We start from the raw sequence: 72,089 nt of genomic DNA, 5'->3' as shown, positions 1-72,089 counted from the left end.
AAAGAGTCTCATGCTTCACAGAATGAACATAGACGAGAACATGTTTACAGAATACACAACCGAAATAGATCTGGCCCTAAAATAAAAAGGTTTGAAACCCTAATTTTAGGTAAGCCACAAAATCGATAAAAACAAAAGGTAAAGAATCAAGTATTTTAGTAAAATGAACATAGACAGGGGTTATTTATAGAATCAAACCAGATTTGGTTCGATTAAAGAATATTTGAAACCCTAAATTGGGTAACTAAAAGATTTAATAAAAAATAAGCAGATTTATATGGAATAACACAAAAAAATAAGGTTAAAACCAGTTTTGGGTTCGAATTAGAAAGATCTGAAAACCCTAACCTTAGGGTTAAGCAAGAATCCACAAGATATATGAAAATATTCGTACTTATAGAGGTTAGAGTGAACATAGATAGAAATAATCAACATGTTAGAGATTTTGAACCAGATTTGGTTCAGATCTCTCCAAATTTGCTTTCCATTTTAGGCAAGCTATTATGTAACACCAAAGAAGGGGTAGTCAGTAAGAAAATAGGACCAAATAAGGTAAGGAATCACAGGTTGATTCCATTTCTAGGGTATAGGGGAGATGAGAGAGTTTGAGGGCAACAGAATGGGTGAAATGTGGTTAGGGTTAGACTGGGTAGGATATAATTAAAAGGGGTTGGGGTGCTGTGAGTCGTTGATCTTTAGAGATCAACGGTTGTGCTTTTAAAAAGGGAATTCGGTCGGGTTTTTAAATGGACGTGGGTCTGGGTTAATGGGCATTTGGGTATTGGGTATTAGGATTTGAGATGGGGTAATGGGTAGTGTATAGGTCCAAAATTAAGTAAGAAAAAGGGCTAGATTTTAAATACCCAATTAAATCAGTAAATAATTTATAAAAATAATTAATAAATAGTAAAAATGTCATTTTGTGCACGAAAATGATTTAATGTAATTACTTAACATTATAAGAATATAATAAATTATTTTTCGTATAAATAATGTAATTATGCATATATATGGGTTATTATTGCAAAATATGCAATTTTAGCTTAAGGGTGCAAAATACAATTATAATAAGTATATATAAAAATATTCAAAGCTTAATATGAATTTAAATGATAAAAACTTAAATAATAAATTATTATAAAATTATTTGTGATGCAATTAATAATTATTTGCATAAAATTACAGGAATAGATTGATTAAAAGCCTTTAAAAATTATAAAAAATTATGGAAAAATACTTGGTGATGCTCATGCACTATTTTGAAGGAATATATGTATATTAAAAAATATGTTATGGAAATATTGAGTATCAACAACTGCCCCTCTTTACCCGGGAAGGATGAAAGAGTTGTCGGGTAATGAAATGATGACCGATTTTGACCGAATAGGGTGTTTTGAAAAATATAGCCCGCACCCTGGTCTCTAAGTTGTCTACATATCCCTGATTTTGCAGGAATCAGGCCGTGTGTAGTTCTGGACCCAGCGGTGTATGAAACCGATGGAATTGTTATAGGAATAGTTGTATGTTTTGGAAAGGGTTCTTTTGGGAAGGAAAATATCGGATGGATTTAGGCAGAGTTATGAATGTGAATATGTATCGTAACAGATGTATCACAAGGCAGATATCTGAACGATCATAGAGTAAAGGCGAGTAATTGATGAGAGTTGCTTACGTTTGAAATAGTGGCAGGGTGTGAATGGTATGAGCGGAAACCGGAGCGAAGGTTGCTCCTGTTTAAAGAACAGTTCACTTCTGAATTACCTGCAAAGCTTAAAACACGATGTGTGCAAAAATATATGGATTATTGTGAGAATTTAAACATGATGCAAATTCCCTTTGGACCATGAAGGTTGTCTTTGGACAGTGGGGATGACGTCCTTAGACCATGACGTCCTGGGCCATAAATCATGAGATAAAGGATTTGTAGGCCATGAAATGATGTTCTTGGGCCATGAGAATGGTACCTCCGAACCATGACGCCTTTGAATAATGATGTGCGATATTGAGAGATCCTCAGGCCATGACATGGTGTCTTCAGGCTATGAGGATGATGCCTTCAGACAGCTACCCCTCTTTATCCGGGAAGGATGAAAGAGTTGTCGAGTAAAAAAATGATGACCAATTTTGACCGAATAGGGTGTTTTGAAAAATACAGCCCGCACCCTGGTCTTTGAGCTATCTACATATCCCTGGTTTTGCAGGAATCAGGCCGTGTGTAGTTTTGGACCCAACGGTGTATGAAACCGATGGAATTGTTATATGAATAGTTGTATGTTTTGGAAAGGGTTCTTTGGGAAGGAAAGTATCGAATGGATTTAGCGGAGTTATGAATGTGAATCTAAAGTGTAACAGATGTATCACAGGGCAGATATCTGAATGGTCATAGGGTAAAGGCGAGTAATTGATGGGAGTCGGTTACGTTTGAAATAGTGGCAGGGTGTGAATAGTATGAGCGGAAACCGGAGCGAAGGTTGCTCCTGTTTAAAGAACTGTTCACTTTTGAATTACCTGCAAAACTTAAGACACGATGCGTGCAAATATATATGGATTAATGTGAGAATTTAAACATGATGCAAATTCCCTTTGGACCATGAAGGTTGTCTTTGGACGGTGGGGATGATTTCCTTAGAACATGACGTCCCGGGCCATAAATCATGAGATAAAGGATTTGCAGGCCATGAAATAATGTTCTTGGGCCATGAGAATGGTGCCTCCGAACCATGACGTCTTTGAATAATGATGTGCGATATTGAGAGATCCTCAGGCCATGACATGGTGTCTTCAGGCTATAAGGATTATGCCTTCAGACTATGACGCCTTCTGACAAGTTGGCTATATTTCAACCCATGAAGTGCAGAGACATGATGCTAGTGGCAATCAACAATACAAGGCTTAGTCTTAAGGGAAGAGTTTGGCTTCGAGATAAAAGAGAATAATGCGAGGTTTAAGGTAGAGCAAATATCTGTGTTTATGCAAAGAGAGAGACAGTGCTTAGTCTCGTGCAAGATTCGGGACAACACTTAGTCCCATTCTAGGAGAAGGCAATGCTTAGCCTTATGCAAAAAATTGAGACAGACCTTAGTCTCATGCAAAGGGAAGGCCATGCTCAGCCTTATGTAGGTGGGAGGCAGGGCTTAGCCTCATGCAAGGAGAAGGCAATGCTTAGCCTTATGTAGATGGGGGGTAGGGCTTAGCCTCATGCAAGGAGAAGGCAATGCTTAGCCTTATGCAAAATTGAGACAAAGCTTAGTCTCATGCAAAGGGAAGGCAGTGCTTAGCCTTATGTAGGTGGGAGGTAGGGCTTAGCCTTATGCAAGGAGAAGGCAATGCTTAGCCTTATGCAGATGGGAGGCAGGGCTTAACCTCATGCAAGGAGAAGGCAATTCTTAGCTTCATGCCGATGGAGAGGCAGGGCTTAGCCTCATGCAAGGATTGAGACAAGGCTTAGTCTCATGCAAAGAGAAGGCAGTGCTTAGCCTTATGCAAATGGGAGGCAGGGCTTAGCCTCATATAGAAGTTGAGATAGGGCTTAGTCTCATATAGAGAGAAGGCAGTGCTTAGCCTTATGCAAATGGGGAAGCATGGCCTAGCCTCATGCAGAAGTTGATAGGGCTTAGTCTCATGCAGATGTAAGAGTAAGAGTGAAGTATTCTTAGCTGACAATGTGTTTTGTGCATAGCAATTGTGTTGTTGCGACCATACTTATTATTCCTGCGTCCAAAGAAAAATTTGTGAGTTTTGTGGGGGAGGTTGGTTTGTGTCTTTGCCTGCTTGATCTACTCCGTTCCGCCCGGGGATCTTGTTCAAGTCATCGTGGGTAGCATTTGGCTAAAAAGTAAGGTTTCTTTTCAAAAGCATGCATGCATTGTTTTTTTAAAGAAATAGTACTATGCTATTCAGAAATCAGTTAGACAAACCAGTGACTGTGACATTATTAGAGACATTGAGACTTTCTTTGCCATAGAATTTTAAGGGTCCTCCTCAAAATTCTGCCCTAGTTAACTAAGTGACTTTCTGGCTATTTTGTATGATGCGGTTGGCTGAACTTACTTCCGAATTTTGAGGGTCCTCCCCAAAATTCTGCCCTAGTTTCTGAAGTGGGGAAGATGGAAATTTTATTGAATTGTGACCGAATCCACAGGGCTGCCTATCTATCCCCTCTTAAACGGGAATCAGATCAAGCATAGTTCAATTTACATCATATAAAGAAACAGAGATAGTTTATATGTAGTATCTTTTGACTGCATCTAAATTTATAGGCTTTGGCCAAATTTCTCCATCCATTTCTATGAGTATGAGTGCTCCTCCTGTCAATACTCTATGGACCATGTAGGGACCTTGCCAGTTCGGTGAGAATTTCCCTTTGGCTTCATCTTGATGTGGAAAGATCCGTTTTAGCACCAGCTGCTCCGGTGTGAACTATCTTGGTTTGACCCTTTTGTTGAAAGCCCTGGACATCCTATTCTGATAAAGCTAGTCGTGAAATATTGCATTCATCCTTTTCCCATATATGAGGGCTAGTTGCTCATAACGACTCCTTATCCATTCTATGTCATTGAGTTCTGCTTCTTGTATGATCTTCAAAGAAGGAATTTCTACTTTGGTGGGAATGACAGCTTTGGTACCATAAACCAGTAGATAGGGAGTTGCCCCGGTTGATGTGCGGACTGTGGTACGGTATCCCTGTAAGGCAAACGGTAATTTCTCATGCCATTGCTTGTGATTCTCTACCATTTTCCTTAACATCTTCTTGATGTTCTTGTTGGCAGCCTCCACGGCTCCATTCATTATGCTCTGGAATTCTTGTGCTTGATTATAAAAGCTTCACACATGGCTTTCATCAGATCAGTGTTGAGATTGGCGGCATTGTCAGTGATAATGGACTCCGGAACCCCAAATCGACAAACAATCCGATCTCTGACAAAATCTGCAATAATTTTCTTGGTTATGACTTTATAGGATGCAGCTTCAACCCATTTAGTGAAGTATTCGATGGACACTAAGATGAACATGTGCCCGTTCTAAGCAATGGGCTCGATTAGACCAATGACATCCATTCCCCAGGCAGCAAAAGGCCAAGGTGCGCTTGTTGCATTAAGTTCGTTTGGTGGCACTCACATCATATCTGCATGTATCTGGCATTGATGGCATTTTTGGACATACCAGATGCAATCTGTCTCCATAGTCATCCAAACATATCCGGCCCTGAGTATCTTCTTAGCTAAGACGAAACTGTTCATATGTGGGTCGCAGGTTCCGGCATGTATTTCCTCGAGCAATTTGAAAGCTTCTTTGGTGTCGACACACCTTAACAGACCTAGATCAGGAGTTCTTTCTATACAGAATTCCTCCGCTTTAGAAAAGTGATTGGACAGTCTTCGTAGAGTGTGTTTTTTAGTATAGTTTGCATACTCCGAGTATTATCCTTTTGCCAAATATTCTTTGATGTCATGGGACCAGGGATTTCCATCTATTTCTTCTTCAACATGAGCACAGTATGCCGGTTGATTATGGATTCTCACCGAAATGGGATAAATGAAATTCGTGTCTGGATGTTGTATCATTGAATACAAGGTGGCCAATGCGTCTGCAAATTCATTCTGAATTCTGGGGATATGTTGAAACTCTATCTTTGCGAACCTTTTCTTTATATCTTGTACATGATGCAGATATGGTAGTATCTTTGTGTTTTTGGTAGCCCATTCTCTTTGTACTTGATGTACCAGCATGTCTGAATCACCAATCACTAGTAGTTCCTGAATATTTATGTCAACAGCCAAGTTGAGCCCTAATATACAGGCTTCATACTCCGCCATATTGTTGGTGCATGGGAACCTGAGTTTTGTAGACACTGGGTAATGTTGACCGGTTTCTGATACCAAGACGACTCAAATACCAATTCCTTTAAAATTTGCAGCTCCGTCGAAAAACATCCTCCAATCGTCGTAGGCTTCAACAATGTCTTCTCCTATGAATGATACCTCTTTGTCAGGAAAATACATTTTCAGGGGTTCGTAATCTCCTCCTACAGGATTTTCAGCAAGATGATCTGCCAATGCTTGTCCTTTGACTGCCTTCTGAGTTACATAGATGATGTCGAACTCACTCAGCAAGATTTGCCACTTGGCCAGCTTTCCGATGGCATAGGCTTTTGAAAGATGTAATTCAGGGGATCCATCCTCGATACAAGGTATGTAGTATAGGCACAGAAGTAGTGCCTTAATTTCTGAGCTATCCAGGTTAGAGTGCAGCACGTGCGTTCCAACAGAGAGTACCGTGTTTCATATGGTGTGAACTTCTTACTCGAGTAATATATAGCCCGTCCTTTCTTCCCGTCTCGTTATGATGTCTCAAAACACAACCAAAAGCCCCATCTAGCATTGCGAGGTAGAGTAGTAGTGGTCTGCCATGTTCCGATGGGACTAAGGCTGGTGGTATGGATAGGTATTCCTTGATTTTGTCAAAAGCCTTTTGACAATCCTCGGTCCAACTGTTTGCGGCATCCTTCTTCAGCATTTTTAAAATTGATTCACATAACACTGTGGACTGTGCTATGAAACGGCTGATGTAATTGAGGTATCCCAAGAAGCTCATCACGTCCTTCTTTTTCTTTGGTAGTGGTAGTTCCTGGATAGCTTTAACCTTTGATGGGCCCAAATCTATTCCTCGGCGGCTAACAATGAATCCCAACAATTTTTCGGCAGGTACCCCGAATGCACACTTTGCGGGATTTAGCTTTAGATTGTACTTCTGCAGCCAGTCAAAGAACTTCTTCAAATCTGCTATGTGATATGTGGCCTTCTTGGATTTGATGATAACATCATCAACATATACCTCTATCTCTTTGTGTATCATATCATGGAAGATGGTTGTCATGGCGCTCATATCGGTGTCCCCAGCATTCTTTAGACCGAACAACATCATTTTGTAGTAATATACCCCTCATGGTGTAATGAAGGTTATTTTCCATGTGTCTTCTTCATCCATCCAGATTTGATGATAACCTGCGAAGTAATATACAAAGGATAGGAGCTCATGCTTGGCACAATTATCTATCAGAATATGTATATTTGGCAGTGGGAAATCATCCTTGAGACTTGCTTTGTTTAGATCCTGATAGTTGACACACACCCTAGCTTTTCCATCTTTCTTTGGAACCGGTATAATGTTGGCTAACAAGGTTGGGTATTCAACTACCCTGAGGACCTTGGCTTTGATCTGCTTGGTGACTTCCTCTTTGATTTTCAGGCTCATGTCTGGTTTGAACTTTCTGAGTTTATGCTTCACTGGCGGACACATTGGATTTGTAGGTAACTTGTGAGCTACTATGGAGGTGCTCAACCCTGTCATATCGTCGGATGACCATGCAAAGATATCCTCATATTCTTTCAGGAAACGGGTATATTCTTCCTTCTCTGACGGCGACAAGTGGATACTTATGCGAGTTTCCTTGATGGTTTCGGAATCTCTCAATTTGACTAGCTCGGTTTCGTCCAGGTTAGACTTGCGCTTGTTCTCAGAATTCTCAACTTCTCTGACAATTTCTTCAGGTGTCACATCTTCTTCTTCTATTTCTTCCAATTCACTGTCCTTTTGTTGTGTTGTCTCATTACATATCACAGTCATTGGTTCATCAAGATAAGAAATAGTAATGCTGTAGAGAGAAAGATATGAAAGAAAATAGTAATAATAAAATATTGAGCCATTGGTAAATATTAAGAAAATGTCAAACAAAGTGATTTCAATAACACAAATAATGTTTTTCAAAATGGAAAACAGAAGATTTTATTTAAAACAACATGCTCAAGAAGAAATTGTTTTCAAAAAATAAATGATGCTAGCAACCTTGCTACTTGGGACTCGTCGGACCCTCGATGGTGTAGTCTAGTTCCTGAGAAATGCTCCCCTTTCAACTATCTGAATGGTAAGGCCTTCTTCCTCCTCCTCCTCCTCAACTATCACACTGCAATCTGTATCTTCATCTTTTAAAAACAAATTCGTTAGTGCAACCAAAGCTTCCTCTTCATCGGATCCCCTTATCATGTCGGCCTGATGAAATGTTTGACTCAAATGCGGCACTGGCTGTTCAAGAGGGTAATAAGGATCACGCCATGGCGGCGACCAATCTTGTTATTCTTGCCAGGTGTACGGATATCCAAGCCCAAAGGTCGTACCATGATGTTTCAGCTGTATTAGTTTGGTGATACCCTGGAGATTCTTACGGAGCCCCTTTCTAGGTTCCTACCCCGACCATGCCAGTATGCTTTCTATTTTGCTGATCTACCATTTATCTTTCTCAACTGCGTTAACACGCTCGATATGATGGTAAGTTTCTCCACCTAACTTTTTTCTATTCTCCACTACCGGAACAGTCTGATTGGTGTAAATGGGATTGCTTCCATCTCCATGGATGGTCACTTCTCTTCCATCTCCATGGATGCAAAGGCCCAGTGGCATGTATCCAAGGTCGTCCCAACAGCAGATTGTAGGAGGCAGATATGTCTAGCACCTGGAATTCAACATCGAACCATGTGGCACCCATTTGTAAGCATAAGTTGGTTTTCCCAATCGTGGCTCTTTGTGACCCATCGAACGCCTTCACATTCATAGATCCTGCTTGTATCTCATGTAGAACCTTGCCCAACCTTTTCAGAGTTGTTAGTGTACAGATGTTAAGGCTGGACCCTCCGTCTATCAGAACTCTAGCGATGAACTTATCCTCACATTGCACTATGATGTGCAGTGCCCTGTTATGCCTCAATCCCTCGGGTGGTAGTTCATCTTCATTGAAGGTGATCTTATGGCTCTCCAGCACCTGGCCCACTATGTTGGCCATTTCTCCGCTAGTAATATTGTTGGGTACATATGCTTCGTTCAATACCTTCATCAGGGCATTCCTATGCACCTCCGAATTTTGTAACAATGACAGAATGGATATCTGGGCAGGAGTTTTGTTCAGATGATCAATGACAGAGTACTCCCTTGCCTGTACTTTCTTCTAGAGGTCATCTGGACCAGTTTCGATAATAGGTTGTTTGGTGGCAGTTTCCTTACTTGTCCCTCCCAAATACTCAGGTGTGTAGATTCTTCCCGTTCTATTCATTCCCTGCGTAGCTCCAGACTCTTCCATTTTTGCTTTCCCTTTTCTCCGGGCTTCGGCAACATAATCCCAAGGTACAGCAGTGGACTTGTAAGGCGGTGTAGATGTCACCGTCACAGTGAAGGGTGTGGTTACCTCTACCTCAAATGGAGTATTTGTAGTTGCAGATGGTGTCACTTCTACCTCAAACGGAACTGATATGGCTACCTCAACTTCGACTGGCGGCCACAATGGGATTGAGTGTGACTGAAGGTTTCTTAGGGCTGCCACCTTCCCGACTAAGACTGATTGACCCCTCAGGGTCCCACTCTTCATCAGTTTCTATTGCATTGACTCATTCACCTCTTGATCTGGGAGGGGATTATTGCGGACATTGGGTGCAGCTTCCTTTACCTGTATGACTTTAGTATCAATCAGTGTCTGGATCTTGTCTTTCAGGGTGCTGCATTCATCAATAATATGTCCTTTCATGTCGGAATGGTATGCACATGTCTTGTTTGGGTTGACCCGCTGGGATGAGTTTTCCATAGCCACAGCAGGAATAAGGGTGACATATCTGGTAGCCTTCAATCTTTCGTATAACTGGTCGATGGGTTCAGCAATAGGGGTGTATTGTCTAGGTTGTCTGCGGTTAAAACTGGGCCTGGGTTTCTAATAATTTGGACAAGCTGGAGGTGAATGATAGTAGGCTAGTTGAGTGTTATAAGCGGGGTAGGAGGTGGAGGGTTGAGGATATTTGGGAGGTGAAGGTTGGTATGCAGGTGGAGGCGTCTGGTATGTGAGTGGAGATTTTGGGCCCTGGGCCACCATCACTGCCCCTATCTTTTTCTTCTTTGATATGCCTCTCGATTGCAATACTTTGTTGTGGCATGCAGTGCCTCAAAATTTGTTACCATTCTACTCTTAATACCTTCCTCGATCCTTTTCCCAAGTTTGATGATATCGGAGAACTTGTGATTCTCAATGACCATTAACCTCTCATAGTATTGTGGATCCTGATCCCTGACAAAGAATTTGTTCATCTGCTCCTCCTCTAATGCCGGCCTGACCTTTGCTGCTTCTGACCTCCATCGAGTAGTATACTCTCGAAAAGTCTTTGTAGGCTTCTTCTTGAGGTTCTGTATATAGAAGACATCCGGTGAATTTTCTGTATTGAACCTGAACCTGTCCATGAAGTCTGATGCCATACTTATCCAATTAGCCCATTTCTTAGGATTTTGACTTATGTACCAAGAAAGGGCATCTCCAGTGAGGCTTCTCATGAACAGTTTCATGTGAATCTTCTCGTCCTTTCCAACCCCTACGAGCTTGTCACAATATGTTCTCAAATGTACCTTTGGGTTGCCCGTTCTGTCAAATATCTCGAACTTAAGAGGTTTATAACCCTCCGGTAGTTCCACGTCTGGATGAATGCACAAATCCTCATAATTCAGTCCTTCAATTCCCTTGCCTCCTTCAATACCCTGAACTTGGCTTGTGAGCTTCTTGAGTTCCTCCGTCATGTTCTTGATGAGCAGGTCCTTCTCGGCGGATTCTGGTGTATATGAAGTTGGTTGAGTGGAGTGGGGTAAAGTTTCCACGTATATAGGATTGTTTTGCTGAATGCCCGGAGTTTGAGTGTATGGTGATTATTGGTTGAATTTTGAGGATCGTGAATAGGTTGTGGGTTATTCTGAGGAGTGTGATAAGTGGTTTGTCGATATTGAGTCGGGAGATGTTGGTATTGAGGGGGTGTCGATATGGGTAAAGGATTAGGATTTTGAAGAAATGTTGTTTATTTTTGGGGTGCCGGAGGATTTTGCGGGCGTTGGTTGGGTGTGTTTTTAGGAGGTACTGGGTTTTGGGTGTTTGGTTAGTTGATGTCTGGGACATTTAGTATGAGGGAGAGGTTAGCCAAGTTGCAGACCTGCTCAAGCTCTCCTTGCAATTCTAGTATTTTATGTTCCAACCGTTGGACCAAATCATTTTGCGCCGGAGCACTCCGACCATCTGAAGTTTCCACATTCTCAACATGCGGAGCATTGTCTTTCCTAACACCACTTATAGCATCCATCTTGGCTTTTCCCTTGCTTTTCGGATTGCTTGGAGGAGGAGGAAGTGGAGGGCCTCTAGATCTAGTGTGATACGCCAATGATGTCAGTATGTGCGAACCAAACTTAGGGGATAGGAACAATCAAAAGAAAGAAAAACAAAAAGGTAACCAAGTCAATGAAGATTTTTAAAAGCATTTGTAGTATTTAAACACATATTGCAGAAATGTAATTCGCGTCCTAATTTGGGAGTCTAGCGATAAGTAGATTTGGAGAAGTTTAATGTCGATAATTGCCTCATTTCATTAATGTGATAAAGAAGATGAATCTAAAATGATACGAAATAAATAAGTCATTAATGGCATTTGGTCTTATTACACTCAAAAAGTAAGTCTAAAACCCATAATCCTAATCTACTTGGTCCCAGAGGGACCTTCTCCAGGCTTGGCTCTCTTGGCTCCATCGATCAGATTCCCTAGGTCGCGCATGTCTAGCAGCAGATATGCCCTTGCTAGGTGTCCTCTTTTGTTGCCCTCTGCACTCTGGAAGTCTATGACTCTCTTCCTCATTTTCCCCTTTAATTCCATTAGACCCTGCTCCAGATATTCCAACCTCTCTGTTGACTTTGTAGCCATTTCCCTCCATTCGTTAATCGACTCTATATCAATCTTGTGTTGTTCCACATGTCTAGCCTCGGGCTCGTGAACTCTTTTGTGCATCCTCCTATATTTCACCTCTGCTTCAGCATCTTTATCTACGACTCTATTTTCTTAACCGACCCCTGGCTCGACTATTCCCGCTATGCTATTGTCCAACCATGAAGGGTGGAAGTACACATGCCCTGCGTGGTATCGATCTGGCTCGATGGTATCCCTTTCCACAATGACCTTCAAGTGCCACATGTGCTGAGCTTCACATTTGTATGGGATGTCATCATCTTGAAAATCTGCTCGGTAGTGACCCATTTTGGACACTCGTGGTATGACTTGTTTTCTACCAGCTTGTCTCATAACCCTAATAGGAACGTAGGGATATATTCCCCTTAGCCGGATCAACACCAAATGCGGAACATCCATGGATCTGATGATGAATTCACTGGTAGGGAACCACTCGAACATCCAATGAACCTGATCCTCAGTCAGATTGCTGAAGAACTACACTCATTCTGTAGCATTCTCTGGTTGGGCAAACCTGTCTTGGATAAAGGTCATTCTTTTTGGATGGTGGAAAGCTATGTGATCATTCCATGGCCTCCGTGGAAACTCCTAGTGGTATTGGTCTCTTTGGAGATGTTCTAACAGCCAAATCTGGAGCAACAAGTTACAACCCTCAAAATGTTTGAACCCTTTCTTGCAGCGATCCAGGGCCCGATATATTTCTGCTATAATCATTGGAACAATAGTATATGTTTGTCCCTCAATTCCCTCTATTAAATTTTTGGCTACCATGGCCAGCTTGGTGTGGATCTTGTCCACTTTGCTTGGAAACACTATCATACTCAGAAAGTAGATGATGAATGCGAAAACCCTACGCTGAATCCAACCCAAGGAAGTGATGGAGAACTCATCATGATAGGTATGTTAAGATTTGCTATGTCCATATCGTTCATAGAGGAAGTCAAAGGGTATATAGGACTTCTCTAGGCATACCAAGTCGTCATTCATTCTTAGGCCCATCATTTTCAGAAACCCCCTGGGGGTGCAATTTTCTAGTACTAATAAACCGGGACTGTCCCAAGGTAATCCAGTGAATCCTCCTATTTCTACCAAAAGAGGAGTCATTTCTATATTGCCAAAATAGAATACAGCCCTTTCTCCGTCCCAGAACATAGTGGCAGCCTCGATCAATATGTTATTTGGTTGGATGTCTAATAAGGAAGTTAAGTTTCAGAGAACCCTTTTCACATGGTTTATGTCGCTTGACGAAAGGTCTTCCCACCAATCTAGCAATAATGGTGGTATGTTTCAGACCATGCCGAACCCGGGGACTTCGTGCCTTATTTTCTGCAAAACAAACAAAGTTAGGCCCTTTCCCCTCCGGATTCGACTACTTATACATTAACGATTAGCATATCGGCATTTATTTCTCCAAATAATACACAGATCGTGGTTGCGTCCGTTGGAATTATGAAAAACCCGATGGACTTTGGATAGGTTTTCTTTAAAGGGTTATTATGCGGATAACATATTTAACCCAAGCTAGGTTTGACCATGATGCATGTACAGTTTTACTGTCGAGGGGAAAAGGCATGGAACCGTCGATTGCACCGCTGATCGGGGAAGGAACGGAACCGTTGATTGCACCGTTGATCGACTAGTTTTACTGCAAATAAGCCTTTCCAAATTCAAAAGGGTGACATAGGAAGAGCGCAGACACTCATCAAGTATTGCTATGGTATTAATTACACACGAGTGGAATATGATGTTGAGCATGATTTATGTAAAAAGAAAATAACACGTTATCAAGTGTTTGCATGATGAAAAATGATAAATGGAGTATTTAATAATTGTAAAGGCGTTTAAGAAAGAAAACAAAGAGACAAGTCAGTTTCCATAGTAAAAAGTAATAAAACAAGGGAGAAATCATAAATGAATGAAGGCATGCAAATAAATTCACATAGAGTGGGAAGGGGAAGGGGCGTGCAAGTATTGATGGAATAATAAAGACATGCTTAAAGACTAATTCACAAAGCAAGTTCATTATGGTAAAAGCCTAAATATATCCCCATTAGAGTCGCCATGCTGTCGGGCCCCCTTTTTCTCGCGAAATCGGGTTTCGACATTCCTGGGACAACTCCTTTTTGAGAGGGTAGGGAATTAAAATTGAAAGAGTCGCCGCCTAAGGGATTAAGGTGCGTTAGGGCACCTAGAGCAGATAACTCATGTTACCTGTTTACATCGCCAAAGATCAGGTAAAAGCTCAAATTACCTTGAGGGGAAGGTGTTAGGCACCCCTCGAGGTCTGCAACGATGGGTCCCGGCCGAACTTAAATTAAGCGAATTAGTTTAAGGGGGAGAAAGCAATTTGGACAACTATTAATTTATTTTAAAACAGGAATAAGAGGGGGAAGTCCTAAGTTTTTTAGCCTATAGGATCATCCCGTGCAATACCTTGTAACTCCCTCAAGACGGGGTGTTACTCATAGTACTTGGCGCACGGACTATCATCTCCTTACTACCCAATTACTATCTTTAAGTTGTTACCTAAAGCGCTCTAGTCAATTCTAATTCGTTTCCTATGCGTGCACTACTCGTCCCTTGCTTATAGCCCTGGAGGCATTAGGACCTCTATTTGGGGTAGTTCTAGACTACACCTGGGTTACTCAAAAATGTAAAAGACTAGGTGTCAAACAAAAACAAATAGGACCTTTAAACAAAGAGGCAAATAAGGGCTCACATTGACTTCCACACACAACAACAGATGCATGCAATTGACAGGCTTAATTGAAAGTCCTATAGGCAGGATATCTATGCGGGAAATAGTGATTCACATAAGCAGTTTTATTAAGGTGAGTGTTAAGACCTATTGTTTGCCTATTGATTTTATTCAGTGATATATCGGAGCACTTCATACAGTAAGGAATAGCAATTTTGGATCCAGAATCATTATTAAACACATTGTTTAATTGATTTGCTAAGGCGATTGTACCCAGAGCCAATTGACAAAATACTATGGGTGTGATATCTAGTGCCGAACTGATTTTAACTCACTAGGCATGATTTTTAATTAATGTACTGACTTAAATCCTATAGGCATGATCTCTAGGTTAGAAATGGTTTTAGTCCTGTAGGTATAGTATCTATTACTGAATTGATTTAAATCCTATAGGCATGTTTTCTAGATTTGAAACCAGTTTTAGTCCTATAAACATGGTATCTATTGAACAATAATACGAGCAGAAATGGTGCACATTGCTAGAAAGGAAAAATAGTTAGATCAACATTGAGGTCCTATAGGCATGATTGCTAACATATGTTTGTTGGACAAGCTAATACAACCCATAGGCAGGTTTTTTAATGCAATTTAATTTCCTATTGGCAGGATTTCTAATATGCAAGCATAGTACATCACTCACACGATTTCAATAGAGATGGGGTAAATGAGGATTAACAGAGCAAATGAAACCCTATTGGTTGGATTTCTACCCGGATTGCCCAAAGAGAATAAAGACCCTTCCCAATTTATACAGTGTACCCCAGAATCTGTTTGTTACAAACTTATTACAGGCCAGAGTAAATGAATAAATTACGTTATAGCAGTAAGATAAACTATATGGAGCCTTCATTAAGCCCAACTGAACCTGGGAACCAAGCCTTCACACCAATCAACTTTGAGGCTCATTTCATAGGTACAACATAGCCAAAATATGAGTGATTCACTCATAGAACATATAGAACCAGGTTTCCAATGAGTCAAAGTTTCCAAGGGCCTCAGGGACCTAGGGCAATGCTCACACCAGAACCATGTATTCAGCAGATGATTCACCAGAGATGAGTATCCAGTTCTCAGTGTGTCAGAGTTCACAGGAGTCTCATGTGGACCCTGAGCAGTTCTCACACTGGGGTGGTTGAGAACCTAAGGGAGTAAGAGTGAGGTTTTAAAAATCAGCATATAAAAAGGAGTAGGGCAGATTTCAAAACAGTTTGATTTTAGAAGAAACAAGGTTTAGAACACAGAATTGTATTCAGAAAACAGCAAAGTTTGCAAAGTACATAGTTTCAAACAGATTAATTCAGAAGATAGACTTAATTACACTAAGGGAGCATGCTGACATTTAAGATAACCATTGTTTAATCACAAAATAACTTAGGCAAAGCAGTCAGATCATCACATGACATATTAACAGACAGGGCACGGGAGTTAAGCAACAAATTAGGACAAATTAACTAATTACATGCTTGTAGTATCCTAAGAATGCAAGGTTCAAAACAGGTGCAGGATTAACAAACAGTGTGCCCAGACAAATTTGAACATTAAGCTAACTTATAAGAGGATTCATATTAATCAAAATATCTAATCTTAAACTAACAGTATTAACCATAAGATTAGAAGAGTCATAGGAGCATAAAAAGTAGAATCATGCTAAAGTAAGGTTCAAGACATATTGTTCAAGTAACATTGATTATGAAAAATATGAAGAATGAAACGATAAGGGATTAAGGTTTACCAGTTAAGCAAGAAAGCAAGTAGATATGCTACAACAGTTAAGTTCCAGAATCACTTGGCCTTGGCTTTCAGCCGGCCAAGACCAAAAACAATGAGCACAGAATCAGAGTGAAAGAACTAAGTTTTAGTGAGAGTGTGAGAGTTCGAGTCTGTTCTAAAGGGAAGAGGGAAAAGGTTTTTAATAGTGTTCAATTAGGCAGACAAATAAGGGAATAAATCAAACATACACAAATAAGGGGAAAAAATAAATCCAGAATCAATTGCAGTCAGAGTTCAATCAATTAACGAGTAATCAGGCAAGTACTACTTAGAATAAGGTAAGTATCATATAGAATCAATTATCAATGCAAATAAGGTAAAGAAGTAAAGGAACAAGGTAGGGTGAACAAAATAAGGAAAATATCAGTACTATACGAGAAAGGAAAGAGCAAACGGAAGTCAGTAAAAGGTTTCAACCCTAATTTTTGGGTAAAACCATAAAATCAACAGAGATAAAAGGCAAAAGTCTCATGCTTCATAGAATGAATATAGACGGGAACATATTTACAGAGTACACATTCGAAACAGATCTGGCCCCAAAATAAAAAGGTTTAAACCCCTAATTTTAGGTAAGCCACAAAATCGATAAAAACAAAGGTAAAGAATCAAGTATTTTAGTAAAATGAACATAGACAGGGTTTATTCATAGGATGGAACCAGATCTGGTTCGATTAAAGAAGATTTGAAACCCTAAATTTGGTAACTAAAAGATTTAACAAAAAATAAGCAGATTTATAAGGAATAACATGAAAAATTAGGTTAAAACCAGTTTTGGGTTTGAATCGGAAAGATCTGAAAACCCTAACCTTAGTGTTAAGCAAGAATTAACAAGATATATGAAAATATTCGTACTTACATAGGTTAGAGTGAACACAGACGGAAATAATCAACAGGTTAGAGATTTTGAACAGATTTGGTTCGGATCTCTCCAGATTTGATTACCATTTTAGGCAAGATATTATGTAACACCAAAGAACTGGTAGCCAGTAAGGAAATAGGGATTAGGGTTGATTCCATTTCTGGGGTTAGAATCAGAGAGGAGATAAGAGTGAGTCGCTAAGGTTTCAGAAGAGAAGGGGGATGAGAGAGTTTGAGGGCGGCAGAGTGCGTGAAATGGGGTTAGGGTTAGACCGGGTAGGATATAATTAAAAGGGGTTGGGATGCTGTGAGCCGTTGATCTTCAGAGATCAACGGCTGTGATTTTAAAAGGGAATTAGGTTGGGTTTTTAAATGGGTATGGGTCTGGGTTAATGGGTATTTCGGTATTGGGTATTAGGGTATTAGGCTGATGCATTGGACTGGGGTAATGGGTAGTGTATAGGTCCGAAATTAATTAAGAAAAAGGGGTAGCTTTTAAATACCCAATTAAATCAGTAAGTAATTTATAAAAATAATTATAAAATAGTAAAAATGTCAATTTGTGCACGAAAATGATTTAAAGTAATTACCTAACATTATAAAAATATAAAAAGTTATTTTCCGTATAAATAATGTAATTGTGCATATATATGTGTTATTATTGCAAAATATGCAATTTAAGCCTAAGGGTGCAAAATACAATTATAATAAGTATATATAAAATATTCAAAGCTTAATATGATATAAATGATAAAAAATTAAATAATAAATTATTATAAAATTATTTGTGATGCAACTAATTATTATTTGTATAAAAATACAGGAATAAATTGATTAAAAGCCTTTAAAAATTATAAAAAATTATGGAAAAATACTTGGTGGTTCTCATGCACTATTTTGAAGGTATATATGTATATTAAAAAATATATGAGGGAAAAATTGGGTATCAACACCTGGTCATCAGATCCACTTGTACGTGTCCTCACCATCTGTGAGAGAATAGAAAAAAGAAGTTTAGAATTTCGAAGTCAACAATTTCGCACGACAAGGAATCAAAAGAAGTGAATTTTCCTAACAGTTCCATAGCCTCCTGAAGATAAGTACAGACGTCTCTGTACCGGTCCACGAGACTCTTCTAAACCTGCTTGTGACTCACAACACCTATGAACCTAGAGATTGATACCAACTTGTTACAACCCGAATCTCTCTCCGTAAGACGTCGTGACGGTACCTAGTCTCTACAACTAGGTAAGCCTAATTGTGGAACTAACAAAATGGAAGTAAAACTTAACAACTAACTATAGCAGATGATGAAATAACTGATAACAAAACCGCTCGGCATGTACAATAACCAACACTCTAGTAATACATAGTATTCCCAAAACCCGGAACATCATAAGTCACAAGCTACAGAAGGAAACTAGTATCTCTATACACCAGAGTCTAAGAAAAGAAGTATGGATGGTAAATGACATAGGGGGAATAGAGGGGGACTACGAGGTCTACGGGCGCGGCAGATATACCTTGAAGTCTCCAAATTGTCACTGCTCATTGATGATATGGCTGATAAGAAGTACCTGGATCTGCACACAAAACATGTGCAGAAGAGTAGCATCAGTACACCACAACGGTACCCAGTAAGTGTCAAGCCTAACCTCGGTCGAGTAGTGACGAGATCAGGTCAGGGCCCACTGTATATAATAAATAAAGCAGGATAATATAGCAATATAATAAGAGATTGGAATTTAACAAAGAGGAAAACACAGCAAAATAATAGTACAACACAAGGATAAAGCAGTAGGGAATCTCCCAAGATACCGTCTCGTAGCCCCAAAAGTAAATATGCAAAGAGATCTCCCGAGGTACTGCCTCGTAGCCTTAAAAATAAAAGTGCAGGGGGATCTCCCGAGGTACCGCCTCGTAGTCCCAAAAGTAAACACTCAACTCAAATCGCTAAATACAATAATTAACAGCAACAATTCTACAGTTATGATTGATATGGATCAAGAAAAGAAAGGGAATCAACTAGGCATGCTGCACATAGTTCAAATAAGTAGTTAAAGCATGTAGACATGCGATATTAGACTAAACAGGATAACTACACATGCTGGTTTAACACAATTAAGATGAAAACAGGTTACTACTCAATAAAAATCGGATTTTTACAAAAATTAGCCCGTGTACGCACTCGTCACCTCGTGTACACATTGCTCACATAACACAATAGTACCAAATCCTAAGGGAATTTCCCCCACACAAGGTTAGGCAAGCCACTTACTTCGAACTAAGCTCAATCAATTAGTAACAATGCCTTTTCCACGATTTTCCGACTCTGAAAGGCTCGAATCTAGCCAAAAACAATTACATACCATAAATATACTATAAGAAACTAATCTAATTAATGAAATCAAGACTTAAGAAAAAAATTAGAAAATCGCCCCAAAAAATCGACCCGGACCCACGTCTCAAAATCGGGTTAAAGTCACAAAATATGAGCACTCATTCACTCACGAGTTCACTCGTACCAAAATTATCCAAATCCGATATCAAAATCCCAATCAAAACTCAAAAACTTAGTTGAAGAACTTCTCCCATTTTCCCAAAAATTTTCAACCTAAATTCGAAATTAATGGATGGAATTAATGATAGATTAGTGGGATATAACCAAAAACAAGTGAAGAATCATTGCCCAATCGATGTCTCTGAAAATCCCTCAAAATCTCGTCCAGATCCGAGCTTTCTATCTCAAATTTTGATAAAAAAAGGCTAAGCCCTCGATTTTGAAATGTTTAATACTTCCCAAGCATTCCTTCTTCGCGAATGCGGAAGAACCTTCGTGTTTGCGAAGCACAAACTCGCTTCAGCCTAAAAATACTCATCACAAACGCAATTACCTAGTCGCGAACGCGACACTTGCTCATCTCGACCCTACGGGAATACGGGACCAACATCGCAAACGTGTAGGCAAAGAGGCCTGGAGACTCAGTTGACCACTTCCACTACTCGAACGTGGGACCTCCATCGTGAATGCGTAGACCAACTTCCTTAGTGCTTCGCGAATGCGGGACCTCCATCGCGAACGCGAAGCATAAAATCCCACCTGCCTCTAGTTCCTCTTCACGAATGTTGGACTCCCCTCACGAACGCGAAGAAGGAAACTAGAATTGGAAATATCAGAAAATCTACAATCTTTCACAAGTCCAAAATGATCTGTTAACCACCCGAAATCAACCCGAGGCCCCCGAGACCTCAACCAAACATACTTACAAGTCCTAAAACACCATACGAACTTAGTCGGGCCCTCAAAACACATCAAACAACAACAAAAACACGAATCACCCTCCAATCCAAACATAATGAACTTCGAAACATCAAACTTCTATAACTGATGCCGAAACCTATCAAACCACATTCGATTGACCTCAAATTTTGCACACAATTAATGTTCAACATTACGAACCTACTCCAACTTTTAGAATGGAATCCGACCTCGATATCAAAAATTCCACTCCCGGTTAATCTTCCCAAAATTCAACTTTCGCCATTTCAAGCCTAATTCAGCTGCATACCTCCAAACCATAATCTGGATGAGCTACTAAGTCCAAAATCACCCAAAGGGGCTAACGAAACTGACGAAACTCCATTCCGGAGTCATTTTCATACAGTTCTGAGTATGGTCAAAATCCTAGAACTTAAGCTTCCCTTTAGGGACTAAGTATCCCAAAACACTCCGAAACCAAAAACAGAACCTCCCGACAAGTCTCATAATCAGAAAAAGTTACAGTGGAAGTAGTAAATAAGTGATCGGGGCCATTACTCTCAAAATGACCACTCAGGTCGTTACAGTCATAAAATGTATGTATGTTGAACATCGTGCATTGCATTATTTTCTTATTTTTACATGATCCTCATAATATTTTTTATTTTATTAAAGAATGACTACTGATTCGAAAAACATTGTTGTTGAGCTCAACAAAGGGTTAAAACTCAATGGCAATAACTATGCAACCTCGAGCTTGAAAGTCCAGTATGTGCTAGAGTTGCAAGAGGTTCTGGAGGCCATTAACAATGTTATAAATGAGCCTGAGGAACGCAACACTGCTCAACATAGGCATGAGTGTGAAGCCTATGACAGCTGAAAGAAAAAGAACTCCATTGCTCGTATTACGTTGTTGAGCACCTTGGATGATGTCATCCTAATGGAGTTTAAGGATCACCAAAGAGCTATGTATCTTTTGAATGCTTTGAGGAAAAGGTTTGGTACTTATTCCACTGCAAGGCTGTGATCCTTAATAATCAAATTTAATTCATATAAGAAATGCCTAGAACATTCAGTGAAAACACATCTGAGGCAAATCACAAATATAATTGGGAGTTGAAAGATTCAGGTCATGTGTTGGCTGATGAACAACAAATTCAATCTGTCATATGCTCTTTACCTAGTTCTTGGGATCATATGAAAATGTATTTAACCCATAATGAACGAATCACAATTCTAGAAGATGTCCGGAAGCATCTTGAGTTAGAGGAGGAACGACTTGAGGTTGCAAAACTAATAGTTGAGTTGCACATAGAAAAAAAATCCAAAACCAAAAGTGGTTCAAAGAAAAGGAACTGGGGAAAGAAGAGAGGTCCACCTCAAGCTCAGTTGGCTCAGCCTACTAAAAGGGCAAAGACTAAAAAAGGCAAGAATAGACGTCCCAAACGTGTCAAAGTTGCTAAAGTGAAATGCTATAGTTGTGACAAAAAGGGTCACTATGCTAGAGATTGCCTTGAGCCTCCTAGAAAGACTCAGGAGCAACAGACCACATATCCTGGGAACGTAGTGCCTTTGTTGGATTTCGGCGAGTTCCACGTGGAGCAAAGTGTATATATATGGGCAACAACAATAAAGTTGATGTTGAAGGGATCGATTCATGCAAGTTAGTCTTGCGTGGCGGTCAAGACCTTATACTACATGATGTTCTCTTTGCACCAACAATTCGCCGGAATGTTATTTCAGTTTTAGTTTTGCTTAAGCTAGGATTTGACTTGTTTTGTCATGGCAATACTGCCAAGTTGACTTTTGGTTCAACTTTATTTTGTTTTGGCTATGTGACCGGAGGTTTAATTATTATGGATTTGGATTAAGATTCATTTAATAATAATGTTCATTTTTCTATGTTTGTTTCTTCACATAAATATGATAGTAATGTAAACATATGGCATGCTAGACTTGGTCATATTAGCCAATAAAGAATGCAAAGGTTAGCAAAATAAGGTTTGCTTTCCAATATTGAAATGAACATGTGGAATTGTCCACTTGTGAAAATTGTCTAACTAGAAAATCTGCAAGAAAACCTTTTGGTCAGGCAACTAGAGCTGAGTATCCTTTGCAATTAGTCTATTCAGACATATGTGGGCCTATGAATGTTAGGGCTAGGCATGAAGCAAGTTATTTCATCACATTTATTTATCCGTTTCAGTTATGTCTATTTAATTTCTCACAAATCAGAAGCAATAAGTTGCTTCAAATGCTATATGAGCTTAGTGGAAAATCAATTAGACAAGAAGATAAAATCTCTCCGAATTGATAGTGGTCGTGAATACTTATCAACCCAGTTTAATGGGTTATATGATGAAAAGGGAATAGTTCATCAGTTGACTATCCCAAATTCTCCACAACAAAATGGTGTTGCGGAGAGAATAAACAAAACGCTCCTAAAAATGGTTAGGTCAATGATGACAAAAGCTAACCTCCCAATTAGTTACTGGGGTGATGCATTTCTTACTGCTACCTTTGTAATTAACCGAGTGCCTACAAAATCAGTTACTACTACTCTATATGAGTTATGGATTGGAATAAAACCCGACCTGGGTGTATTAAGACCTTGGGGTTGTGCTTCCTATACATATAATTCCTTTCACAAATATGGCAAATTGGGCCCGAGGGGAAAAACGTATCTTTATAAGATACTATGAAACCTCAAAGGGTTATGTGTTTATAGGTCAGCAAAACAGTGGGAGTGTAACTAAGTTTGAATCACGAGATGTCACATTCTTAGAGGATGAGTAAGGGAGAGGCAGGTCAAGACCTAACCTTATTTGAGATAATGGATCAAGAAGTACAAGGATCACTTCATTCGAGTGGGAGAATTTTAGCAGACGATGAATTAGTTTCTCATCAAAGACCTCCTTTATCATTAGATGCGAATAAAAGTAATCCTTTTATATTTAGTGGAAGTTACCAAATGGATCTTGTTCCAAGTGGGAGCAGGATGAATGTTCTTGATCTGAGTGGGTGCAACATTGGTCCAAAATGGGAACAATGATGAATCACAAATAAGACGTGGTTCTCATAAAAAGATTCCCCGCCGACGATTTGATGTTGAAGTTGGAGAACTATTTATGATGCTCCCACAAGAAGAAAACAAGCCTAAAAATGTAAAAGAGGCTCTCTCATGCCCTTCTAAGGAAAAATGGACAAAAGCAATGAAAGATGAATTGGAGTCTATGAGTGTCAATAGAGTTTGGGAAATAGTTGACCTCCCTGAAGAACGCAAAGCAATTGGGAGCAAATGGGTTCTCAAAATTAAGCTCAAGGTTGATGGCACAGTTGAGAGATATAAGGCTCGACTGGGTGGAGAAAGGGTATACATAACAGAAAAGAATAGACTACAAAGAGACCGTCTCACCTACTGTACGATTTACCTCGGTTTGCCTGGTTCTAGCCATTGTTGCAAGCTTGGATCTTGAATTACATCATATGGATGTAAAGACTGTCTTTCTCAATGGAGAATTAGATGAAGAAATTTATGTGGAACAAACTGAATATTTCATTCAAAAGGGTCGCAGACAAAAGGTTTGTAGACTTTTGAAGTCTATTTATGGGCTCAAACAATCTTCAAGATAGTGGTATATACGCTTTCAGAATGTTCTTGTATCCAATGGTTTTACCATGATGGATGAATACCATTATGTTTATACCAAAAGATAAAGGAACAAGCTTGTGATTTTAACATTGTATGTAGATGACATACTTATAGCTGAAAATGATAAGGAGTTTATAACCGAGATAAAGTCATGGTTATCATCCCAATTTGAGATGAAAGATATGGGTGAAGCTACTTATATTCTTGGAGTTAAGATTTCAAGAGATCGTCCAAAGAAACTATTGTATCTCTCACAAGACAATTGCACTAGAAAAGTTCTTGAACGATTCAACATGCAAAACGGTAGCCCAATTGATACTCCTATCGGTAAAGGCCATGCCTTGGGAAGTCAGATGTGTCCTAAGACTCCTGAAGAGACAAAAAAAATGAGTTGAGTTCCTTATCGGAGCATAGTCAGAAGTCTAATGTATTCTATGATATGCACTAGACCTGATATCTATCAAGAAGCTGGCTTGGTAAGTAGATATCAAACTGACCCAGGTTTAGCACATTGGCAAGCAGTAAAGAGGATCATGAGATATCTGAAGGGAACTGCTGATTATGCCCTTTATTACCAAGGCGGTAAGGATATGTGATTAGTTGGATACAGTGATACTGATCATGGAGGAGATCTATATGAAAGGAAGTCTACCTCAGGATATATTTTCTTACTTAGTGATGGAGCCATATTATGGAGTAGTAAGAAACAATCATATGTATCACTATCTAAGATGGAAGCCGAATACGTGGCTCCCGCATCAGCAACACAAGAAGCTATTTGGTTGAAAAAGTTCTTGGAACACTTGTTGGATATCGCTAAAAATACTGAACCAGTATTAGTCTACCGTGACAGTGAGGCTACAATATCCTCCACCAAGGACCCTAAGTTTCATTGTAAAACCAAACATATAGATATCAAGTATAACTATGCGAGAGACATGGTTAGATGCAAGGTAGTGAATGTGAAGTATGTGTCAAAAGATATGTTAGCAGATCCCTTGGCCAAGCCATTATCTAGAGATGCATTTGTGAGACACACTAGGTCTCAAGGCTTGCGTAGACTCTGAGATACTTCATTTTGTTATTTATTTTTCGTGTTCACAAAACTGATGTTCTTTGATTATCAATAAAGTTGATTTATTTACATACATATTTATATTGCTGAATGTTATATGCTTTCTTTATTCACTTTTTTATAAGTATGTCGGGTAGACAAGAGGTTGGCCTTCTCACACAGGCAACTGCCTCCTTATCTTAGTGATGTGAGGAGATGAGACATGATTTCACGCAAAATTATCATAAGGATAATTTGAGAGCTATTCGCTTAAAATCAGGATGTCGCTTAAATAATGACATAAGATCATTAGGGTAAAAAAACGTTCACCTAGTCTACTTTGTGAGCCAGATGTGAATTAAATATGATTTTGTAGATCAAGGAACTCAAATTTAGATACTTATGGTGTCTAAATATCATCTGTACATCATTCTTTATTAGGTAAAGACATACGCTCCTTGAGAAAATGCTCTAGCACGTGTTTCATACTATGTGTGCTAATATCGATCAATTGGGTTAACATAAGTCCATTCTCAACTTATTATTGTGTGATACCCAGAGCTTTTATGATGGCTCAAGATTTTGTACCCTTAGAGACTCCGATCAGATACTTGAGACTTAGTGTCATATTAGCTATCTTAATAAATTTCCAAAAGACTATGGACACAGATTCGGTCTAGCGGAGCATATCTAGAAAGCAGCCATAATAATGTTAGTGGGATCATGAGAATAGGGAGATCATTGATGGAATCTCAGTTATATATATTCACTGGTGCACCAATTATAACTTATGAGTTATGATTGTGAATACAAGAAATAATGATATATGAAATTTTGAGACTATATCAAATGTCATTTATATGATCTAGGGTACTACATACTTTATGATCTACTTGTAGGTTCGCACTTGACGAGAGGCTATATATTCCTCACAGATATATAACACTTAGCTCACATAGTATGCTGGTCGCACGGTCTACTTCCCTGTATGAATGATTGAGGCGATGAGTTGAGAATATGTTTCTTAGACTAGATGAGCACTCCTATTATGTGTGAGTGGGAGATGTAGGAAATAGAGTCCACCCATAAGGGGTGCTCTTAGGGTCCACTAGGGCAAATCACAATAATTTTAGTAATTACTGGAACCCTAATATTCCCTATATAAGTACACTTACTGTGTACAATAAAAAAAATATACTCTGCAGTATTTTTCCTATGCCTAGTCTTCTCCTAAAGTCAGACTAGGGTTTAGACTGTGGAATAGTGGTTGCTCCAATACACCGTGACAACCACCATCGACTAGTGATTCTAGCCGCGGTTCGTTTCAGATTTTCGCTTCCGCTTCACGAAAAACAAGTAAGTTCTCGTTTTACGATTTACGTGCCATCTAATGTGTTTAGACTTATCGCGTTCCTTCACTCCTAAAATAAGCTTATTTTGAAAAATATTTTTCTCAAAAATACCTTTCAAAAAAGTACTTTTGGTGAGAAATAGTTTGTATTTGGCTAATTCATTTGAAAAGCTCTTTTGAGCAGTAGTTAGTGTTTGACCAATCTTTTTAAAATGTATTTCTAAGTGCATTTTTTTCAAAAATGCTTGTCAAGAAAAATACTTTTGGGAAGAAATTACTTTTTCTGCATCTAAAAAGCTGCTTATATTTCTACTCAAAAATACTTTTTCCTTCTAAAAGCTTGACCAAACATCTTAATTTTGAAAAAGAATACTTTGGCAAAAAAAAAAAAATTAACCAAAAAGAAGTTTAGCTAAACAGGTTATTATTCTTCATGATGTGTTATATCATAAGGTTTTATCAATTTAATTTTTTATCATCAATCATCGCTTCTCAATCCCTAAAAACCCATTATAAGGAGAGAGAAAAATGGAAATAAGAGCATAAATTATAAGGTGGCAAATCGAACTCCCAACAAGTTTTAGTTAGTCAACTGACTGAACTACTAAGATAATCTACCTCGATTCTCACTTCATCTTCTCATATTTTTCTATTTTTTTTGTTATTGTTGTATATTTGTATCAAGAAATCAAGCATTCAATTGCAAAAATAAAATTAAAAAAATTGAAATCAAGACTTGCTCTTTGTATATCAATCTAAGTTCTATGTTTCATGAATTATAGCTCGAAGAGAAAAGAATTTAATTGGAGATATAAACAATTGAATAACACATATAAATTTTGTTAGTTCAATTATGAATAATTTAACTAAATAGGTAGAATAAAGATAATACTAGATCTTACCAATATGCCAAAATTTACGAATAATTGAACACCACACTCAAGTTTTACCAGTCCAACAAGATATGTAAATAATTTAACAAGATAAATATAACGAAAATTGTACTAAAAGTATAACCTACAGGCATAACTCTTTAATCAGATAAGATATGTCCATTCGTAAAATTTATGAATAATTTAATAAGATATATATATATATATATATATATATATATATATATATATATATATATATATATATATATAATGAAGATTATATTAAAGTATGACTCATTCGATATAACTTGTGAAGTGCAATTTTTCATTATTCTAGATGTTTAGCGTTATTTTTGCATAAAATTTCAAAATATGGACAAAATTTAAACAGGAGCCTTATTAATGATCCTATTTGGACAAATATCCCTACATACCACAGCAGCCCAAATCTCGTTGTCCAGAAATTTGGCCCATTGTATCATCAGAGAAACAAAACTCCATATAAATCTCAGTCTTCCTCTTCTCTTCTCTTCATCGTTCTACGGTTCTGCCCAATCTGGGGTTATCCGCCCGTAGTCCCAAATCAAAATCCTTTCTTTTTTGCCCAGACAAACCAGTAACTAGTTAACTACCGTAGTCCTCAATACTCCCATCGTTTTTTCTGCACACGTTTATTCAAAGGCTACGCTAAAAATATTGAAATAGCGGAGCCTTGAGTGAAAGTGCAAAAAGGGAATGCTGATTTAAATCAGCGGCGGCCAGACAACCGCTGAGATGAATCCACAGGTGGGTTCCTTTTTTTTATAATGGTACTTGTCTACTAATTTCATTTCACACTCTTCTTTTTATACTAGTATGATTTTTTGGTGTTGTGATGGTTCATTTTTAAATGGGGCGAGTTTTATTGCTATGCTTGTATGACCCATATGTGTGTAAAATCATCACAAAAGCAAGCCTTTTTGTTGATTATTTAATCCGAAGAGGGCGTTCTCATATCCTATGGCCTTGTTGAGCAGAGTCTCTGCTATTATCTCTTGGGATTGGCCATGAGAAATATATTCTAACAATGTGTATTTGCTTTTGTTTAAATTGGCCTATGATGAGATGTATATTTAAAAACACCATCTTTCGGGACTGAATGGCCCATAAGTCCTTGCTGTTAATTTCTGCAATTCTGAGGCCTTTTTTCCGATTGCTATAATAGTTATTCTTTCTTGGCTGTTGTTTTGTTTTTAACTTTTGTGGAAACTGTGCTTATGGACGGTCAAGTGCTGTTTAGATAAGAAATAAAAACAACAGTACTCAACAAAAATGCATAAGCTATAGATAGTAAGCCACCATGTCTTTCAAGTCTTCGCTTGAATTTGATAAGTGAAGACTATCCTGTTGTGGCTGATATCCTATTTGCCATTTGCTGAATTATCATAATTGGATTAATGTGATGATTTGTTATTGAATTGGGGCAAGTTCAATGATATCCCCTTTGTTGAATGGTAGTTGAGAATCCTACCTAATCATTACCTTCTTGTATTTATCATTACCTTTGGGATTGGCCATGTGATATACATTCGATTCTTCTTGTATTTATCATTACCTATGGCTCGATACTTAAGGTTTAGTATGTATTGTGAATAGGTTTTCTGGGCTGATCCTTCTTCTCTTCTCCTGGCTATAAAAAATAAACAAAAATATACCACAAGAGTAATAGAGCTTGTCCCTTCTTGGCGATATACAAGGTTAAATACCACTAATAAAGTGAAAACTTTCACTGCATCAAGTTAATGCTCACATGATTATGTAAGCTAAGATTTTGCTGTGTAATTATGTAAAATCAATGGCTGGACACAAGGATGATGAAGTGTTCTGGACACTAAAATATGCCGTTAGGTGCTTACTTCACTACCACGGGCTCATTTCCTTTGGTAGTTATAACTAAAGCTGCCAAAAGCGAAGTGCCGAAGAAGTAAACAATGAATTAGTACGATAAAGATTTACTCTTGTATTTCATATACCTTTATCCCATCTCCATAAATATCATAAGTAAGTCTAATTCTAGTCAGGTTCATTAGAATTGGCAACTTGGACGCTCTAGCTAATGAAATCCTCGCATATATGCTAGTATCATAGTTAGGTAATGTCATAAAAATATTCTTTTTAGAAACGGTAACAATGAACGGTCAATTGTATTTCAGGTAAAGTAATCAATTAAGGTTCTATATATATACGAGGGAATGAGAAAGCTGATTTGGCACCTTTCTTAGATTAGGATTGCCATTTATTTATTTTTTCTCATTTTTCTGACATTTTCCACTTATTTCCCATTTTTCTTTTGTTAAGTACACATTCTTTCGGTTACAAAATATCTCCAACCCGTTTTGTTTTTACAGAACAAATTTATCCAAATGCATTTATATCAGTTCTTTTCTCTTTGGCAAATAATTAATACCTGGATAACAACGTTAATTATTTTTATTGAATAAGCCCAAAGGTCTGTAACTGACCCAATGCTTGTGTAACTGAACATTAAACATCTCTGGGAATAAACAATTGTAACTAAAATAAAACATGAATGGTTATAAAGGGATGCTATCATGAGGAAAGGTATTTCTGTTGATGAGCCCGTTATTAGTTTTTTGAGGAAATGAGTAAGCTGAAGGACTTAAGGCGTTTGTATCTATTTGATTGAAATTTTACAGAAAAAGTTCCTAAGGATTGGACTATGAAATTCCATGTACTTTGTTATCAGGTATGGTACCTTGGTTTTTTAGGTCGAATACATGTGTGGGCCCTTAAACTTGTCCAAAATTTTTATTTAGACACTTATACTAAGACATGTTCCAATTGAACACCGCTAAAAGTATGTCTATTGAACACAAATATGATAATTTTAAATCAAACACGTTGCGTGATGATCACTTGTTGTTGGCATTGTAAACAAAACCAATAAGGAAAGGACACATCAGCAAAAGTAAAAGTGAAGATCTAAAAGAACAGAGTAAGAGAATGATGTTGATGGGAAAAAAGGATTCCAGTGAAGAGTTTCAAATATCTAACGATGTGATTCCACCATGTGAACATTTTACTTTGAAAAGAAAGTGGTTTTCCATTGAATTACTGTTTCCAACAACGCCACATTCGATTTCGTTCGCCGTAGAATGTTTCCGGCGACATCAACATCTCTCCTCAACAACCAAAAGAGAAAAGCTGTGTATGCCCTAATACGCCATCATACAAATTGTTCAAATCCTTTAAAATTAATATTCTAAGTTGTATCTTATAAACTTTTCTCTATAGAAAAATCTTTAAAAAAAATTACTTTTTCGAAGATGGGAGGACCAATTCGTGGTATGAATTTGAAAATGGCTAAAAAAAGTTGCAGAACCAGTTCCGAACGAGCTGACGATAAAAATGGCTAAAATGGAGTTTGAGAACGGCATGAGGAGGAGAGTTTGAATCTATAGCTGAAAAGAAGTGGCAGCGATAACAGCTCAGAAGAATTGGAGGCGAAGTAGAACCAACATGGCTGGAAAGTTGATTTTTCCCGTGAAATCTTATATTTGCCGGCAAAATATTTTGTTGTAGTTTAACATAGAGCAATTTCACGCGCTCAAATACTGTGTATCTCACGATATGTGCCATGTCTGTGAGTTGTGTCTGATAGGAATACTTTCAGCATAGTTCAAGTGTCCAATTGGAACAAGACCTAATATAGGTATCTAAATGAAAATTTTGGTCAAGTTTAAGGGCTTGCATAGTATTCAGCCTTTTTTTTATATTCCTGCACTTAATATCATTTCTTATATTTCCTTTTTGCATGTGCTTTTTATCTTTTGTAAAGAGGTGGATATTAGACAGTTTTGGATAGTTGTTAGAGTACACTATTGATTAGATAGCTATAACTCCTTTTAGTTGTTATGGCTTCATCAAATTCCTTTATTGCCTTCATTCGTACTTAATAAGTGATTTATTTTTTATTTTTTATGGTATAGGAATCCCTTATAAATTGTACTTTTCTCTTCTTTTTTTTCCTTACTAAATTATATTTTTCTTTTCTTCTATTCAAATTGTAAGTGGTCATAGGAAACCGTTTCCTCATGGCTTAATCAAATTCTTCTATCGTCTTTGTTTGTATTGTAATAAGTATCTTTTGCATTTCTCATAGTATAGGAACATGGACAACAACATGGACTTCGAGAGGGAGAGAGAAATAGACAACCTATTTTTCCAGCGGAACATATTTCTGTTGGTTGCTGCTTATCTTCTTACTTGTTGTATTTGTAAATAATAATTATGGAGAAAAGAAAGTTAGCGTATAAACTTAAATATAAACGAAACAGTAATTAATTCGAGCCCACTGAATTTACAGTGTTTCCTTAAGGAATTTAATCCCCTCCTAGTACCCAAGGTTATGGATTATTTCCTCCCAGGATAGAACGAATTACACACTGGTGTAGCGATACTTCAAATCCCAGTATTTTAGCGAACACAAAGTTTGGCAGCAAATCACACTTACGATTGCTTTGTTTGTAGTTTAAAACAATGCACAACAAAAGAGGAGAACTCAGAAGTCGAATGAAAATTCCGAGAGGAAGGTATGCAATTTATAGCCGATGTTGAGTTCTTACTGATGAGGATATCAACGACAGCCAAGCTCTCAAATTCGTTTCTGCCTGTGCCTTCTCCTAACAGCTCTTATTCGGTTTTTCTATTTTTGTGTTGTGTGTCCTTGCTCTAACAGCTACTGCACATATTTATAGTGCAGTCAACTATTAGGAGAATGACCAGCCACCACTCATGGTGGAGCAATCACTAGGCTGTTATGGAGGAAGCACTTGACATGGTGGAAGGAGCACTAGGCTGCCAATGGACAATGGAGCATGCACTTGGCCGAACTGGTGGGATACTTGGATTCTATCCACGGATTGGAAAACATCCGTTACAAACATGGATAATATTACGTTAGTATTCACTATTAATAAATAAATTTGGTCCAGAAAATTAATTAATCAATCGATCATTTGACCGAATTTGAAGCCGTAGCCGAGCCGAGCGACGACGACGACGGCGCGGGGCTTGCCTTCTTCTTAACTCTTTAAAAGCTACAAGAAGAGCAATTGTATATATACCCACCAAAATTATTTTCCTCTTCTAATATGGGACAATGTTTCAAGAGAGGGAAACTTAAAATTTTACTCAAAAATTTCCTTTTCCCTCCATTTCTCATTCACCCTCTTTTTAAGACTTTTCCATCTTAAAATCCTCAACAATTTCAGCACGACCGACGATGAAAGGGACGATGAAGATAGGGAATGAAATTGGGGTAAGGGTCCTGTAACAGGACTACTGTTTATGAGTCCTGTAAGAAAGAGGTTGACGAGTGATGGAGTGGGGTGCTTATCTCTTTTATTTATTTTCCTTCCTTTAAACAAATAAAACGATGAAAATATTCATGTAGAGATTTTTTTATATGAATTTGGTGTACTTTCACGGCAGCAAAAAGTTTTTAGACAACAAAGTTTTGTGGGTATAGATTAAAAAAAAAAATATATGATCAATTCCAATAAATTATCGTGTAATAATAAAAAAGGAGAAAGATTGACGCGAGATACTTCCATCTTCTATAAATTCTGTAGATAATAAATTTGCGTCGAGAAAATAAAATCAAGATCGAAAAATATCGCAACAATCATAGTATTTTATTTCGAATATTTGAGTGTTACAATCTCTATGAATCCTCTGATTCTTCTTTTCAATAGTAAATAAATTCAAGGGCTTTTGAGCTTGATCTTGAATATGTATTTGTTGCCTCGAACGATAATCTTGTTCTTGAGCTTGAACTTGATTGCTTGAACTTGACCTTGATTTGTTCTTCGTTCTTGGACTTGCACTTGATTTCTTGAACTTGAACTTGAAGCCTGAAACTTGTGGAGGAATTTGCAGCGTTTGATCTACGAGCTCTTTCTTGCTTCTTGTTATAAGTTCTGGTGTTTTTTCTGAGTTATGAAGACCCCTATTTATAGTTGTGGAAGGGAAGAGTTATGATAAGAACAAACTCTTTCCGACCAATCAAATTGAAGTGTGAGATGACCGCATTTGATTGGCCAGAACATGTCACTTTCACACGTGGCGTGATTTCATTGGCCTTTTAGTGTGACTTGGCATGCCTTGTCATCTTGACACGTGACATGATCCTATTGGCTCTTTCGTTTGACTTGGCGCGCCACGTCATTTGACACGTGGCACCAAACTGGGCCTCTAGGAAGATGTCATCTTGGGCTTAATGAAATGGGTTCATCACTTTAGCCCAATTAAATGGCCTAGCCCAATAGATTAAGACTCATTTATTTAATCTATATATATTGGACTAATATAATTAATTCAATTATATTAGCCCATATATATATTTTGACTATATATTTAAAATGGTCCAAATAATTTCATTGAATTTATATTCAATAAAATTTGCATGCCTACAAATGCCCCATACTTCAAGGCTCGATTGATTTAGACGTATCCAACTCCAAAAGGCCAGGCTTGAAGTATTAACATAGTATTTATTTTGTTATGAATATTCCTAAAACTTATTAAAGTGATCTATTTGCATTTCACAATATCTATGAAATGACAAATATGAGCATGTAGGTCAGCATCTTTGACATTATTTGAAATTTTACTTAACATTAGCACCATATATTAAACATCCTAATTCTTGTTCACAAACTTCCATGAAAATCCACGTAGGAGACATCATCATACCACATATTCCAATATGACTAGGAGACCGTGAACACTATAACTTGAATCTTGTGAAATTTATGATTCATATACGAAACCAAACGAACAGCTGAACAATTTGTGTCGACAATAAATTTGTCTCATACTTGAACTTGAATTTGCGTCGACAAGTTCAATTCCTACTTGAACTTGAAGAAGAGCCAAGTAATATTAAAATTGGAGTTAACCAAGTAGATCCTGTACAGTTGTACTGCCGCCTTAGCAATCCCAGTTCTTTTCAATAACTGATTTCAGCTATTCCCACATCGAAAATCTCGCTTCCCAATCAGCTTCATTGAAGATCTATATAAACCTCATGCCCATGTGTTTATTAAGCATCGAATTGTAGCATCTACAAGCTGCCTTGGCTACGTGTTTTCACTAGTAGGAGGCAATCCAAAGATAATTTTTCTTCTGTGTATTTTCTATTGTTTTTTTCTCTTTTTTTTTGTAGGTCAAGCGATAAAGATATATTCTTGTTCAACAAGATGAGCCACGCATGAAGAAGATAATCTTGGGGTGTGAGGGGATGGGTACTCATCCTTGCCCAAATATCGGAGGGATTACTTTCATGGCCCGACTACCGGAGAGATTACTCTCAAAATGGCCCGATTCTTGGAGAGATTACTCTCAATGTGGTCCAATTCTTGGAGAGATTACTTTCAAAATGGCCCAATTCTTGGAGGGATTACTCTCAAAATGGCCCGATTCTTGGAGAGATTACTCTCAATGTGGCCCAATTCTTGGAGAGATTACTCTCAAAATGGCCCCATTCTTGGAGAGATTACTCTCAATGTGGCCCAATTCTTGCAGAGATTACTCTTAATGTGGCCCAATTCTTGGAGAGATTACTCTCAAAATGGCCCAATTCTTGGAGAGATTACTCTCAATGTGGCCCAATTCTTGGAGAGATTACTCTCAAAATGGCCCGATTCTTGGAGAGATTACTCTCAATGTGGCCCAATTCTTGCAGAGATTACTCTTAATGTAGCCCAATTCTTGGAGAGATTACTCTCAAAATGGCCCGATTCTTGGAGAGATTACTCTCAAAATGGCCCGATTCTTGGAGAGATTACTCTCGATGTGGTCCGATTCTTGGAGAGATTACTCTCAAAATGGCCCGGTTCTTGGAGAGATTACTCTCAAAATGGCCCGATTCTTGGAGATATTACTCTCAAAATGGCCAAATTCTTGGAGAGATTACTCTCAATGTGGCCCAATTCTTGGAGAGATTACTCTCAAAATGGCCCGACTATCGGCGAGGCCAACTGAAGGTGCGAAGGGACTCATATGTCCACCTTAAGATTGGAAAGTTATAGTTCCTTTTAAGGACAAACCCACGAAGAGGCCAACTTAAGGTGCGAAGGGACTTATATGTCCACCTTAATATTGGAAAGTTATAGTTCCTTTTAAGGACAAACCCATGAAGAGGCCAACTTAAGGTGCGAAGGGACTTATATGTCTACCTTAAGATTGGAAAGTTATAATTCCTTTTAAGGACAAACCCACGAAGAGGCCAACTTAAGGTGCGAAGGGACTTATATGTCCACCTTAATATTGGAAAGTTATTGTTCCTTTTAAGGACAAACCCACGAAGAGGCCAACTTAAGGTGCAAATGGACTTATATGTCCACCTTAAGATTGGAAAGTTACAAAGCTTCAACTTGAAGACGACATCGAATTGAACACTTGGAAAACTTTTGGCGGACTTTGAAGACTTCAACTCGGAGATTCGGAGGGCTTAAACAATTCAGCTTTAAGATCGGCGAATTTGAAGACTGAAACTTGAAGACCGAAGGACTTGAAGACTTCAACTTGGAGGGCTTAAATATTTCAGCTTTAAGACCAGCTAATTTGAAGACTGAAACTTGAAGACCAACGAACTTGAAGACTTCAACTTTGAGACTTGGAGGGCCTAAATATTTCAACTTGAAGATCGGCGAATTTGAAGACTTCAACTTGAAGACCGACGGACTTGAAAACTTCAACTTTGAGACTTGGAAGGCCTAAATATTTCAACTTGAAGATCGACGAATTTGAAGACTTCAACCTGTAGACCGACAGACTTGAAGACTTCAACTTTGAGACTTGGAGGGCCTAAATATTTCAACTCGAAGATCGGCGAATTTGAAGACTTCAACTTGAAGACCGACAGAGTTGAAGATTTCAACTTGGGGACTTCAACTTGAATACCAACGGACTTGAAGATATCAATTTACCATGGAGGGTTTCTCCTTTTAAATCAAATGAGATCAAAGTTCAACAAGAGGATAGCATTTCAGCTTGATTTTGCATTCCTCCATACTTCACTCGGACAACAATTGGGGCAATATGTATCTTTTGAACTTATGCGACTGAACTTAGAATGAAACTCTAAGCTGCCTATGTACCTCGGTGAAGAGGATCAAGTCATTCCGTAGTTCAGACTGGGTGATTTTTTTATGTTCTAACTTTTGCCTAGGCCACCTCTTTCGAAGTTTTCAACCTAGCGGACTCTTTTTTTTTAATTCCTAGCTTTTGCCTAGGCCGCCTCTTTCGAGATATTCAACATAGCGGACTTTTTTTTGGCAGTACACAGTTTAGACTCTTGCGGGCCAGGTGTGTAGTTAGGCTCGTGTGTCGAGGAGCATCATGACTTGCAGTTTAGGCTCGTACGTCAAGGAGCGTCATGACTTGCAGTTTAGGCTCGTACGTCGAGGAGCATCGTGACTTGCAGTTTAGGCTCGTACATCGAGGAGTGTCATGACTTGCAACTTCATGGATAATACTTCTTCAAAAACTTGTCGTTGATAGGGCCGATTCTCATACCATCTGCATCAACCAGCTTGTAAGCCCCACTTGAATAAGCTTCTTGTACGACATATGGCCCATCCCATTTTGAAGTGAACTTCCCTACAGGTTTATGGGAAGTAATTATAGGTCTTGGTACGGCAAGGACTTGATCTCCTACTTGAAAGGATCTCGGATGAACTCTTTTGTTGAAGGTGCGAGACAATCGAGCTTGATAACATTCAAGACTTTGTTGAGCTTCCAATCTCTTTTCATCAAGAGCTTCCAACTCTGCTAATCGAAGTCGAGCATTTTCTTCATCAGTGATCCCTTCTTGAATAGTCAGTCGTAACAAAGGTATTTGACGCTCAAGTGGCAAGACAGCTTCGACTCCATAAACGAGTGAATAAGGAGTCGCCTGTGTTGGCGTGCGATGAGTCGTTCTATATGCCCATAGAGCTTCTTCCATCCGGTCATTCCAATCTCATTTGGATTTGGAGACAACTTTCTTTAACAAGTTGCATAGAGTCTTGTTGAATGCCTCAGCTAGACCATTGGCAGCAGCATTGTACATCGAAGAGTTACGTTGCTTGAAGCCAAAAAGATCACAAATCCTGTTCATCAACCTATTATTGAATGTCTTTCCATTATCCGTTATTATGTAACGAGGTATGCCAAAGCGATAAATAATGTTTACTCGGATGAAACTTGCAACATTTTCCTTTTTTACTTCCTTAAGAGCAACAGCTTCAGCCCATTTTGAGAAGTAGTCAGTTGCAGCCAAGATGTATAGATGCCCACCAGAGGACTTTAGTTGTGGTCCAACAACATCCAATCCCCAAGCGTCAAATGGCCAGGATGCAACAGTTGGGTGCAACACTTCAGGAGGTTGATGAATAAAATTCGCATGGAATTGACAAGCCTTGCATCTTCGAGCGTAGTCCAAGCAATCTTTTACCATCGTTGGCCAATAATATCCCATTCTTTTTATATGGAAGTGGAGTTTTGGTCCGGACTGGTGTGACCCACATACCCCAGAATGTGCCTCTTACAAAGCTTGGAGAGCTTCTTCTTCTCCTAGGCATTGCAAGAGTACTCCCTCGAACGACCTTCTGTATAAAGTATCCTTATAGTAAAGGAAGAGAAGTGCACGGCGACGAATTTCAGTCCTCCTCCTCGGATTTTCTGGAAGTATCCCATAGCATAAGTAGTCGATGATGGGTTGTCGCCATTCTTCTTTCTCAACTTCAGAAACAGCAACAAGATGCTTAAGTTCGTTTTCTTCACATTCGACCTCATTTGGCGGCGGTACTACCCATTTCTGGCAGACGGTAACTTGCGTTTGGTCAGGCAGGGTTAATGATGAAGCTAGAGCAGCTAAAGCATCAGCCTTCTTATTTTCTTTCCTTGGTACATACTGAATAGTCACATCGCTGAGCCACCCCATCAATTTTTTTGCGTAATCATGATATGGACATAGTTCAGGCTTCTTGACCTCGTAACTACCCAAAATATGATTGGCCACTAACTGGGAGTCACCAAAGACTTGCAATTGCAATTGCTTCATATCAACGACCATTTCAAGCCCAAGTATTAATGCTTGATATTCAGCAACATTGTTGGAACAGAGTTGTGTCAAGGTGAAGGAGTAGGGCAAGACTTCACCTTGAGGAGTGACAAATACTACGCCAGCCCCGGCTCCCCCATGATGCGCAGCACCATCAAAGTACATCTTCCATGGGGGTTGAACTTCAACGACCATTGCGTCCTCATCAGGTAGTTCATCAGTTAGCTCCCAGTCATCAGGTATCGGATGATCTGCCAAGAAGTCTGCCAATGCTTGTCCTTTTACAGCCTTTTGAGGGATGTACAAAATCTCGAATTGTTGAAATTGGAGGTACCATCTCGCTAGTCGATCACTAAGAACAGGTTTTGACATCACGAACTTGATGGGATTTGCTTTAGAAACAAGACGGACAACATGAGCTTGAAAGTAGTGCTTCAACTTTTGAATTGAGAAGACTAGCGCCAAACACAACTTTTCAATTGGCGAATAGTTCAACTCGTTAGGTGTCATCATCCTGCTCAAGTAGTAAAGAGAGTTTTCTTTCCCCTCACTATTTTCTTGGGCCAATAATGCTCCAACAGACCTTTCCTGTGTCGCAATGTATAGTATCAATGGCTTTCCTGGTATAGGAGCTGCTAAAACTGGAGGCTTCATCAAGTAGGTTTTGATACTTTCGAAGGCATTGCTACAAGCTTGATCCCACTTGAAAGGAACACCTTTCTTCATGAGGTGACTAAATGGTTGGCACCTCCCAGCCAGGTTTGATATGAATCTTCTAAGGTATGCTAGCTTTCCTTGCAGACTCTTCAATTCATGGATATCTCGAGGCTCAGGCATTTTCAAAATGGCATCCACTTTGGCTTGATCAATTTCGATCCCTCGATGCCGGACAATGAAACCAAGGAACTTTCCAGAAGTAACTCCAAAGGCACATTTCAACGGATTCATCCTAAGTTGGTACCTCCGGAGCAATTCAAATACCATCCTCAAGTCTTTCATGTGGTCACTCTTCTCTCTTGATTTCACCACCAAGTCGTCAACATAGCATTCGACATTCTTGTGGAGAAGATCGTCAAAAATATTCTGCATAGCCCTTTGGTAAGTAGCACCAGCATTCTTCAAGCCAAAAGGCATTACCTTGTAGCAATAAATACCCTTGGGGGTGCGAAATGCAGTAAGCTCTTCATCTTTTGGTGCCATGCGAATTTGGTTATAGCCCGACGAACCATCCATGAAAGACATTGCCTCGTAACCAGTAGTAGCATCGATCATCAGCTCTAGAATAGGAAGCGGGAATTCATCTTTGGGACATGCATTATTGAGGTCCCTGAAGTCAACGCATACTCGAATCTGGCCATTCTTCTTCTTTACAGGGACAATACTTGAAACCCATGTTGGGTATTTAACTTCCCGAATAAATCCAGCTTCAATGAGTTTGTTATCAGTTTCAATCAAGGGAACCAAGTCTGGCCTAAAACGCCTTTGAGCTTGTTTAACAGGGCGAGCACCATTTCTGACTGCAAGGTGATGGACTGCTACTTTCGGGTCCAAGCCAGGCATCTCTTTGTAACTCCAAGCAAAGACATCCCTGAATTCTTTGAGTAACTCAATATAAGTTCTCTCTTCATCAGCTTCTAGTAAAGCACTTAGGTAGGTGGGTCTTGGTTCCTCATCGGTGCCAAGGTTAACTTCTTTTAAGGCATCAACTGTCGTCTTCACTCCTTCTTCAAGTTCAGGTGGAGCATCTTTCGCATCTTCATCTTCTTGAGGGTCCCCATCATTGAAGGATATGTGATAACACGGCGAAGCATCCTCCAATTCCACATTATCTTCCATCGAAGACGAAACACCATTCTCGCCTTGTACAATGATATGATACGAAGAACCTACACTTTCTTCATCTTCGTTACGTTCCTTAGTGTAGACCACAGTATATGGCTTTACCTTCAGTACTTCTTCACATGAAACCATCAGTTTTGTTTGTCGCCTCATTCTGGAAGGGACCAAACTTTGGAAATCTTTAGAAATCTCCTGAATTTTGGGTGACGCGAGTGTTCTTGTATTTCGATGATTTCTCTGGAATTTATTCCCCTTCTTTAATGGACCCAATCTCTCAAATATAGAAGTTCTCACAGTTGATTTTCCAAGCCGATCAAAGACAGAAGTCCTATTAGAAGCGGCAGATTCATCTTCTACAGTGATATAATTGCTACTTGCCCTTCTTATTGAGATGCGCACTGGTGACGGTTGCTTGTATCCCAGACCTTCACGGGGTTTCCTCGTTGCAGCTTCTGATGGGAGCTTCCCTAACTTTGACAGCTCATTGGGATTGTATCCAGCTTTTGCAAATAGCTTGTAAGCGTTAGGATCAAAACCTTCATCTGTTCGCTTTGTAGGGAGTGCCACATTCTGCAAACAATTATGGGCTACAAACCCTGCAAGCGACTTTGAGGGCAACTTTAATGCCTCAATTTGTTTTACCGGAAGAGTTAACTCCCTTAGCGTCTTGGTTTGGATATTATATGATTTGCCCTCGTCTTTCTTCCTTTTAGGGACATATTGGAGCGCGGGACTTACTTTCTTTCCATAAGACGCAATACCCCCTTTATGAGATTTATTCACGTTGGCAGGTATCTCCTCAGTAACAACTTTGGCTTTACCAATAGTCACCTCAGCTATTTTAGTTATGGGTTCGTCATTCTTGCTTTTCATACCATCATCAACTTTCAGCTCCTTCACAATGCGATTCTTCAAGTAGAACTTTGCATCGGCGAAGTGTGACTCAGCCTCGGTGAATGGCTCATCATCAGCAACTACCGTCTTCTCGACTTCGCTCTTGTAGTATTTCAAACATTGATGGTAGGTAAATGGAACAACTTTATTCTCATGTATCCAAGGCCTCCCAAGCAAAATATTGTATGAAGTCTTCGCATCGATCACATGCAACCATGCACTTGATCGCATATCTTCAATAGTGATTCTCAGCCTGATCGCGCCTATGGCTCTTTGCCCCCCTTGGTTGAATCCTTGGATCATCACATGACTTTCTGAGAGTTCGTTCATGGGAATACCAAGTTCTTTCACAGTATGGATTGGCAAAATGTTCACTGAGGATCCTCCATCAACCAAAATTCGATTTACCCTTTCATCACGTATATAGCCAACCAGGTACAATAGGCGGTTATGAGTAGTGTCACCTAGCAAAAGATCGTCATTTGTGAACGTGACCTTTTCCTCACAAGCATTAACTTCTTGAGGAGTGGACTCAATGGGCTTTTCCGAAGGTGGTGCCAGTGGTAGGTCATCAATCTTTTCTTCCCCTTTGTCATATGGCAACAAGAGGCATCAGTGCCCTCATGGGAAATCTTCGTGCAGAACCAACTTGGTAAAAACTCCTCCAAGGTCACTGGATTTCGTGGCTTTTGAGGATGGTGCATCTCCATTTTTGCTTTCTTCAAATGCCTAACTGGATTCTTTTTTGTTGGTCTTTTTACCATCATCTTCCTTGTTGGTTGTTCTATTGATTCTTTTTTAGGGCTCCTTTTGTGGTGTCTACGACGAGTCACCAATGTCCAACCTTCATCGTCATCAAGTTGATTGACTTCAGCTTTGTCGCTCTCCAGTAATTCTTCATCTTTACTTTCTTTAAAACCACATAAGTCATCCGGACTGAGTGAGCCAAAGGTGATAGAGGCTTGGTTTGCGCTTGCTTTCTCATCTTCAAGCACGATCTTCTTTTCGCGAGCCAAGTCCATGACTTTATCCTTGAAGACAAAGCACTTCTCCAGAGGGTGGATTACAAGTCGGTGATATTTGCAGTAGTTCGGGTCATTTGTTTTCCCAGCTTCATTTGGTCGCTTCATCTCCGGAAGCTCAATGAGATTTAACTCGAGGAGTTCTTCGAAAATGGCTGGCACATCAGAATCCAGGAATAGGTACTCTTTTTCCTGCATTTCTTTTAGAGTCAACTTCCCACTTGGCTTATCTTGAAACGAAGTGGATTTCATACTCTGCTTCTTGCTCTCCTTCGTCGTGAACTTCACAAGTGACGTATTGACATTCATAGCTTCTTTTCTTTCAGACTTGGGTACGAACTTGCCCCACTTCCTGACTTCTTGCTTGTCATTCACTTTGAGAGGTTCATAGATGGGTAGCCTTTCAGTTCCAGCAGAAGTCATGCTCAATTCCATGTCATGGGCACGAGTTGCAAGTTCTTCAAATGTGCTAGGCTTGATACCTTGCAAGATGTAGCGCAATCCCCAATGTATGCCTTGGATGCACATCTCTATGCCTGAAGCTTCACTAAGCCTGTCTTTGCAGTTGAGGCTTGCATTCCTCCAACGATTGATAAAGTCGATAACTGGTTCCCCCTTTCGTTGACGAGTATTTGTGAGCTCTATCATACTCACCGTGCATCTTGTGCTATAAAAGCGATTGAGGAACTCTTGCTCTAGTTGATCCCAACTGTCGATAGATCCAGCCTCGAGGTCCGTGTACCAGTCAAAAGCATTTCCTTTTAGAGAGCGAACAAACTGCTTGATGAGGTAATCTCCATAAGTCCCAGCATTGTTGCACGTCTCAACGAAGTGCGCAATATGTTGCTTTGGGTTACCTTTACCATCAAACTGTTGAAACTTCGGAGGTTGATAGCCAGCAGGCATCTTCAACATATCGACCCTTGCAGTGTACGGCTTTGCATATGTAAGGGAGGATTTGGCAGCAACTTCATATTTGTTCTTAATGGTTCCTTCGATGAACTCCTTCAGTTGATCGATTGGAATCATCCCTTCAGATAAGACAGGGATAGCCTTAGTGGATGCTGCTTGTCTTGGGGGAGAGTCACTCTCTAGAACTTCTGGGAGCTTGCCGGGTGCATGGGTAGATTCTTCTTCTATCAAGATTCCCACCCTGTCTGTTAGCTTGTCAATTCTAGCCTCTTGATTTTGCATGCATTTGGTCAAGCCAGTGATTGCTTCCATCAAGTTTGCCAACTGCTCCTCCATAGATGAAATGTTTGTCACCATGGCTTGCATGATTGTTGTCGATGACGGAGAATAGCATGGATTTTCACACAGATTGATCCTTGACTGGCTCACGCTATGTGGTGTAAGTGGGGAGGATCCATCGCTTGAAGCATCATCATCTTCCTTCACAGCAGAGTGCTTGGAGCCGGAGAGGTCAAGCAGAGCAAGAGTTTTCTTGATCTTTTCAGCAACATCGCTTCCTCCTTCAGATGCATTTGTGGAAGATCTTGCTCCTTTTGAGGATGAAGATCCGAAAACAGGGGTTGATGCGGATGGCACTCGGGGTGCTTGTTGTCCTAAAGAGCTTGCTTTTCTCCTTGTAACTGGTCCGAAGCTTCCAAAGGTGACATCGAGGATGCTTTCCACATCAGCATAGAACCTGGAGTTAGCAGCCTTGGTAGATGTTGATTTGGAATTGATTTTCTTCGAAGCCATTTCAATGTTCTTGAACTTTGGTGATTGAAAAGTTGAGATGAGAGGTAGAGATTGTCCCACTGGGCGTGCCAGAATTTGTAGACAATAAATTTGCGTCGAGAAAATAAAATCAAGACCGAAAAATATCGCAACAATCGTAGTATTTTATTTCGAATATTTGAGTGTTACAATCTCTATGAATCCTCTGATTCTTCTTTTCAATAGTAAATAAATTCAAGGGCCTTTGAGCTTGATCTTGAATATGTATTTGTTGCCTCGAACGATAATCTTGTTCTTTAGCTTGAACTTGATTGCTTGAACTTGACCTTGATTTGTTCTTCGTTCTTGGACTTGCACTTGATTTCTTGAACTTGAACTTGAAACCTGAAACTTGTGGAAGAATTTGCAGCATTTGATCCACGAGCTCTTTCTTGCTTCTTGTTATAACTTCTGGTGTCTTTTCTGAGTTATGAAGACCCCTATTTATAGTTGTGGAAGGGAAGAGTTATGATAAGAACAAACTCTTTCCGACCAATCTAATTGAAGTGTGAGATGACCGTATTTGATTGGCCAAAACATGTCACTTTCACACGTGGCGTGATTTCATTGGCATTTTAGTGTGACTTGGCATGCCTTGTCATCTTGACACGTGACATGATCCTATTGACTCTTTCGTTTGACTTGGCGCGCCCCGTCATTTGACACGTGGCACCAAACTGGGCCTCTAGGAAGATGTCATCTTGGGCTTAATGAAGTGGGCTCATCACTTTAGCCCAATTAAATAGGCTAGTCCAATAGATTAAGACTCATTTATTTAATCTATATATATTGGACTAATATAATTAATTCAATTATATTAGCCCATATATATATTTTGACTATATATTTAAAATGGTCCAAATAATTTCATTGAATTTATATTCAATAAAATTTGCATGCCTACAAATTCCAAAATCTATTATATAGTTGTCTTATTTATTTTATGCTATTCAGTTTCATTTCGACAAATAAATGAATTTTACGAATGTCACCTTTTGCCATGAGAATTTAGGCACAAAGGTGGAGGCATGTTATTTTATGGAGAAAGGAAAATGATGAGAACTTTCTCTATTGCGTAACTGTGAGTACAATTTTCTATTTAAATGATACCGACAGACTTTTTTTCTGCTGCTAAAAGATATAGGAATAGTATGATTCATCGTTTTATGGAGCATACAAAATTATGTGCAATATAAAATATTGACAAAATACCTTAACACCCCCCTAAATTTGATACGGATTATTAGTTACAGCTTTAAACTATTCGTGGTCTTAATTATCCTCTCCCCTGGCCTTTTGAGAGCCATTACCCCCCTAGATGTTGATGCGGCAAAGAGTGTGGGTGCACTCGCCTGCCACATGGATTTTTCTGTATATGCGGCATTTTTTTTAAATATAAAATATATTTTTACCTTTTTAAGTATGTTGCTTTTTTGGATTATTTTTTCGAATATAATTTATAATATAACTTGGATAGATCTACATTATTTAGAATAACTTTTTTTTATTTGGCTAAAAATAATAAAGTTTTAGTTAATCTTTTTTTTTTTAATTTGACCTGAAAATAAAGATTTATACAATTGAAATAAAGAGTCAAAGCATCTAAAAAGATATAAAAAAATACATGCGAAACAAAGAGCCAATGCCTGAGGACTTTCGCAACTGCGAAACATATTTCGCAATTGCGAGATCAGAGGCCTGGGCAAAAATATCAGATACCAACAACTCTTCCTAAGTCCAATTTCACTCTGTGGCCTATCCAAAACTCACCCGAGCCCTCGGGGCTCCAAACCAAACATGCACGCAAGTCCAAAAACATCATATGGACTTGCTTGTGCAATCAAATCATCAAAATAACATCAACAATTATGAATTGATTCTCAAATTCATGAAATCACTCAAGAACATCAAAATTACTATTTTCTCAAATAAAGGTCCGATTCATACCAAACAAACTCCGATTCTTACCAAACTTCACAGATTCAACTTAATTATTTTTTCAAACTTGTACCGGGCTCCGGAACCAAGATACGGGCCCGATAACATCAAGAATTTACATCAACTTACTTCTAAAAGCCTTTACCTTTTCCAGAAAATAATGTTCTTCAAAAATTCACTTCTCGGACTTGGGACCTCGAAATTCGATTTCAGGCATACGCCCAAGTCTTAAATTTTACTACGGACCATACGAGATCGTCAGGTCACGGGTCCAGGTCCGTTTACCAAGAATGTTGACCAAAGTCAACTTTAATTAATTTTAAAATCCAATTGCCTTATTTTACTTAGTTTTCACATAAAAGCTTTTCGGAAATGCGCCCGGACTGCGCACACAAATTGATGTGAGATAAAAAGAGGTTTTTAATACCTCGGAACACAGAATTTACTTTCAAAACGAGTGATGACAGAAGGTCATTACATTCTCCACCTCTAAAACAACCGTTTGTCCTCGAATGGACATAAGAAAAGTACCTGAGTCGGAGAAAAGATGGGGATATCGGCTCCGCATATTAGACTCGGACTCCTAGGTCGCTGCCTCAACAGGCTGACCTCTCCACTGAATGCGAACAGAAAGGAAACTCTTCAATCTCAACTGACGAACCTGCCGGTCTAGAATAACTACCGGCTCCTCCTTATAGGACAATTCATTGTCCAACTGGACAGTGCTGAAGTCTAACACGTGGGATGGATCGCCGATACTTCCGAAGCCTGAACACATGAAACACTGGATGCACGGCTAATAAACTCGGCGGCAACGCAAGTTTGTAAGCCACCTCCACCACTCGATCAAGAATCTCAAAAGGGCCAATGAATCTAGGGCTAAGCTTGCCCCTATTCCCAAATCTCATCACGCCCTTCATAGGCGACGCGAAGCAACACCCACTCGCCGATCATGAATGTCACATCACGAACCTTACGGTCGGCATAACTCTTTTGCCTGGACTAAGCTATACGAAGCCTATCCTGAATGATCTTGACCTTGTCCAAGGCATCCTGTACTAGATCCGTACCCAACAACCGAGCCTCTCCCGGCTTAAACCACCCAACCGGCGACCGACACCTCCTACCATTTAAAGCCTCATAGGGAGCTATCTGGATGCTCGACTGGTAACTGTTGTTGTAGGCAAACTCCGCTAAAGGCAGGAACTGATCCCACGAGCCTCCAAAGTTAATAACACAAGCTCGGAGCATATCCTCTAAAATCTAAATAGTACGCTCGGATTGCCCATCCGTCTGAGGATGAAATGATATGCTTAACTCGACCCGTGTGCCCAACTCACGCTGAACTGCCCTCCAGAAACGTGAGATAAACTGCGTACCTCGGTCAGAAATGATAGAAACAGGCACACCATGAAGACGAACAATCTCCCGGATATAGATCTCTGCCAACCGCTCATAAGAATAGGAGACTTCCACTAGAATGAAATGCGCTGACTTGGTCAGCCTATCAACAATAACCTACACTGCATCGAACTTCCTCTGAGTTTGTGGGAGTCCAACAACGAAATCCATAGTGATCCGCTCCCACTTCCACTCAAGAATCTCAATCTTCTGAAACAAACCATCAGGTCTCTGATACTTGTACTTTACTTGCTGACAATTCAAACACCGAGCCACATATGCAACAATATCCTTCTTCATCCTCTTCCACTAGTAATGCTGCCGCAAGTCCTGATACATCTTAGCGACACCCGGATGAATGGAATACCGGGAACTATGGGCCTCCTCTAGAATCAACTCTCGAAGTCCATCCACATTAGGCACACAAACTCGACCCTACATCCTCAAAACTCCATCATCTCCAACTGTAACCTGCTTGGCACCACCCGTGCCGCACCGTGTTTCTAAGGACAAGCAAATGAGGATCATCATAATGTCGATCTCTGATACGCTCGAATAATGAGAAATGAGCGACTGTGCAAGCTAACACATGACTGGGCTCAGAAACATCCAACCTCACGAATTGATTGGCCAAAGCCTAAACATTCAAAGCAAGCGGTCTCTCACCGACCGAAATATACGCAAGACTGCCCATACTGGCTGACTTTCTACTCAGAGCATCATCCACCACATTGGCCTTCCCCAGATGATATAAGATGGTGATATCATAGTCTTTCAATAGCTCCAACCACCTCCTCTACCTCAAATTTAGCTCCTTCTGCTTGAACAAATACTGTAGAATCTTGTGATCCGTGAACACCTCACATGACACTCCATATAAATAGTGCCTCCAAATCTTCAGCGCGTGAACAATGACCGCTAACTCCAAATCATGAACTGGATAATTCTTCTCATGAATCTTCAGCTGTCATGAAGCATAAGCAATGACCTTGCTATCCTGTATCAACACCGTACCAAGTCCCATACGAGATGCGTCACAATACATTGTATATGGCCCTGAACCTGTAGGCAATACCAACACTGGTGCCGTAGTCAAAGCTATCTTGAGCTTCTGAAAGCTCGCCTCACACTCGTCTGACCACCTGAACTAGGCACCTTTATGGGTCAACCTGGTCATCGGGGCTGCAATAGATGAAAACTCCTCTACAAACCGACGGTAATAGCCTGCTAAACCCAAGAAACTCCGGATCTTTGTAGCTGACGCGGGTCTAGGCCAGTTCTTGACTGCCTCTATCTTCTTCAGATCCACCTGAATACCCTCTGCCGAACCAACGTGATCCAAGAATGCAACTGAACTCAACCAGAACTCACACTTCGAAAACTTAGCATACCACTGACTATCTCTCAAAGTCTGAAGAACAACTCTCAGATGCTGTTCATGCTCCTCCCGGCTACGGGAATAGATCAAAATATCATCAATGAAGACTATCACGAATGAATCCTAAGTAAGGCCTGACCACTCGGTTTATTAAATCCATAAAAGCTACTGGGGAATTTGTCAACCCAAATGACATCACCAAGAACTCATAATGCCTGTACCGAGTGCGGAAAGCCGTCTTAGGGACATCGGATGCCCTAATCCTCAACTGATGGTAGGCAAATCTCAAGTCAATCTTCGAAAATACCTTGGCACCCTAAAGCTGATCAAACAAATCATCAATCCTCGGCAGTGAATATTTATTCTTGATTGTAACCTTGTTCAATTGCCGATAATCTATACACATCATCATCAATCCATCTTTCTTCTTAATAAATAACACCGGCGCACCCCAAGGTGAGACACTAGGTCTAATAAAGTCTTTATCAAGCAAGTCTTGCAACTGTTCTTTCAATTCTTTCAACTCTGGCGGGGCCATACGATATGGCGGAATAGAAATGGGCTGAGTGCCCGGAGCCAAATCAATGCAGAAGTCAATATCCCTGTCGGGTGGCATACCCGGCAGGTCTGAAGGAAATACCTCAGGAAACTCACGAACAATAGGCACAAAATCCATAGGAGGAACCTCGACACTAGAATCACAAACATACACCAAATAGGCCAAACATCCCTTCTCGACCATACGCTGAGCCTTCATATATGAGATAACCTTACGGATAGAATGACCAGGAGTCCCTCTCCACTCTAGACGAGGTAAACCCGGCAAGGCTAAGGTTACAGTCTTGGCATGACAGTCCAAGATAGCGTGGTAAGGTGATAACCAGTCCATCCACAATATGACATCAAAATCAACCATATCCAAAAGTAACAAATCTACTCGAGTCTCAAGACCCCCAATCACATACATGAATGATGGACACGATCTACCACAATAGAATCACCCACCGATGTAGACACATATACAAGAGCACTCAAGGAATCACTAGGCATTACCGGATACGGTGCCAAATAAGATGACACATAGGAGTATGTAGATCCTGGATCAAATAGAACTGAAGCATCTCTACTACAAACCAGAACAACACCTGTGATAATAGCATCGGAGGCCTCAGCCTCAGTCCTAGTTGGAAGAGCATAACATCGGGGTTGGGCCCCACCACTCTAAACTACATCTTTGGGATGGCCTCTTGCTGGCTGGCCTCCACCTCTAGCGGCCTGACCTTCACCTCTAATACCTCTACCTCCACCTCTAGCACCTTTACCTCCACCTTTAGCTAGCTGAGCGGGCGGTGGAACACTCGGTGCCTGAACCATGGCATGGGAACCTTGATGCTGAGAGCTGCTCGGTGCTCGGGGGCGAAACCTAGCAATATGCCTCGTATTGCCACAAGTATAACAAGCCCTCGACTGCTGACCCTGACGACCTGAATAACCACTCTGAAAACTCTGGAGCGGAGGTGCACTGATAGGAGCTAGCGGCACACTATAGGGCAACTGATCTGAATACTGCATATGAGAACCATGACCACTTGGAACACTGTGAGAAGCCTGAAGTGATGAATGAAACAGCCTGGGAGGATAACCCCTACTAAAAGAATCTCTGCCTCTAGATGAGGCTCCATTGAACCTGCCCGAATGACGAGGCCTCTTGTCAGACACCAGACCGCGCCCTGTGATAGAACCATATCAACTTTCCTGGCCACATTGGCCGCATCTTGAAAAGAAATTTTGCTCCCCGTCTCCTTAGTCATCTACAATCGAATAGGCTGAACGAGTCCCTCAATGAACCTCATCTCTCTCTCTCTCTCTCTCTCTCTCTCTCTCTCTCTTAGTGGGAAGTATAAGAAGCGCCTAATGGGCCAAGTCAATGAATCTGGTCTCGTACTGAGTGACAATCATAGAACCCTGCTGGAGACGGTCAAACTGCCTCCGATAGTTCTCCCTCTGAGTGATAGGAAGAAACTTCTCCAGGAATAGCTGAGAGAATTGATCCTAAGTCAAAATTGGTGACCCAACTGGTCTAGCCAAACAATAATCTCTCCACCAAGTCTTGGCGGATCCAGACAAATGAAAAACAGCAAAGTCGACCCCATTGATCTCCCATATTCCCATGTTCCAAAGAACCTCATGACAACTGTCCAAATAGTCTTGGGGATCCTTAGAAGATGTACCACCAAAATTAGTAGTGAAGAGCTTGGTGAACCTGCCCAACCTCCACAAGGCATCTGAAGATGTATTTGATCCATCACCGGTCTGAGCTGTCGCTCGACTGAAGAAACGATACGTGACCTCACTATTCGTGAAAGAACATGAGTAGAGGGTTCAATTTAGCACGATAGAGAAGAATAGATGTAAAGTTTTTCCTAACTCTATAGCCTCTGGGGATAAATACAAACGTTTCCGTACGGATCCCTTAGACTCTACTAAGCTTGTCCATGAATTGTGAGACCTAAGAAACCTAGAGCTCTGATACCAACTTGTCACGACCCGGATTTTTCACCCTCGGGAATCGTGGTGACATCTCCTAGTGAAAGCTAGGCAAGCCGATTATTCCAATTATTTAACCTTTTTCATTTTTTTAATCCCTTAAGAATTGCGAGTTAACATTTTATAAATAGCGGAAATAATAAAGCGGAAGAATGAAATGTAACAATTTAAAAAAATACCAATACAAATCCATAAACTTAAGCTACCCAAAACTGGTGTCACAATCTCACAGACTATCTAGGAATACTACAAATAGGGGTTTGAAAGATAAATACAAAGCTATTTCTGAAATACATAAAAGAAACAGTATGGAAAGATAGAAGGAGATTCCAAGGCCTACGAACACCTGCAGGACTACCTCGGATCGCCTGATGGACTGAAGGCAGCAACCTCACTGTGGTCCAAAAGCTACAGCACCGAGATCTATACACAGTGCAGAGTGTAGTATCAGCACAACTGACCCCATGTGCTGGTAAATGCCTAGCCTAACCTCGGTGAAGTAGTGACGAGGCTAGGACAAGACTACCAAATAAACCTGTGCAGTTAAATCATATATAGCAGAAAAATAAAGGCAGAAATTTACAGTTACAGATGGGAGGGGGAAAACATGCTACGGGGAATATCAGGTAGCAACAGAAAACCAATAGAGGAATGTAAAGAAAGCCATAACTCAATTATCAGCAAGAATCAAGAACTCAATAACATGTTCACGACATCACCTATCGTGCTTTGACTCTCATCCTCACCATAAAAATCAATAGAATCGGCACGACATCACCTTCGTGCTTTTACTCTCATCCTAACCATAAAAATCGATAGAATCGGCACGGCATCACCCTTCGTGCTTTTACCTCACATAATCATGGCACGGAATTGTCCTTCGTGCATTATCACTCATATCATGGCACAGCATTGTACATCGCACGACACGGCATCACCCTTCGTGCATTAACACTCTCAAAATCATGCACGACATCACCCTTCGTGCTTTACACTCTTCCTCAACCAAGCAACAATCACAAAGCAATTTGGGCAAGGGAAATCAACAAAATCACAATGAAATCCCTGCAAGGGAACAATGCATAACAACAATATCCCGGGCAAGGGAAACAATATCATGAGTAATAACATCCCGGCAGGGGAGATAATATCAAAAATAATATCCCGGCAAGGGAGACAATATCATAACCTCTTCTCTTTTCCTCAATCACTTCACAACTCAATTCTCAACTTGAGCCAACGCTCTAAAATGTTCAATTACCAATAATACTTCCAAAGCCTTGTTCAACAATAGAAATCATCATATAAAGCATGAACAATACGAAACGGAGTCACATTAATCATAGTATAAGACTCACCGGCATGCTTGACACCGACGTATAGATACTTTTCACCACACCTATACATCGTACTCAACAATTAATAGATAGCAAATAAAACACAACTCTTAATCCCTCAAGCTAAGGTTAGACCAACCACTTACCTCAATGCCACGAACACAATTCAAGCCTCAACTACCGCTTTACCTCTTGCTTTCACCATCAATTCGCTCGTATCTAGCCACAATTTACTTAACAATATCAATATATACTAAATGAATCAATTCTAATGCATGAAATAGGTTTTCCAATGATTTTCCCAAAAAGTCAAAGATCGACCCCGGGCCCACATGATTAAAACATGAGGTTCGAACCAAAACTTGATCATCCATTCCCCTATGAACTCAAATATATAATTTATTTTAAAATCGGACCTCAAATCAAGGTCCAAATCCCCAAAAATTGAAAATCATAAGTTCTACCCAAAACACCCAATTTCTCCCATGAAAACTCTTGATTTTGAATTGAAATCATGTGATCAGTCTTCTAAGGTGGTTCGAGCGTAGATCGGTTGGTTTGTCCTTGGCGATAAGTCTACCTTTGAAAGGATCCTGGAAAAGATGTTATTGATTGAAGAAAATGAGTTAGAAATGACTTACAATTGATTTGGAGAAGAACTTTTCTTTGGAAAAATAGCCCAAGAGAGCTTAGGGTTTGAGAGAGTTTGAAAAATGAAGAATTTTCGGCTAAGTTATGATTTACACAGGTGCAGAGGTTGCAATTGTGAACCCTGCAATTGTGACTAGGGTTCGCAATTGCGAACCCCTTCAAGACCTGTTGCCTTTGCATTTGCGAGAAATCAGTCGCATTTGCGATATCGCATTTGCGATAAAAGGGTCGCATTTGCGACCAAGGCCTGCCCAGGCTAGGTTCGCATTTGCAACGCCTAGGTCGCAATTCCCATGCCTAAGGACTTCGCAATTGCGAAGCCTGATCTCGCAATTGTGAGATCAGAGGCCTGGGCAAAAATATCATATACCAGTAAACCTTCCTAAGTCCAATTTCACTCTGTGGCCTATCTAAAACACACCTGAGCCCTCGGGGCTCCAAACCAAACATGCATGTAAGTCCAAAAACATCTAATGGACTTGTTTGTGCAATCAAATCATCAAAATAACATCAACAACTATGAATTGAACCTCAAATTCATGAAATCACTCAAGAACATCAAAATTACTATTTTCTCAAATAAAGGTCCGATTTATACCAAACGAACTCCGATTCTTACCAAACTTCACAAATTCAACTTAATTATTATTTCAAACTTGTATCGGGATTCAAAACCAAGATACGTGCCCGATAACATCAAGAATTTACATCAATTCACTTCTAATAGCCTATACATTTTCCAAAAAATATTTTTTTAAAAAAATTCACTTCTCGGGCTTGGGACCTCGAAATTCGATTTCGGGCATACGCCCAAGTCTCAAATTTTATTACAGACCCTACGAGACCGTCGGGTCACAGGTCAGGGCCCGTTTACCAAGAATGTTGACCAAAGTCAACTTTAATTAATTTTAAAATCCAATTGCCTTATTTTACTCAGTTTTCACATAAAAAATTCCCGGAAATGCGCCTGAATTGCGCATGTAAATCGTGGTGGGACAAAAACAGGTTTTTAATACCTCAGAACATAGAATTTACCTTTTGGTTCATCACAGGTTATGAAATAACAAACCAAATAATTTCAATTTGGTATGTTTTCTTAGAGATTTCAAATTAATTGGTTTAGTTATTTTGAAATTTCTGTTTAAACCTATGGGCATTCGGACAAGAAATAATAGACCTCTAAATAAAGTATTTATGTCAAATTACCTAATTACCTCATTCCCATTATATTCATCTGAAAATTTGATAATTGTAAATCCTTGATATGACAAAAGGATTATAAGAAGAAAAAATAATAAAAAAGTATGAGATAACTATCATGAGTATATGTTATAAATAGTCAATTGAAATAAATAGTCAAAGCATCTAAAAAGTTATAAAAAAAATACACATGACTATTTATTTCAAGTAAATCTTGATTTTCAGATCAAATTCAATAAAAGATTAACTAAACTTTATAATTTTTAGCCAAATAAAAAAACTTAGCCTTAATAATGTAGTTCTATCCAAGTTTTATTATAAATTGTATTCGGAAAAAATTATCCAAAAAGTAACATAATTAAAAAGGTAAAAATATATTTTATTTTAAAAAAATACCACATATACAGAAAAATCCACGTGGAAGGCGAGTGCACCCACGCTCTTTGCCACATCAGCGTCCAGGGGGGTAATGGATTTCTAAAGGCCAAGTTGAGGGGGGTAATTAAGACCACGAATAGTTTAAGGCTGTAACTAATAATCCGTGTCAAGTTTAGGAGGTGTTAAGGTATTTTGTCTAAAATATTCTGAGATAACTTTGGACTTAGACATCAAATAAAATGAAATATCCATAACGTGAAGAATATTTCAATGAAAGAATTACAAGAAAATACACATGACTTCACACCATAAGAAAAAATGGCCCATATTTTTAAAGTTTACCCGGTATAGCCCAGTTTGTATAGAATTTGAAGGAAAGATTTCAATCACTAAACTAGTTCTCTTTTCCCTTACATTCCCAAAATGCTCTCTCTCCATGTGCCTCTTCATTCTCTAAAGGCCATCATCTTTTATCTTTCTCCTCTCTAATTTTCAGATCTAATTTTCCTTAACTTTTTTTAATTCTCTCAAACTTTCCTAATACAAAAAGATGAAAGTCTAGAGTAAGATAAAGAATATGTAGTTAGATGTTCGTTTGAAAGGATTGAGGAAGAAAATATTTGACTCATTAATGGTTTAAGTAATTTTTATTGATAAATCTCGAGTCTCTTACTGTGAGCATTTGGTATCGAAATATAAGTCCCGAAAATCATAATTCTGTCACTGACGAAGCTAAAGTTTTCAGATCTGGAAGTTTTCATTGTGAATTGGTGCTTCAATCCAGATGGGTATTGACTAATAATAGTATTATTGATCGGGTGAGACAAAATTTAAGAATTTGGGATTCATCTAGACCTATCTTTAGCTGATTGGTTATTCTTTTTTTTCTTGTTCTTTTTGATAATATTGGTGTTAAAGCAGAGGTGTAGTGATGGAAATAAGGTATTTTTCAGTGCATATGCTGTATAACTGGTGTTTATACACATTTATACAAATATTATATAATTATGTATAAATAGGTATAAGTGCATAGATTTGTGTATTAATGATGTATAGTTATATTTTTTAGTGTGTAAGGGTGTATATACATTATTATTGTATAAGAAGTCTTCATGAAAGTTTGACACTTTTTTTAATATGGTAAATTTTGTGTTGAAATAAAGGTTTAATGATGGCTGGAAAGTTTTTTTTCTAGTGTAAAATTGTAATGACCCGGCCGGTCGTTTCATGAGTTACCACTCCGTTTCCTCCATTTCTGCTTCTTATTGCTTTGTTTATCGGTTCTATGTGTGATCGGGTTGGTTGGCTCGGGTTCGGAGAGGTTTTGGTAAGGTTTGAGACACTTAGTCTCTTTTGAGGAAGCTTAAGTTGGAAAAGTCAACCGGATATTGACTTATGTGTTAAAGGGCTCGGATGTGAGTTTCGATGGTTCGAATAGATTTGGGAGGTGATTTGGGACTTAGGAGCGTGATCGGAATGTGTTTTTGAGGTCTGGAGTAGATTTTGGCTTGAATCAGCGAAATTGAAATTTTGGCGTTTTCCGGTTGATAGGTGAGATTGTGATATAGGGGTCAGAATGGAATTCCGGGAGTTGCAATAGTTCCGTTGTGTCATTTGGGATATGTGTACAAAATTTCAGGTCATTCGGACGTTGTTTGATAGACCTTTTGATCGAAAGCGGAATTTAGAAGATTTTAGAATTCTTAGGCTTGAATCCGATGCGAATTTGGTGTTTTGATGTTGTTTTGAGCGTTCTAAATATTGGAACAAGTTTGAATGATATTATGGGATATGTTGGCATGTTTGGTTGAGGTCCCGGGGGCCTCGGGTGAGTTTTGAGTGGTCAATCGGACCATTTCAAGTTGTTGAAAGTTGCAGAAAAATCTGTTGTGTGTGTTGCAGACATTTGGCCTTTGCGTTCGCGAGTGTTCGCGAATGGTTAGGCTGGGAGACTGTGAAGTTGGCCTTTGCATTTGCGAAGGAGGTCCCGCGACCGCGTAGGGTTGAGGCTCGAGGTCATCGCATTTGCGAGGTTCATGCCGCGTTCGCATAGAAGTAAGGTGAGCAGCTGGGTCCACGGTGGTTTGTTTTTCGCGTTCGCAGATGTGGTGTCGCGTTCGCAGTGAGTTAGAAAGCTAAGCTTTCGCGTTCCCGTAATGGTAGTCGTGATTGCGATGAAGGAAAAATTGGTCAACTTAGGTTTGTGCTTCGCGAACATGAGGCTTTGACCGCGTTCGCGAAGAAGGATTTGAATGCCTGGGCAGAATGTTTAAATAGCCATTGTCCACGATTTTGGGGTTAACTTTCATCATATTTGGGCGATTTTGAAGCTTTTTGAAGAGGATTGAAGAGGGATTCAAGGAAGAACACTTGAAGGTAAGATTTATGGACTTAATACTCGATTATAATGTGAATTCTACCTAATTAATCATGGAATTTAAGTCTAATATTGAAGAACTAGGGCTTGTAATTGGAGACCTAAAATTAGGGATTTAAAGGACCATTTGTGGTTGGATTTTGGTGATTTTGATATGAATGAACTCGGGGAGTGATAAGGAGTCTATTGATGTAATTTTTATCGGAATCCGAGACGTAGGCCTGGGGGTCGGGTTTAGCCAATTTCGGGATTTGTGTTGTAAGTTGATTTCTTTTGAGTGAGATTTGTTCCCTTAGCATATTTTGATGGGTTGCACTGATTTTGGTTAGATTTGGAGCATCCGGAGGTCGATTCGAGAGGCAAAGGCATCGCGGTCTAGAGATTTGGACCGGATAGAGGTAAGTAATGATTGTAAATGTTGTCCTGAGGGTATGAGACCCCGGATTACACATCGTTGTACTATATTGAGGTGACACACATGCTAGATGATGAGCGTGGGGTCGTGCACCGTTGGGGATTGTGACTTAGTCCATCCTGAACGACTGTTTTCCCACGTATTTGATTGAAAACTATTTGTCATCATCATGTTTTGGGCTGAATGCCATACTTGGGCCTTGTGCCAACTATTTAGACCCTTAGGGGATTTTTACTGATATTTCCTCACTGTTTTGACTTTATACTTGCACTCAGTCATGCTATATTCTACTATTTTCATAACTCAGTCATGTTTACTCTGCTTTAACACATTAAATGATATTCTAAATGATAATTTGAGCTGAGCATCATGTTTTACTGTTGCCTAAGTGGCTTATGAGATTTTGACTGAGTAAGGCCGAGGGCCTGTGTTATGAGGATACTTTGGGTCGGGCTGCACGCCGAAGCAGTGATACACAGATTACGATTATGAGGTCGAGGGCCTGAGATTGTACGCCACGAGGTGGCTTGTTGATATGAGGCTGAGAGCCTATTGATTATGCTACGAGATGGCTTGATATTGCGCTTGGGCCGTAAGGGGCCCCTTACCGAGTCTGTACACCTCCAGTGAGCGTGGGTACCCATTGTGATATGAGATATAGCCCGAGGGGCTGATGTTGTTCCATGATATTGCCCGAGGGGACGATTCTGTTGACATTGTGCCCGAGGGGCGGATTTTTATGTGTTTATCTGTTCTAGCTGCTTTTCATTTAATTGTTTAACTGTTAAAAAGGTATTTTAAAGAATCTTATTCTGAACTAAGGTGTCTTTATATGTTTTCACTATTTCATTGCTTTTACTGGTTTTATACTGCTCCTTTATAGAATGTTGATGTGCTTTTACGTGCTTTCTTATCCTTCAGCCTTCATTTATTGTTATTACTCACTGAGTTGGAGTACTCACTTTACTCCCTGCACCCTGTGTGCAGATTCAGGCGCTTCAGGTCCCGCTAGCGAGTGTTGATTCTTCCAGCTCAAGCAGATTCGGAGATTTCACTAGGTAGCTGCTCGGCGTTCGCAGCCCAGTGCTTCTCCCTCTATCTTATTTTCTCTTGTTTTAGTTCTATAATAGACTATGTAGACCATTCCTGTTTTTAATCGGTTAGTAGATGCTAATGACTGGTGACACCCCGATGTTGGGCTATGTCTATTCCGTAATTGTACTGTTTCACCTCATTTTTGGGATTATTATTATGTTAAAGACTTAATTTGATTTATTTTAATTGCTTAAAATGAATTGGGAGAGTGTCGGTTGGCCTTGTCTTCACGAGAGGCGCCATCACGACCGGGTCTGGATTTAGGGTCGTGACAAAAATATGCATGTTGAATTATGTACATTCAGTGCATATGTTGTATATACTCATACATATGTATTATATATATATTGTATAAATATGTATAAGTGTGTGTAATTATATATACGCCAGCATATAATAATGTATTTACATTGCATCCCAATGTACAATTGTGTAGACATATATATATACTATATAAAATGACAATATACTGCTTTTTTGGGGTAAATTTAGTACAAGAATAAGGCAAAGAGAGGGGGAAAAGTAAGAATTTAAAACCACGTGATGACTTGACTTTTTTTCAGATAGTCACATTAATCCGGAAGAGAAAAAAATAAATAGGAGAAATAGAAAAAAGAGTAAAAGAGGTCGTTATAAGATTGATGTCAGGCGATGATGTCAGAGGGTTTCATTGGCTATACAAATGAAAACTTAAAATGGTGGCTACGCAAATGAAGAGCACCTATGTGGATTGTACTTGTGTGAAATTATCCCTATTTCAATCTTTAATTAGATTGTTATAAATAGAATTTTATTTATGGTGAATGTCTATATTTAGAGAGATTCTAGGGATTATTACTTGGTGGCTAAGTCACTCTTTCCCTATAAATAGAGGGTTCTATTCCATTGTAATTCGTCCCAAAATCAATAAGAATTCTCTCTCTCTACTTTACTCTGCAATATTCTTCTTCTTCTTTTATTATTTCATAACTCGTTATCAGCACGAGACTCTAACCAGTTAAGTAGAAGCTTTGGGATTGAGCATAATGATTGTCAATTGTTCCATGAACTTCCTTCACGATTAAATTCTAGAATTAAGGTAAATATTTTACTTTATTTTACTCTTTTAAATTCTTAACATTCTATAATTTGATTTTAAGCAAAGACGATAAATTTTGATAATAACTGTAATGGAGTTTGAAAGAAATTATAACCACCCAAAGTGATAAAATTTCTATGCCTTGCCATGATCAAATTCATGTATGATTGTGGGCAAAGAATTGGAAACTCGTCCCATTGAATTTGCTTCATTCTCATTCCCTTAAGAGAATGTGATAAGTCTGAAAGAAGACAAAATTATTACTATGAATATATCAATAGATGTGGATGTGGCAATAAACGAAATTATAATCGTCATCATTGTGGTAACGAGAACAATAAGGATTCTCAAAATAATCCTTCATTTTGTGAAAGTAATATTTGTCATCGATTTGACATGAGATTTTATAAAGCACATATAGATGATTATGGTCCATTCATGATGTGAATGTGACAACATCTGATTTATGAATACATATTCATCTTGAAAGAATATGAACGTGCTAGTTGTAGTGAATATACCACACTCACCTCTAGAAGGAGGTTTGAGATGATATAAGAAAATAATGTCGTTATTATGGCATTGGTCACATACCTATTGCACGCTAAAATATTTTGATAATGTGAGTATTAAAGAATAACATTAATACAAGAAACATATCTTGCATATAATTTTGACCATAACCATAATGGTATAACTTTCTCTTTAAAAGAGATATTCACCATATGAATGTTGATGAATATGTGGTAATACCAAATTAATTGAGAGCTCTGGAAGAGCCAATTATTACTATTTTAGAGGAATAAAATTGATTATCAATAAGGCATTGTGTTGTAGTAAGTCTCAAAGAAACTTAATTGAGTTTCTAAAGTATTCGCGAAAGCGGTTGGTCATACTGAGACTATAAATAAAGGAAAGATTTAATATCTTCTATTACTACAACTTGTAGCAGGGTAATATGTATGTGAAAAGCTACTCACTTTATTCTCCAGTTTGTACTACACAAACAAAAGAATGTCACAATAAAGTAGAAGTTTATTGATATAAAAATCCATATCATAATAAACTTGGAGTCTATTGATAATTGCACACGTCATGGTGTAAATCTGAAGTTTATCAATATTGATAATTTATTCAGTTGGCATAATTGGTTTAGTCATATCAATTTAAGTATGATGTGCAAAAATAAAAGAGAATTCACATGGGTAAATATTAAAGAACTAGAAAGTTCTTTACGAATTCTCTTATGTTACTTGTTCTCATCGATTAATAGACCAACTAAAATTAGGATTGAATCCCATGAATGTTGGAAATATTAAAAGTGAATATGGGCTCATTCACCTGCCATGTATACCACATACGATGCATCTATAGATGGTTACATGTGTAATTATTATTAACCCGCAACTTTGTGTTTGCGAGGTAACTTGCTCAATAATTTAATTTAGAGCATAATTTTCAGATTTTTTTATTCAAGACAGTTCATATTGATAAGTTGGTTTATATCATAGTTGTTTTAGCAAAATGATTTATTGAGTGCCTCCACTTAATAGCTAAACTATTGCTTATGAGAACAAAGTTATCTATATCATTTTGATATACGTTATATATGAAAATATATTATATTCTCCCCGCACAAGTGGTTCAGGGTCAGGAACCAAATAATTCTATCTTATTATTATTAATGCGCGGTGTACATTTTGATTAACACCATAATGCACAAAGATGGGTTCTCATAGTTGAGGAAACAAGTTAGTTTTTCTAACATGAGGGGGAGACACGATAAACAGTTGAGAAAATGTTACGTGGAATGAATTATCATTTGTACATCTAGATCCTCAAATAAAACAATATGAACTTGAAGTTCATAAAAAGATAATTCATTTGCAATATATTGCAAAGTATGCGAGACGCATTTGCTAACCCAAAGAAAGTAACTATATTCTCATTGCAAATGCTCATATTAGAATAAGTCCTAGAAGGACAAAAACTATGGTGCGCTTAAAGCGTATAGACAAATCGGTTTCAAATAAACTTCTTCATAAAGAAGATGAGCAAATGATAAAAATGATCATAATAAAGGAGGCAAGTGATCTAGAAGATCACATGACATAACACTTCATAAAATCTCAGGAGAGGTTCAGGTACTTGAATATATGAATGAAGAGATCTCTATGTTATGTCTAGATGAAAATAAGAAGTTGAGACCGATATAAAATATTTGTCGACGACATCTATGATACCGCTAAATATATATGAGGATCTTAAGTCTGGAGGAACAATTTCGAATAGAATTGGTTTCATATGAAAGACATGTAGTTTTGAACATGTAGTTCCACCACTTGAAAGTATAAAGTCAATGATATGTACAATCAGTTTTCGATATTTTATTTGTCTAGCATGACATGAAAACTTGATATGCATCTAATTAAAGTCAATTATATGACTTAACTTATATGACAATCTTTGAAGGATTTAAATCGCTTGAAGCATATACAATTCTTGGTCATGAAGTACTATATCCTATGTACAATTCATGCACATATGTATCTTACTACAACTATAAGCATGATAATGTGATAGCAGGGATTTTCAGGATGCAACATATTTATTGGAGTTAATATGGCTATTTTATTCATCAAATCTCTGCTGATGTCAACCTTCAAGAAGCTAGTGCACAAAATTGGAATGCAAAGGTTCAAGGATGTGAATGATTGTAACGACCTGACCGGTCGTTTTGAGCTCTAGCACGCCGTTCAGCAGTTTGAGGCTATGATCAGCTTCATTTCAGGTATTATGACATGTATGTGTGGTCAGAATTGAATTCTGGGGGGCTCGGAGGTGATTTGGAAAGAGAATTCTCATTTTGGAAGCTTTAAGTTGAAAGAATTAACTAGGATTGGATTTTTGAGTAAACGACATCGGAATCGGGATTCGAAGGTTACAGCAGGCTCGTATGATGCTTTCGGACCTGGGCGTATACCCGGATCGGAATTTGGATGACCCGGGAGCATTTTGGCGCCTATTGTGGAAGTTAGCATTTTGGAAGAAATTTCATAAGTTTGGGTTGAAGTGAATTTTAGTGTTATCGATGTATGTTTGGTATTTCGAGTCTGCGAGTAGCTCCGTATGGTGATTCTGGTGTTGGGAGCGCGATCAGAAGTGAATTCGGAAGTTTGTGGGTCATTTTGGAGTCATTTGGCTAAAGATAGAAATTTGAAGGCTTTTGATAAGTTTGACCGGAAGTGGAATTTTTGAAATTGGGGTCGGAACTGATTCCGAAAGTTGGAGTATGTCTGTAATATCGAATATGACTTGTGTGCAAAATTTGAGGTCAATCGGACGTGATTTGATATGTTTTGGCATCGAATGAAGAAGTTTGAAATTCTAAAATTCATTAAGCTTGGATTGGAGGTCGATTCATGATTTTAGCGTTGTTAGATATGATTTGAGGCCTCGAGCAAGTCTGTAATGTGTTTTGGGACTGGTTGGTATGATTGGTTGCGGTACCGGTGGCCTCGGGTGGATTCCAGGTGGTTAATGGATCGAAAATGGAATTTTGTAAAGGGCTGAAGTTGCTGGTTGCTGGTATAACCACACCTACGAGAATAGGGCCGCAGGTGTGGAGCCGTAGAAGCGGCCTTCGTGCAGTAGAAGCGGAAATGGACAATTAGGCTAGGACCGCAGATGCGGATGCGGGACCGCACCTGCGGAAGGAGAAACGCAGATGCAGAAGTTGAAGGCTTGGGGAAAACCGCAAAAGCGGCATTTGATCCACACCTGCAGGACCGCAGAAGCGGTCTATAGACCGTAGGTGCAAAAAGACTGGAGGCAATGAGTGTTTTAAAAATCGGGATTTGGCCGTTTTCTCTCATTTTTCTCTTGGTGTGGATGATTTTGGAGAGCTTCAAGTGGGGTTTTTTATCATCAACGACAAGGTAAGCTAACCCCACCTATCTTGAGTTAAATATATTGATTATGTATGTATTTTAGCATGTAAATTGGTAAAAATTTTGGGGTTTGAGGAAAAACCTAGAAAATTCATATTCTTGGATTTTGACCATGATTTTGGGTATGAAATTAAGAGAAAATCATATATTTGAGTTCGTGAGTTCCTTGGTAAACTTTATCTTCAAAAAATTTTGGAATCCGGGCACGTAGGCCCGAGGGCAATTTTGTCAACTTTTCGATCAAGGTTAGGAATTGTTATAAATTGGATTATCTTAAGTAATTGAGCATATATTAATGGATTTGCATAATTATTGGCTAGTTTTGGAGCATTTAACATCGATTCAAGTTTTTGGAAGAGCGTGGAATGCCGGTTATGGATCTTCGGAGTGAGGTGAGTCTCCTTTCTAACCTTGTAAGAGGGAATTGTCCCCATAGGTAAAATAATTGGTTATGTTCTCCTATTTGTGGGGGATACGTACGCACGAGGTGACGAGAGTCCGTGTGTAGCTACTAATATGTGTAAGTATGGGTAGTCTGGGACCCTAAAGCATGCTATATTTGGAATATCTGAAATCTTATTGACAGTTGAATTGCTTAAATCCTATTGAATTGGTAAATGAATTTTTAAAAGGATTAAACTTCATTTTCATAAATCATTAAAAGAGAATTGGCTTTTATTTGGATAAATGTTCCCCGATATTTTCTTAATTGGTTGTTTGAGCATGTATTTCTATGTGTACCTGCGTCACATGGATGATTCGCGAGCAGGGTGATTGTTTATTTAAATTTGACCGCATCGCATGTATGATTCACGAGCGGGGTAATAAATGCATTTATGGTTCACGCCGTTCGACCCTCGGCAGTGCACATTTTATATTTATGTTGGATCGGGCCGTACGACCTCGGCATGAGTTGCGCATGCTTGTATCGCTTGCCTTGACACTTATTGAAGTTGTTGTTGCCTCTTCCCGGCTTAAGAATATATGTATAAATGATAAAAAGGAATTTGAAAATTTCCTATAAAAGAAAGAATTGTATACTTGCTTCAACCTATCGAATTATAATCATGTTTATAGAAATCCACGATTTAATATATTATTGATATAACATTATTGGACCACTAGTAAGTGTCAAAGTCGACCTCTCGTCTCTACTTCTTCGAGATTAGACGTGATACTCATTGGGTACACATTATTTTCGTACTCATACTACACCTCTGTGCATTTTTGGTTCACTGGCACATACATCTCTAGTGGCCTAGTGGGCGTAGCAGCATGGTTGATACGGAGACTTAGGTGAGCTACATTTTCCGAGATGACCCGCAGCCAACAAGTCTCTTTCAGATTATTGTATTTATTTTCTATCCAATATTATATTCCGGACGATTGTTGTATTACATTATTTTTTAGAAATTGCCCATGCACTTGTGACACCGGGTTCTGGGATGTCTTTGGGTTTATTCAGAAATTTTTAAAAGTTGTTAAATGTTTCATTATTTATTCAGAGGAATTTACTATGTATTGTTTAAATGTATAAAAGAAGTGATTTCAGAAATACTTAAAACGAGAATTTAATTAAGTATTTTGGTTGGCTTGCCTGATAGTGGTGTCCGGCGCCATCATGATCCTTAGTGGATTTTGGGTCGTGACAACAGGTATCAGAGCACTAGGTTCCCTTAGGTCTCACGAGTCATGAGCAAGTCTAGTAGAGTCTCGCGGATCAGTACGGAGACGTCTGTACTTATCTTCGGGAGGCTACAGGGCTGTTAGGAGTACCACTCGTCTAGATTCCTTATCATGCGATTTGATTTCTTGAGGCTTATGCCCTTGTTTCCTTCCTACTCAATCTTATGCTACGCGAACCGCCGGTTATAAATTGAGAATTTAAGGATTGTAATGGTACTACGAATGTGGTGTGGGGTATTTCTCCTTGTGGGGTTGTTTGAGCTATTATCGTCACCTTATGGAAGGATATTCTATTGTTTCAGCTCAGTAGCGATACTTCTGAGAGCTCTCAAGCTAAGCACAAGTTGTCATGATACTTATGATCGATTGTTCCGCAGTATTGATATGATGGTAGGATGTTTGCCTATGTGTCGGGGCAGTGAATGACTTGAAGAGAGGTTTACTCAGTGCATGATCTAGAGATTTGGTATTTTATTCCCGTAGGGGAAGGGAAATCGGGCTAAGAATGTTCAGATTTGGGTTGATGGGGTAACGAGACTTGGTATTTGCGAGCGTGGTGGAGTTTTCTTCTATTATGAGGCGTTGTTGTCCCTATTTAATGTACGACGGTCAGATATCGCGGGGTGCGGTGATTCAGGATTGAATCGGTGTTCCTAATTTCGATGGCCCGAGAAAGATGATCTCCGGAAGGGTTTAAAGTTAGTAGCGATTTGTGGGTTCAAGTGCTACGAAGATAGATTTTATTAAGGCAACAACTGAGCAGCAAAGGATGAAGAAGGACATGTGGGAAGTGTCAGGCGGTGGTTAAAATTTCTAGAAGACTAGGTATAAGAAGCAAAGGTCGAATAGTCGATTAAAGGGATGAGTTCCGCCAAAGTGGGAGAGTGGCGGAGTTGCATATGGGCATTTTGGTAGGATGACTATGCACCTTTAGGAAAGTTTGGAATGACTTGGGAATTTTAGCGATTGGTGATTGGGGTCTACGGATTTAATTTGAAGTATGGGCTATTATGCGGTAGGAGACTTGATACGATGGAAAGGAGCTGCTTGATATGAAGGAGGGTACAACATAACTTTGAAGTGGAAGGATGTTACCGCACATTTAATTGATGTCCACGAGGGGTGAATGGACGTGCACAGTTAGAGAGTGAGCTCGGACTCAGGTGGGTTATCTCCAGTGAACAGATCGGCGGTCGCTTGGTTGGCGAAGCTTCTGCGAAAAACTTCTATTGGTTATACAACAAAAAGATCGGTCGTGCGAATGTGGTTGATGATTCAGAGAATAAAAAGGGGTTTTACAGAAAGATTCCAAGAATTTTGGCGGTTGATTGCGCAAGGTTATGTCAATAAGAGATGAAGAATCCCGGTGAGTTCCAGAGTTGTGTAATAGTGGCTTCAGGCTAAGTGGGAGAGTCCCACCTCCTATGATTGGGTTGCATGGCTACTTGCGAGGTTTCTGGTTATTAGCATATTGATGGGTTATTCCAACTACGGGAAAAGGACATAAGTGGTAATTTGAGCAAAGGGATTGTTAAAGGTGTGTTATGGTTGGCCTTGTTGGCTCATGTTCAGACTTGGGAAAGGATTCAGGATTTGTGCCTTGTGTAGATGCAGGTTCCAAGGGAAGTAATTCTACCAGGTGCTTCGATGAGAGGGTATTCATGTGCTAGAAAATTCATAGAGTTGATTATATTCGGGGTCAAGTCAGAGCTAGTGGCTCTCAACAACGGTACTAGTAGATTCAAAGGTTAAAGTGTGGTGCCTAATGATTTCGAGCCTATAGGTATGGTTAAGAATCAAGCTTTGTAGCAGCTTATGAGAAGAGGCCCAGAATGTGCTATGATGTTTTGACTTGCAGTGTAGCAACAGGGAGGTATGAAATGGTTCGTGGGATTTGAGACAATATGGTCTCGTGATTCAAGGTCACTCGGGATGAGTGCAAATGGAGTGTGTTAAGTGTTGAATGGAGTTATTGCTATTTCTATTGCAATCAAGGATAAATTGGAAAAAGATAGACTGGTTAGCCATAGTTGAATTGGCATATTACTGGTAGTGATCAGTTCCTTCAGCGTGATCAAGTTATACAAGTGATTTGTGACGGTGTGTGTGAGGCTTGTCGGCCGCCATAATTGATGTTATTCAGAAAGTATTCTACTGTTGTGGCCTGTTATGTGTAGGTGGATCCCGTAAGGGCCATGGTGGTTTAGACCACTACTTAGAGATTTGCATATTCTATAGTTATGAGAATTCACTTGTGTGTTGCTTTGGTTCCTGAAGTGAGTTAAGTGAAAAGTTTTTTATATGATGAAGGGTTGATCTATTAGTGGTTCCGGAGTTATGATGAAAATCGTGTTCTATCGTATATTGGCATGTTGGTTGCAGTGAGTGGTGTGGAATTTGAAGTGAGGATCAAGGTTGCAGTTCAGTGTTGACAAGGATGTCACGAGCTCGGATGATCAGGAAAGGGGGTTTGGATGTTTAAAGTAAGTTGGTATTTTCTTCAGCGTCACCTAAGATCGGTGTTTTGTGAAAAGGCTTTGCATCCTGGTTAAGGATTCTTGATCGCTTTTCAGCGTTGGTGTGGCCGGTGGTTTGGATGTACGGACCTGTTATTTGTTATGAAAGGTTGTTGGAGCGTGACCCACGGGAAGGTTGTATAAGTGTGGTGTGTAGTCAATTGATTAATTGAAGAGTTAAACCAAGTATGAAGATTATGGTGATGATGTTAAATTGAGAATTGATGTCTGGAGGGCACTCGGTCTATTAGGTTGTGGACTGTGGAGGATTACTCTAGTTATGATGGTTGTTCTTGTGTGTTATGAGAAAAGGGGAGTTAGTATGGACCTTTGAAAGGTTATTGGCCTAGTTTGGTGCGATCAGGATCGACTTGAGGTCGGTGGATGGATTTAAATGTGAATATGGGCTCTATATCAGGCCAGATGTGTTCATTTCAACAAAGCGCTCCTCATGGAAGAGTAGTTGGAGTGTTATTTTGTCGTCAGCTATTTCATATAATGATGTATTGCGCCGTACGAGTTGTGAAACGGCTTGGTGAATTTCTTATGTCTTGAGGTTCCGCATAGAGATGATGTTATATGAGCAGGATGGCTCTTGAGATTCAGATCGTATACTGCACCTCAGTTGTGCTTGCGTTTTGTAGCTTATGGCGTTATATGTCTCCCCAGGGATGGTATTATGCACTTAGCGTGCTAGTGACCGATATTCGGTATCTTAATGTAATGAGCAACTTAGCTCGATGTATCTCTCCTTATGTGAATTCTATGTGTGGATCGGGTGGCACGCCGCCATGGGTATGTTATTTGGAGCGGATTGCACGCCGCAACAATGTATGTTAAGTACAGTTCCCCGTATCCATTTTTATGTGTTTTGTTTCCTATGTTTCTAAGAAAAACTCATATTAGTTGTGTGCCCGCATCACATGTATGATTCGCGAGTGGGGTGTCAGTTCAATTATGATGACCGCCTCGCACGTATGATTCACAAGCAAGGTAATGGGATTCCCTTTTCAGAGTTTGTTTTCCTTTTGTATCGCGTATGAAATGGTAGCCTATTGGCACATTGTGGCATCATATGAGACTTTTGATCATGTCCGGGGTGTCTTAGTGCCTGAGCAGTTTGTACTGGGTGAGACGAGATCATTGGATTTGGGATCAGTGCAATCTGATTATATGAAGTATATTAAGGAGTTAAGACCATTATTTGGTTCAGGAAGAGGCGATGGTTCTTGTCAGGAGTATAGACCCAATGATTTGTTGATTTGGCAGTTGGTTATGAATTTCTACACATCTCTTTCGTCGTGGCAGTATTGTCAGAGTTAGAGCAAGACCTATGTAGGTCATGAGGTGCAATGGGAGCATCAGATTTGTGGAATTTCGATTTATTTGATCAGAGAATGTTATTGTGGTCCTGTGAGTAAAGTGGTGCAAGGTGTGAATTCAGCTAAGATATACAGTCATGTTTTGGTGCTACGTGTAGTTATTGATACGGTGAGCGTATGTTGGAACCGGCCTGGCAGAGAATTTCGGATGATGGAATTGGGCTCTAAGGCCTATTTGCTTAAGTGAAAAAGGATATCTTAAAATTGACCGATCTAGAGCGCCCAACTGAGTTATGGTAGCATTGGTAGGTGCTCGAGGCGTTAAACAGTGATTTCGGACAACCCCAGCACAATTCTTAGCACGTTCAAGGATGAACGTATGTTTAAGTGCGAGAGAATGTAACGACCCGACCGGTCGTTTTTAGCTCTAGCGCGCCGTTCAGCAGTTTGAGGCCATGATCAGTTTCATTTCAGGTATTATGACTTGTACGCGTGGTCGGAATTGAATTCGGGGAATTCGGAGGTGATTTGGAAAGAGAATTCTCATTTCGGAAGCTTTAAGTTGAAAGAATTAACTAGGATTGGATTTTTGAGTAAACGACATCAGAATCGGGATTCGAAGGTTCCAGCAGGTTTGTGTGATGATTTCGGACCTGGGATATGCCCGGATCGGGTTTTGGATGACCTGGGAGCATTTTGGAGCCTATTGTGGAAGTTAGCATTTTGGAAGAAATTTCATAAGTTTGGGTTTAAGTGCATTTCAGTGTTATCAATGTCCGTTTGGGATTCCGAGTCTGGGAGTAGCTCCATATGGTGATTCTGGTGTTGGGAGCGCGATCAGAAGTGAATTCGAAGGTTCGTGGGTCATTTTGGAGTCATTTGGCTAAAGATAGAAATTTGAAGGTTTTTGATAAGTTTGACCGGAAGTGGACTTTTTGATATCGGGGTCGGAATCCAATTTCGAAAATTGGAATAGGTTTGTAATGTCGAATATGACTTGTGTACAAAATTTGAGGTCAATCGGACGTGATTTGATATATTTTGGCATCGAATGAAGAAGTTTAAAATTCTAAAGATCATTAAGCTTGGATTGGAGGTCGATTCATGATTTTAGCGTTGTTGGATATGATTTGAGGCCTCGAGCAAGTATCGTAATGTGTTTTGGGACTGGTTGGTATGATTGGTTAGGGTCCTGGGGGCCTCGGGTGGATTTCGGGTGGTTAACAGATCGAAAATACAAATTTGGAAAGGGCTAAAGTTGTTGGTTGCTGGTATAACCGCACCTGCGAGACTAGGGCCGCAGGTGCGGAGCCACAAAAGCGGCCTTCGTGCCGCAGAATCAGAAATGGACGGCTACGCTGGGACCGTAGATGCGGGACCGCACCTGCGGAAGGAGAAGCGCAGATGCGGAAGTTGAAGGCTAGGGGAAAACTGCAGAAGCGGCATTTGGTCCGCACCTGCGGGACCGCAGAAGCGGTCAATAGACCGCAGGTGCGAAAGGACTGGAGGCAGTGTGAGTGTTTTAAAAATTGGGATTTGGCCATTTTCCCTCATTTTTCTCTTGGTGTGGACGATTTTGGAGAGCTTCAAGTGGGGTTTTTCATGATCAACGACAAGGTAAGCTAACCCCACCTATCTTGAGTTAAATATATTGATTATGTATGGATTTTAGCACGTAAATATGTTGAAATTTGGGGGTTTGAGGAAAAACCTGGAAAATTCGTATTCTTGGATTTTGACCATGATTTTGGGTATGAAATTAAGAGAAAATCATATATTTGAGTTCGTGAGTTCCTGGGTAAACTTATCTTCAAAATATTTCGGAATTTGGGCACGTAGGCCCGAGGGCAATTTTGTCAACTTTTCGATCGAGGTTAGGAATTGTTATAAATTGGATTGTCATGAGTAATTGAGCATATATTAATGGATTTGCATAATTACTGGCTAGTTTTGAAGCATTTAGCATCGATTCAAGTTTTCGGAAGAGCGTGGAATGCTAGTTATGGATCTTCGGAGCAAGGTGAGTCTCCTTTCTAACCTTGTAAGAGGGAATTGTCCCCATAGGTAAAATAATTGGTTATGTGCTCCTATTTGTGAGGGAAACGTACGCACGAGGTGACAAGAGTCTGTGCGTAGTTACTAATATGTGTAAGTCTGGGTAGTCTGGACCCTAAAGCATGCTATATTTGGAATATCTGAAATCTTGTTGACAGTTGAGTTGCTTAAATCCTATTGAATTGGTAAATGAGTTTTTAAAAGGATTAAACTTCATTTTCGTAAATCATTAAAAGAGAATTGGCTTTTATTTGGATAAATGTTCCCCGATAAATTCTTAATTGGTTGTTTGAGCATGTATTTCTATGTGTACCTGCGTCGCATGGATGATTCGCGAGCAGGGTGATTGTTTATTTAAATTTGACCGCATCGCATATATGATTCACGAGCGGGGTAATAGATGCATCTATGGTTCGCGTCGTTCGACCCTCGGCAGTGCACATTTTACATTTATGTTGGATCGGGACGTACGACCTCGGCATGAGTTGCGCATGCTTGTATCGCTTGCCTTGACACTTATTGAAGTTGTTGTTGCCTCTTCCCGACTTAAGAATATATGTATAAACGATAAAAAGGAATTTAAAAATTTCCTATAAAAGAAAGAATTGTTTACTTGCTTCAACCTATCGAATTATAATCATGTTTAAAGAAATCCACGATTTAATATATTATTGATATAACATTATTGGACCACTAGTAAGTGTCAAAGTCGACCTCTCGTCTCTACTTCTTCGAGATTAGACGGGATACTCATTGGGTACATATTGTTTTCGTACTCATATTACACCTCTGAG

The 72,089-nt window shown here is 39.3% G+C and overlaps 2 non-coding genes across 2 annotated transcripts; both read left to right on the top strand.

The window, feature by feature from the left end:
• Positions 1 to 28,045: 28,045 nt before the first annotated feature.
• On the top strand, positions 28,046 to 28,223 carry LOC142165377 (small nucleolar RNA snoR143). The gene has a single exon (XR_012696169.1). It is a non-coding gene; the product is annotated as a small nucleolar RNA snoR143 (small nucleolar RNA).
• Positions 28,224 to 28,474: 251 nt separating this feature from the next.
• On the top strand, positions 28,475 to 28,567 carry LOC142165040 (small nucleolar RNA SNORD96 family). The gene has a single exon (XR_012696067.1). It is a non-coding gene; the product is annotated as a small nucleolar RNA SNORD96 family (small nucleolar RNA).
• Positions 28,568 to 72,089: the final 43,522 nt, after the last annotated feature.

The sequence above is a fragment of the Nicotiana tabacum genome, chromosome 1 (assembly GCF_000715075.1).
Source record: "Nicotiana tabacum cultivar K326 chromosome 1, ASM71507v2, whole genome shotgun sequence".
NCBI classification, from domain to species: Eukaryota; Viridiplantae; Streptophyta; class Magnoliopsida; order Solanales; family Solanaceae; genus Nicotiana; species Nicotiana tabacum.
The sequence above is the reverse complement of the archived record's forward strand: the minus strand, read 5'-3'. Positions and strand labels throughout refer to the sequence as shown.